The following is a 69,756-nucleotide window of genomic DNA, read 5'->3' on the forward strand; positions in this document are numbered from 1 at the left end:
CTATTCATTTGGCTTGCTTCTTCGCCTGTCTTCGTCACTCCAGGGTCTTTTATAGGAGGGCATCTCAACGAGCGTCGTCTGAAATACCAGTCCTCTCCCTTTCAGTTCAACGATCAATGATCTGCCTATCATGGTGACTTTTATCTCCTCTGCATACGAAGCAACTAACTACTCGGTGTCTATCCTACCGGAACTTTGGTTGACCAGCATGGTTGAGGTATTATTCATCCATACATATTATTTGTCTCCAGTGGACACTACTATTATTGGGATCCCCTGGAGTTGCCTCTGCCTATTGATTTCCAAAAAAGATTCGACTCTTGTTGTCTATTAGTATATTCTATCCATCCAGCGATGGGAGATTGAGATTGGTCTTTGCTTGTTACGTCAGTGGCTGCGGATCAATATTTTTATAATGACAGTTCTATTCATCTTTCCCTTCTGCCTCTATGAAGAAATGAAAAAGAAACAAATTTGTATCGTATCACCAGAGAGCCGAATTATACAGAGGCAATTCCATTTCAAACAGCACCAGTTGTAGTTTCAGTTTCATCCGCCGGGGCCGAGGCCGGGGCCACATCGTCCTTTTCCCAGGGCTTTCGCCGCCGAGGTTTCTCAGTGGCAAGGTCGTGGCCCTCTAAAACAGTATCCGGAATCTCTTCTATTCCCGGAATCGGTTGCCCGGTCGTGATCAATTCCACGATATGCGCGAAAGAAGTCGGATATGCAGGCTCCGAGGAAGCGGGTGCGGTAGTACCTGACTCCAATGACGACTCGGCTGATTCTTGTGATTGTGGCTGTGACAGCGCTGTATTTGAATTCGATTCTGATTCTTGCTCTGTCGCAGTCGGGGAAGCTAACCAAGCTTTATAGGCCGCAAAGCTAATCGGCGGCGAAAGGTTTTCCTTCCTAAGGTGTGACAACAAGTAGATTAGCATTTATCTTTGTCTTTACATAGAGATGAACGAAACGAAGTGTACCGTGAGAAGAAAAAGCATTTTGCCTGCAAGACAAGATCATCTTCCCTATTCATCTCCGCCTCGCTGGCGGGTGTTTCGGGATGACCAAGGATTATGGCGAGGCCGGTTGCGAATTCGGCGTCATCTTGGAAATTATAGGATTGCAATCGCTTGAAGAGTTCTGTTGTCATGGTGTTTGGTTTGAGGTTGTTGGAGTGTGTGGTCTGAGATGCGGAGGTTACGTGGGGCAGGTCGGAGAAGGGTCATGTTAATCGGGGATGGGCGAGACAGTGCCGAGGTTCATGCGATAAGATAAGATGCTCGCATATGCACAACCTTACTTTATGCTACTACATATAAGATAGTCTTGAGACAGCCTAGAATACACATCGTTAGGGGACAGTTCTAGAATATCAAATCTTATGAACAAAGAGGATACCATATTTATACTAGTATGAACAGTCCCCAGGTTCCAAATTCACCAGTGTTGTAAACATTCCTATTCTTCTTCATTGCTTGTTCTTTATGAGCCAGTCACCAGTCGCCCTTCAGATACTTATATACATCATCAATTGCATTGGACTCCTCCAGCTCACTGTATGTGTCCTAATAAGTCTCACTTTTACTCTGCTAATCCTCCTCAATTGCTGAATTTCAACCTCCATTGGACGATGAGTCTGATTTGTGGGAATAGTCCTGCTTAGTTATGTAGACCCATTCAGTCTCATCTCCGTTGATCAAGACCGGCAAAGCATTTCATTCTGTAGCGTCGACATGCCAAACTTCGTCTCCGCCTGACTTTTGAGCCAAAATTTATCGTTGTGCTTTTTGAAAGCAGGAAGTATATCGTCTAATTACACGCCATTTTTGCTCCACAAGACTACCGATTATGGATCTTATAGATATAGCAAGTCTTGAACCATATCAATTCACCGAGATTTGGTAGCCTAAATAGCCTCTTGATGCTGAATATTACAGGGTGTCTTGTTTTAAAGACTTCTGGCACCCCAATGTATGTACAATATTGAACTCCACCCCCAACCCTAACCCATTCCACAAAATCCTTTTAACGACGCCAAAATATGCAACCCTCCGCAAAGCAACTTTCAAGTTGACTATTCACGCCGTCGTGTCCATCCCATCAGACGTGATTGGCACATCGTCGGGAACACGCATGCTTTTACTTTGACACCCAGGACAGTTGTGAACAACTTCATGGGCGAAGAGATCGCAATCAATGCAGAAATGGTTCCGACAAGCGGTGCATTCATACCGACTGCTAGCACTCATCCCCTTGGCGTGATGCTCAGCCGTATGCCACTGTTCTTTTGGCGGTACTGGCGGGAATTGAAGCCCACAAGCAAAGCAAGCCGAGCTTATCGAAGCACGACTCCACGGAACTTCGACCCAATTGATCAAGGGGAAGAGATGATGATAAGAGCGCGCAAGATGGGTAGACAGAATTAAAGTCAGACCGCAAGCTGGACATTCGGCCGGTAGGCTGCAGACCTTGCTGCCGCAGCGAGAGCATAGGTATCCACCCCGAGACGGCTTTGAGTGGCAGGCACAGAGGGAAGGGTGAGCTTCCACAGTACGCGATGGGAACCCCATCATTAGTAAGGAACTGGCGTTTCGTTTTTCGGAATACGTTGCTGGAGGCGTTGTCACTTCCATCATTAATTCCCGGAAGTGCTGTTCGTTCAGAGCGACGCCGTACGCCGTCTCGTCACCTCCATTGGTTCTTGTGCAGAGTTCACGGCAGATGGCAACTTGCGCGGCTAGGCCGACGATTCTTACTCGTACTTTGTCGGTGATCAGGGTGTTGATGGTTTGATGGATATCCCCGGGGTCTGATGAAAGTAGAGAACCGAAGATGACCAATATCTCTCGGGTACCGTGACTAGGTGTGTGGCTATAATTTAAGAGTCAGCTTTTCTGCTCAAGTGGTATGGCTAGGTTTCCCTGCAGGGTAGTGGAGTAAAGTCGGGGAAGGGAAGGAAAGGGAAGGAAGCGTACAAGAGAGCGCCTCGGGCCATCTCGAGGCCATTTTGTAAACTCGGAAGACCCTTGGGATCCTGTGTTCTGAGATTCTGAATAGATGTAATGTGTTCTGTCGGATTTCCACTTATATCACTGACGCGAAAAGCCAAGCCATCCCTCAGGCCCAGAACGCCGAGCTGAGAGATGGGATTCTGTTCAAAGAACTCTCGAACAAATTCCTGCGCATATCGTAGGGACAAGAGGTATCGGGTTGGGCGGAGATCCTTTTCCGACATCGACTGTGAGAGGTCTAGGATCAAGATGAGGTGTCGTATGATGCCGCGTTGCAGAGGAGTCGTATCTTTCAACAGCCTGCGCCAAAGTCAAAGTCATTAGCAATCTGCGGAGAATGGTATAACAAAAACGAAGACCGGGGATCTGAATCTGGCTTACCTTTTCCGCTTGCCTGCCTCCAATAGTCCTTCTACCGTCGAGCTGATGGTGCCATCTGCGCCCTCGACCAAGGTCTCCCAAGTCCTGGAGAGCTCCCACTCCGCCGCACCGCGCTGCTTCCTCTTCCCAGATCGTGTCCGATCATTCCGGGAGACCTGAAGATCATCCTCGTCTTCAGTCACATCTCCCACATATTCCTCGTCGGAGTCGGCCATGGTGGCGGGGGGTTGTGCCGGATCGGAGTTCGGAGTGAAGGGTGGATTGGAAAGCTTGGGGAGATAATCGCTGCTAGTTAACTCTTAGTTTAGCGGCGAGAGGAGGGTCCAAGCTCCCGACGGGACTCCGTTAGACACGAAACACCAGACACCACAACCTCTTCGAATTAAACGCCCCTTGAGAAATTGGTAATTGAGACGGCCACTCAAAGGTATTCCAAGGTCAAAGGGTTGCAATTACCCGGGAAGTAACAGACCGAGGGTAACCGTGTTGCTAACGCCGCGATGTGGGGGAGAAGATCCATTGCGGCGTCGAGACGCGCTGCACTCGAGGTCCGTCACCGAGTCGCTCTCCGCCCCTCCCCCTCCCCCTCTTTCTTTTCTTCTTTGCCGTCAGTTCCTCGACAGCGTACCCGTCCCAGAATTCCATTACCTGCCTCAAGACCTCCTTTCGCAATCACTCCTGTTCGACATTGCTCCGCCGAAGTTCGCATGATGGCGTCCTCCGATCGAGATACCCTCCCCGACGTGTAAGTGATGGTGACATATGGAAATCAACCCCGCACCTTTTTTCTTTCCTTAGAAGCGGTGGAAATACCCAGGAGGCTATACTGGTCATGTCTTTCAGTCGATCCGGTGGAACCATATCCAATATTTTCTGCTTCTGGAGGCTTGCTCTCTTGTCAAGTATGGAGCTTTATCTAGGAAGATCATCTGGCAGTGGACCATCTTCAATGTTATTTGATCCACTTGTGGCATTGCGCCGAATCTTGCATATATCCAGTTCATGGTCACTTTGATCTTGCCTGAGTCCGTACTGATGTGATACTTCTATAGGGCCAAGCCTGTCAACTACCACGTTTCTCTCTTCGACCTGCAACTTGGTGGATCCTGGGAGTACAAGGGCATTATCAAAGTCGATACCAAAATTACTCGGGCCACTAAGGAAATTGTTCTGAACTCGAAGGATATCACCGTGCAAAGTGCGGAAGTTTTCGGTCAAGATGGTATGTGCAAGCGAAGAAGTACCTCGTTTGGTCAACTTGTGCAGATGGCTGATACTTGAGATTCACATCAATTCAGGAGCTCAACTGGCAAAAGCAACCGATATTACATACGACAAGACCTCGGAACGTGTTTCTCTCAAGTTCTCCAAGGATCTTGCGCCATCGGACGTTGTGCTTTCCATCAACTTCACCGGAACCATGAATAACGTTATGGCGGGCTTTTACCGCTCCAAGTACACACCTGTAGGGGAAGCAGGCCCTGGCACTCCCAAGGAGGGAGATTTCTATTACATGCTTAGCACTCAATTTGAGTCCTGCGATGCTCGGAGGGCCTTCCCTTGCTTTGACGAACCGAATCTTAAGGCCACTTTCGATTTCGAGATCGAAATCCCCAAGGGTCAGACTGCACTTAGCAACATGCCTGTCAAATCGGAAAGAGATGGAAGCAATGCCGATTTGAAGTTTGTTACTTTCGAAAAGACCCCGGTGATGAGTACATACGTGAGTACCGAGGTAGAGAACAAGCAAGCCATTGGATATTTCACTAATACATGAACCATATAGCTGCTCGCCTGGGCAGTGGGAGACTTCGAATATGTTGAGGCTATGACCGAGCGCAAGTACAAGGGCAAGAGCATCCCTGTTCGGGTCTACACAACTCGCGGCTTGAAGGACCAGGCTCGCTTTGCTCTGGAATGTGCCCACCGCACAGTTGACTATTTCTCGGAAATTTTTGAGATCGAGTATCCTTTGCCCAAGGCGGATCTTCTGGCTGTGCACGAGTTTGTACGTGGTCTCGATTCGATATTATTCAACGCATCCAAGCTAATCTTGACCAATTTCTAGGCCATGGGCGCCATGGAGAACTGGGGTCTCGTCACATATCGGACAACGGCTGTCCTCTTCGACGAAGGCAAATCCGACAATCGCTACAAGAACCGCATCGCCTACGTGGTTGCACACGGTATGCCCCAGCCGAACTTCCTCTTGAAATGCATTACATTCTTTGTCTAATACATCTGTCATAGAACTGGCCCACCAATGGTTCGGTAACCTTGTCACCATGGATTGGTGGAATGAGCTTTGGCTCAACGAAGGCTTTGCCACCTGGGTTGGCTGGCTGGCCGTTGATCATTTCTATCCGGGTAAGCATCATAATATGAAGCGCAAAACGTCAAAGGTGGTCTCTAACATATATGCATAGAATGGAACGTTTGGTCTCAGTTTGTTGTACGCAATAACCGAGGTATCTCCCGCTTGCCCTAAGATCATTATTGACATTGTACCACAGGCTGAAGGTGTTCAACAAGCATTCCATCTCGACTCGCTGCGAGCATCTCACCCCATCGAGGTGCCCGTTCGAAACGCCCTCGAAGTCGACCAGATTTTCGATCACATCAGCTACCTGAAGGGAAGCTCTGTCATCCGCATGCTGAGTGTTCATCTCGGTCAGGAGAGATTCCTTCGTGGCGTCGCCGATTATCTGAAGTCCCACGCATACGGTATGTGTTTTTATACGACGATTCATATTAGCTTGGCTTTTGACTAACAGTTGATGTCCTCGCCTCAAGGAAATGCTACCACAAATGATCTGTGGTCCGCTCTGAGCAAGGCTTCGGGACAGGATGTTCACGGATTTATGGTAACTTGAGCGACACGCCCCAGCTCAAAGAAGCGTTAAAGCTGACACAATCTAGGACCCCTGGATTCGCAAGATTGGATTCCCTGTCGTCACAGTCGCGGAAGAACCTGGTCAGATTAGCGTCCGCCAGAACCGATTCTTGTCTACTGGCGATGCGAAGCCCGAGGAGGACGAAACCACCTGGTGGATTCCCCTCGGCATTAAGTCTGGCGATAAGCTGGCTAACGTGGACACTCGTGCCCTTACCGCGAAGTCTGAAAACATCGCAGGTGCCGGCAGTGACGGGTTCTACAAGATCAACAAGGATCTGTCTGGATTCTACCGTACAAACTACCCGCCTGCACGCCTTGAGAAGCTGGGCAAGTCTCTTGGTCTTCTGAGCACCGAGGACAAGATTGGATTGCTCGGAGATGCTGCTGCTCTTGCGGTCTCTGGCGAGGGCACCACGCCAGCTCTGCTGGCCCTGCTCGAGGGATTCAAGGACGAATCGAACTACCTGTAAGCGACGCCGAGATAAGATCTACAGGAGATCTTTTGCAATGCGCAGTCACTAACTTTACTTTTCACTCATTAGCGTCTGGTCTCAGGTGTCTTCTTCTTTGGGGAACCTGCGCTCCGTTTTCGCCCAGAACGAGCAGGTCGCTGCTGGTTTGAAGCAGTTCACTCAGAAGCTGGCCACCCCAACTGCTGAGAAAGTCGGTTGGGAATTCAAGCCCAATGAGGACTATCTCGTCATTCAACTTCGCAAGCTCCTGATTTCCATGACCGGCAACAGTGGCAACGCTAGGTAAGTCTTTCTTTGCTTCCATATTACCCTTTCCATAATTGCTGACGAGCTCTTCGTCCCCGCAGCACCGTCGCCGAGGCCAAACGCCGTTTCGACCTCTGGGCCACCGGCCAAGACAAGACCGCCATCCACACCAACCTCCGATCAGCAATTTTCAGCCTCAACGTCTCAGAGGGCGGTCGTAAGGAATACGACGCCGTGAAGGAGGAATATCTCCGAACGGACTCCGTCGATGGTAAGGAGATCTGCCTGTCCGCCATGGGCCGTACAAAGGACGCCGCACTGGTGCAAGATTACCTGAACTTCGTCTTTTCCGACAAGGTGGCGATTCAAGATATCCATAACGGCGCAGTTTCCCTAGCCGCGAATGCCAAGATGCGTCATCTGCTCTGGGAGTACGTCAAGACGAACTGGGACATGGTGGAGACGCGTTTGTCGTCCAACAACGTTGTCTTTGAGCGATTCATTCGCATGGGTCTGTCCAAGTTTGCTGATCACCAGATCGGCGATGACATCGCTGCATTCTTCAAGAATAAGAACACTAGTGCTTATGCTCGGGCCCTTGTTATTGTGTCGGATAATATCCGGACCAACGCTTCCTACAAGGAACGCGATCAAGCTCTGGCTCTGGAATGGCTGCGAGCTCACGGATACGCGTGAACAGGGAGTGGCAAGAGTGTGAGTAATATGGGCTTACGATCACCTGCCACGAGCAAGTGAGGATCCCACGAGGCTGTGGTGCATGGGATCTGAGTACTCCATAGAAGTACCTGGGCCATGTAGTTGGTCTCAAGCCAGCCAAAGACGAAACAGCTTTCGTATAATCAGTTTGACAGTTTTCATATGATCAGCATTCTCATAGCAATTTTCACATAAAATTAAATTAAATTGTATTACTCCTGCTCCGCAGTGTGCAGGGGATCAAAGCACAAGCACAGGCACAAGCACAAGCAAAGGCGGTGGCCGCTGAAACAAAGCTGCGCATCAGGTGCGCCTGGCCTCCTGCACCTCCTATCATTTCAGGCGTTCATCATTCAGTCCCCTCCACCAACCCCCATCTTTCATCTCTCGTCTCTTGGCTATATCCGTCCTGATCTGGTGCTTTGGACTTTCTACTCGATTCCTCAACACACCAAATCATCATGAACCCCGAGTGGTAAGTCCCACTGCTCCGTTTATTTTGAAACCTCCCTCTCCGTGTCCAGACCGGGCTCCGCCACCCAAACTCGTTCTTTGGCATCGCCCGCGCCTGGTTGGGTTTGGGTTTGGGGTTGAGACTATTCTTTGCGGTTGAACCAACTAACGTGTGCTTTACTTTACAGAGTATCTCGATCCTGCTGTCCCACCATCATCGCAACCCCATCCCATCTCGCCGATCAGATCAGCCTTACCTAACCTCACCGAAATAGATACGACTACCTCTTCAAGCTCCTCCTCATCGGAGACTCCGGTGTTGGAAAGTCTTGCTTGCTGCTTCGTTTCGCCGACGATACCTACACTGAGAGCTACATCTCGACTATCGGTGTTGACTTCGTACGTTGAGCTGACTCTTGGTCCCGTCCCCGCGGGGCTATCGGTGAAATAACAATGCAATGCTAACGCACGTCGCAGAAAATCCGCACTATCGAACTCGATGGCAAGACCGTGAAACTTCAGATTGTATGAGAATTTTATCTTCAGATGGGATATGGATATGTGAGCGATCTAGCTAACGCGCGCATTCTAGTGGGACACTGCTGGCCAGGAGCGTTTCCGTACCATCACATCGTCGTACTACCGTGGTGCCCACGGTATCTGTGTCGTGTACGATGTGACCGACATGGACTCTTTCAACAACGTCAAGCAGTGGCTTCAAGAGATTGACCGATACGCCACCGAGGGCGTCAACAAGCTGCTTGTCGGCAACAAGAGCGATATGGAGGACAAGAAGGTCGTGGAGTACACTGTCGCGAAGGTATGCACCTGCACCTGCATCTCTTTCCGTTTTCTTTGTTTCACCCCGCATCGGTTCGGGATAAACCTTCTGGCCAACTTACATTTACTAACTTGTTTTCTTTTCTTTGCCTATAGGAGTTTGCTGACAGCCTGGGAATCCCCTTCCTCGAGACCTCTGCCAAGAACGCTTCCAACGTTGAGCAGGCTTTCTTGACAATGGCCCGACAGATCAAGGAGCGCATGGGAACAGCCACTGTCAACAACAAGCCTACTGTGCAGGTTGGCCAAGGCCAAGGCGTCCAGTCCGGATCCGCTGGCGGCTGCTGCTAGACGATATGACCTGACCTGACCCTGTCCAGTTGCGGTGTTTTCATTTGGCGTAATGTTACATCATGAATGAGGGTTTTTCCAAGCGGGCGTGGTATCTCATCGGCTAGCCAGGCTTCCCCATGTCACACCCTACGACAGTCGGTATTTCCAGTGGGAATACCGAAGACAGGACAGGACAGGACGAGGCGAGGCTTGCCATTCGTTTTGCGCGAGTGCCACCCCCTCCGGGAAGGCTCTTCCTTTCTTCCTCTCTTCCTGTGCTTTAGACGGCCCTGCGTTCTATCGTTCTTCGATTTGCTTCGTGATTACCGCCGGTGTTTTCTCTTCCCTGGCCGCATCTGATCTGTTTTGGCCCTTCATCCCCTGTTCTCCACCCCCTTTATCTCCTTGACCTCCTTTTACTTTTATTCTCTTTTTATTTTCTTTTGTCTTGTAGGTTGGATTCATCTCTTCTGAATGAATTAATGGCGACGACTGTTGTGTTTCTCTCTAGGAATTCTTCTTTTTGCTATATCGTTTCAGTGTATCAGCCGGTTGTAAATCTGTTCCCCGGGACTTGTAGTCAATCGCTGTATTCTAGAGAGGCTCGACCATTTTCCATATGACCATATGACCATATGACAATGTCCCCTGTAAAGCAAGGCCGTGGAGCCAGGAGCGTGCCCCAGGGATCTGATCTGATCTGATCACATGCAAGACTCGGGGCCCCGGGCTTCATAACTCGACAACTCTCCTAGCGTCAAACTGCCAGTTGGATGTTCAGTGGGGACTTGCGCGCCTCAGCTTCACGCTAATTCTCCATGTGGAAGGGGGACATACAATCGAATCGACAAATATACTCGTACACGGACTGTCACGGCCGTTTCGGAATGCACTGTGGAGTTGGCCGGCAGCCGAGGCACAACACTCGGCAAAACGTCATGAACTCCCTCTTTCCCCCCAAGCCGAATCATTATCGCGCCCTTTTCTCCTGAACATAAGACATTAGGGGTTCTTTTGATTTTACCTCCTTAACATACCCATCCGCTCCTTATTGTCTTTCGACCTAATACCTTTCCGTGATCTTTGATCCCTCAAGCCCGCAACACTTCCGCCATCCTCTCGGAAATCCATTCCGGAAGACCATCAAGCCATCATGTCTCAACAGCGTGACCAAAAGCCCGCGCCAGCTCCGGCGCCCTCTACAGCCATCCAGCAGAGCGATAATATCGCACACGCGCTGGCCGGCGCTGGAGGTGGAATTCTCTCAATGGTTTTGACGTACGCTACCACCCCGCATTACTCCATCTCCCTTCCCCATGGGACACACACATACTGAGATCCACTCTTCCCCGGCAGATATCCATTAATCACCCTCTCGACACGAGCCCAAGTCGAGTCCAAGCGAGCACACTCCACAGCCCTGGATGCCGTCCGCCGCATCGTCCAGCGCGAAGGCATCGCTGGCCTCTACTCGGGTCTAGAGTCCGCACTCTTCGGAATAAGCGTCACAAACTTCGTCTACTACTACTGGTACGAATGGACGCGCTCCACCTTCGAAAAAGCAGCTATCACAGCCGGCCGCGCGAAAAAGCTCACAACAATCGAGTCCATGATTGCCGGCGCCATCGCCGGTAGCGCGACGGTCCTAATCACCAACCCTATCTGGGTCATCAATACCCGCATGACGGCGCGCAAGTCGGAGCCTGAGGAACAGGGTCTTCCTGGTGCGCCGAAGAAGGCTAAGGCCTCGACTTTCAATACCTTGATGCAGCTCCTTCGTGAGGAAGGGCCTAAGGCGCTGTTCGCGGGTGTACTGCCTGCCTTGGTCCTTGTCATCAATCCGATTCTTCAGTATACTATTTTCGAACAGTTGAAGAATATGGTTGAGCGGCGACGACGAATGACGCCCAAGGATGCGTTTTATCTGGGTGCGCTGGGTAAGATCCTGGCTACTAGTATCACGTACCCTTACATTACTATTAAGAGTCGTGCGCATGTGGCTAGTAAGGATGGGCCTAAGGAGAGCTTGAATGGCAGTCTGAAGCGGATTATTAATGAGGAGGGGTGGAAAGGTCTTTACAAGGGTGAGTTGTTGAGTTCTTTAAGAGGCCGGAGTGATGTGCTGTGGGAAAAAGCCCTTGCTAATATTATTTTTTTTTTCTACGCAGGAATTGGCCCCAAGGTTACCCAGAGTGCTATTACTGCCGCATTCCTCTTCGCCTTCAAGGATGTTCTCTATGATACAATGATCTCGATGCGCAAGCGTAGGGCTATTGGTAAGTAAGTGGGATGCCAACAGAGAACCTGAAGCCGTGCATGCGCATAAATTTGGCCGTCAAGGATCGCCAAACATAAAACATCACGACATGCTCGTCCGAACACGCTATTCTTGTCCCTCGACTCGACTAGACAACAATCTTAAGGAACTGACTGTCCCTTTTCTTTTCTCCTCTCATTGTGGGAAGCTCAGAACCCAGAAGCTTACGAGCTAGGGCCAGACCGACGATGCCTTTGTTGCCGGATTGTAAATATATTTATTTTTTGATATACCTCTCTATCTTTCTTTTTCTTGTCAATTCGAATTCTATAATGTTTCCAAAATGTGTACTCTTATTACTTACTATTTACGATTAATTATTTACTACTTTATGTACAGGGCAGATGCGATGCGGTTCCTTTCCGCTCTTCCTTCCTCATTCACTTCCCACACTTCACTTTGCTAACAGCACCCGGGAGATCCCAACCTCCTCAACACTCCTACTATGCACCATATCTCATTCTTGGGAACTGGAGCATCACACCTTCGGTTGACCTTTGCGATACTAGTTCCTCCGGTCCGCATGTGCCATACCACAAGCTCGGAGGCTTGAGTCTCATACCTTCGAATTAGCTTTGCGATACTAGGTCCTCCCGGTAAGAGAACACCCATCCTGATATCTCGAGTTATATCCTGGTTGTCTAACTTTTTATAGATCATTATGGCTTCTCAACTTGCAGCGCATGGGGAAACAGCTCTCCGGTCTCTGGAGAGTCTACATATCGACGAGTGTCTCGACAAAGTACTCGAAACTCCAGGCTACTCGCTCACTCCCCGAGTAGGATACGTTCCTCTTCCAAGATACCCTCCAAACTGCCATCATCTATCACATACCCTCGTCTCATAAGCCTGAACTCCCGGGCTCGGAAGCGTGTTCGAAATCTTTTTCAAGAAATCCATGGGAGACTCGATATTCCGGTCTATTCTACAATGACTTCAAAACTCACATCTTGGAGATGGTGGAAAGGCGCCTCGGACGATGTCGTGAGCCTTGCATGGTCAGAAGATGGAACGAAGTTTGCTGCGGGCGCCATCTCACAGGATCAATACAATCGTAAAAACAATCTGGTTCTCGGCGATCTCACCCGCAATTCCTTGACTGAGATCCCTGGTCATTGTATGACACCTTACACAGCCCAGAGCATTCCTCAATTCGATGATGATTACCGATGGACGACAGTGTCTCACTCGGAATGGATTGAGCGCCAGCTGTTTACGGCGAGTTACGACAAAACCGTCAAGATCTGGGATATCGATCAAAGTGCCACCTGTGTCGAAACCCTGAGGCATGATTCCGAGGTTATAGGAATGGCGTACTCAACCCATGCGCCAAAACTTCTGGCAACTGCTTCTAAGTCGTTTGATCTGTGGGATCTTCGAGACAGGACTCGCCGCATCTCGCTCCCTATCCAGAGACCACCTCGTCAAAAGACGAATCTAGCTGCCACGGACATCGCCTGGGGTCAAGAATCTGTCACGGGACGTTTGTTAGTAGGGGGTATGGGTGTGGCAGAAAGACCTGATGAAATTCAAGAGCCTCTTGGAGGTCATCTTCAGGTCTGGGGCATCGAAGAATCGTCTATATCCACTCGGAGAGTAGTACCAAACTCACAGCACATATTTCATATCGCCTGGAGCCCCACTGAGGTGCAATTTGCGACAGCAAGCTCAACCTTAGGATTGCCGCTTCCTCGCGACACTCGCACGGTGGTACAGGTTTATGACCTATCGAGCCACAGCTCCGTAGTCACCAGCAGATTCCCTTGCCCAGCATATGACATCAATCAGGTGACATTTTGCCCGAGGGGCTTCTATATAACTGCCAGTTGTACCGATGGAAGTACATATGTGTGGGATGAGCGAAATCCCGACAAGATGCTCCACAAATTGTCACACGGCCCCTCGGTGCTCCCAGTGAGCCTGGAATACCAGCTTGAAAATGATGATTATGGTGTTGGAGCTGCTTTGTGGGGTACGACTATTGACCAGTTCTATACTGGTAGCTCAGATAGTGTTCTGAAACAGTGGGACATTCGACGCTCCCCGGAGGATGTCTTAGTGGGGAACACTGCAAGTTTCAGCGCCGGGATAACGAGAGGACTCTTCTCGGACGATAAATCTCATCTTCTCATCGGCGAAGCTGGTGGAGGAATTCACGTTCTCTCATCGGGACCCTGCTCAGATCCTGAACCGGCCAAGATGGAATTCTTCCACGCTCCTGCATCTGCGTACTGCGAGCATCGATCATCACCGTTCATTTCCCATGCAAACGAGCTTCTGCAATCTGGTGAACTTTCATTACACCCAGTGTATGGTCCAATTCAGGGACCACAATATTCTGGACCTTATGCTGGCTGGGCTCGAGGCCTTAAGCAAGGACAGAATTCAAGAGATATCCCACTACTCGAGAAGTACCGACTACGTCAATTCGACGGACCACCTGTCAAGGATCGACACAACCTTGACAATGAAGCAAAAGCGAATGTCCAAGGGTTTTTTGATATTGCGAAGGCTCGTTCCCAGCTGGTCAACCACATTCAGCGTGAGCGTGGGAAAGATCGCAATGGAGACGGCATCAACAAAAGTGGCACCTCGAGCTCTGCCTCGAGCTGCCCTTCATTGGCTTCAAAGAGGTCAAAGCCAAAGTCGAAGACAAAAGCAAAAAAACCCCCCAAATCAGGACAGAAGGCAAAACGCGAAAGCAAAAAAAGATTGAACGCTGTCATCACTAGAATCGGCGAAGGAATCATTGATCTGACGATTTCCTCGAATTCCAACGGCACAATTATCGATTTAACAATCGATGCCCCTGTTATTGATTTGACCTCCGAAGCAGAAGGGTCATCCTCGTGTATTGATCCGTGTCTGATTTTATCGGCATGTAAATGCAGCAGCGAAGATATGGAAGAAGATTACTGGTGGCCGGAGAACAAATTCGTTGATGCTAATATTCCTCGACGACTTGAGGTATGGGAATGATCGGGAAATGCGCGTGCGTGAGGCCTGTGTATGGCGAGTGTTTATGTGGGAAGGGACACACTGTGGGTGGAATTGCGGTTTTTTTATTATCTCTTATTTTATGCTCCAGTCATGTAGGTGAACAACTCCTTTGCTAGAACAATGAATGCACCTTTTACCGAGCGATGAGGGAAAGCCTTTCATGAGAGGTGAAAATCGCTTGTCAACTTGAACCCCCGATATCAAGGGCTATATTCGGATAACTACCCTCGTACTCGACAATTTCTTTCGTATGGATGGGCTAAGGCAGTTCTAACATCGCAACTTGACGTTCTAATCCACTGCAATTCCCAATGTATGTAACAAACCAGGGCTGTTACTATTGTTGGTTACCATATGCAGATGGCTTCGATTAAGATATTCCACTGTACTGTCTCTTCTTCTTCTTCTCCTTAAGCTATTACATTCGTCTAATACTTTTGCACCTAAGCATCCTCGAAATGCATGTAGGGTATCCAACGCAGTCTCTTGTCAACCATGGTGGACAGGTTAGCGACCAAGTCCCGAGCATGGCCGCTAGAAACCCATATTTAACATACAACAACTTCACTAGTAGTACTAGTAGCTGAGTCGCCAGATTGACGGTGCTTGCACTCGGGCTGCTATTATACATCCAACGCTAAGTGACAGTAAATCGAACGCCCAAAACGGCTACACTCGACGTCAGTTTAAGGGTTCATTTTACCAAAATCTTAGTTATACTTAACTGCGTATCAATCTATCACTAGATCACAAGACGGTAAATCTACTGAAGCCTACATTTGGTTCTTTGCTGGAACACCGAGTTCCTGGTTTCAAAGGCGGTGTATGGGTGCAGAATAGGGCTTCTCGCGCCCACTCGGAAGGTTGATCGCAGACTGAAAGTTGTTGACAGATCAGTTCTCATGTCAGCAAATTCTTATCAAGTCATTACGTTGAAAAGTCAGTTCGTGTGTATTTAGTGTTTTGAAGTCAGATTCCAGTCGGTCGTATTTCTTGTGATCTACAAATATCAGCTTTGACAATGGTTAAGGCCATTGTTTCTCGCTTTAATTACAGCCATAGTCCTAGATTGGCAAGGTTATCTTTCAGGTCTAGACTCGGCAACTATTCTCCTAGGCGTTCTGCGGAAGATACATGACATCAATCGTTCCTCGACGTGTCGCTTCACCGCGTGACCGAGCGACCAGTAGCCAGGCGCAGAGTTGAATATCCCTGTCGAATCTTGCGGTGAAACATGAGGCCGTGGCAATTATTGGCTGCAGCCGGGTTGAGCCTCGTGCTCAGCCCCGTGGCTGGGCAACTCGAGGGTGCCTAACACGTTGGGACCTTTGTACCTAGAAAATCTCAGTCAAAGACCGATCCGAATCATCTACACTGGGAGCTCTGCTTACAATGGATCAGTTGGTGGGCTACGGCGAGATGTACCTGGCAAAACGAGCATGCGAACAGCTCGATTCTCCATCTACCATTGGAGACATGAATCCCGAACCCAAGCGACGGTGCATAGAGAATCCATGGATGACCCGGGGGTCTCTCCATCAAGTAATCAGATTGGTGATACCTATTGGGACTTACCTCCAGACATTGGTGGAGATATGTCTGAGGACCTCCAGCTGCAGTCCATTGGAGGCGTTGACTCTATGCTTTCTACTGAGTTACTCATGAATGAAATGCAAGCGGAGCCTTCGTTGAACCCCATCGAGGATTCCGCAAGTCTCTGGCCTCTATTGCCAGACATTGGGGGTGTTGATAATGCCTTTCTCACACCTGTTTCGGGGTACAGTGGTTCGTGTCTACAAAATGAGAAGACTCCTACTACAACAGTTTGTTTAGAAGGCGATTTTCAAGATTCTCAGACAATTTCCAACGGTTTCTATGATGTCTGCTTTGGGATGGTAAGTCATATTTCCGGTGCTTTGGGAAAACAGAACTGCCATCAATTCTCACATATTCGTGCAGGTCGTACTCCAAGCATCTTGTCATAATCTACCGATGGGAGCCGAGGATTCTGTCCCTGTTGACGTACACGTGGTGGATAATCTCTTAAAGCTTTCCGCTGGCTCTCCAAAGCACAATGTCGGTATTTTGTATTCGGAAGCCCTGGGCAAGCTTGTTCAGGATTGTAAAGTCACATTATCTGCCAGATGCGAGCGGCCAAAAAAGGAGAAAGCTTCGAGGGTGACACTAGGCCATAAAGATACGAAAGTTGAAATCGTGATTTATGGTTTTTCTAGTGAGGTTGACTTGGTGGATAGCATTCTTTCAGATGGTGATTTGTTTCTTCAACACCCGACACAAGGCGATACCTCTGTCCCGTATCAGAATCCTCAGTTCTTGCTAGGCCCAGGAACAGAGATGCCTCTTATTGAAGAGATAGATGCTGGAAACCTGTTGCAACCAGAAGACATTGATCAACTCTTGGATAATCCACGGGCTCGTGAAGTCTTCCAGGCATTTGACAATGTTGATGGCCCTTCCACGTTCGCGGCCGTTGAGCAAAGCCCGCGCTTGCAGACGAAGCTCAAAGAGTAAGTTTGGTACCATGTATTTGAATTCTGTGCTGATATGTTGCAGACATCAAATCAAAGCACTTTCCATGATGGTCGAGAAGGAGCGCGGTATCGTTGAAGGCGCACATTTCCCTCCTCTCTGGGAGGTCTCGCGAGGTCAGGGCGGTAATGTTGAGTATGATACCTACTGCATGTATATCGACGGATTTGGACAAAATCCCACTCACTGCCTTTCTTCCTCAGATATCGTCACGCCATTACTAGAATGGCATCGGAAGTTCAACCCCCGCCCCTTCTTGGAGGCATATTAGCTGATGTGAGTCTTCTCCAAAGGGGTCTCAGTCTACCGAATATTCTCTTATATGAAATAGGTTATGGGCCTCGGAAAAACACTGAGTATACTCGCCCTCATTGCTTGGTACCTTGATAGCCTAGCTCTGGACGCCATTGCGCCTCGCACAACTCTTGTCGTCGCCACCACATCGAGTGAGTATTTTTTATTGCTCTGTGGATGTACTTAACTAACATGTTACAAGCTATCCCGGGATGGGAACAACAAATCTCGAGGTAAAGAAGCATGGCTTGAACGACTTGTCAACCTAAGACTAAAGCAGACGCTAGGCATTTGCAGCAGGGACAAGTCAAAGTAGCTGTTTTCCATGGACCAAACAGGCATAAACTGGCGCCAAACTTGATGACCAACGACATCGTTTTGACGACCTATGAGACTTTGCGTAGTGAATGGTCGACTGATCTAGCAAACAGTGTTTTATATCAAAATCACGGTGGTTGGGCGCGTATAGTTCTTGACGAAGGTATCTCATCCCTTGATGAGCGAGTAATATTCTGTTCAATTGACTGACTACTGAAAATAGCCCATCATATTCGGAATCGGTCCTCGCAGATCTTTCAAGCGACATGCGACCTCCGGGCTAGATATCGTTGGTGTCTTACCGGAACGCCAATTCACAACACAGTGGACGACTACGCAGCCCTGTTAGCATTCATCAGGGTGTTTCCATTTGCCGGCTCCAGTGGAAAACTCGCGTTTGCTCATTGGATCAATTCCCCGTTGAATTCTCATGATAAACATGAGATCGGAATTCGACGTTTCAGGAACCTTATTGCTGCAACTTGTTTACGACATACGAAGGACCACTTACAAGATCAACTACAGCTACCATCACGCATTGAAAAAGTGCATCAAATTGATCTCTCTGACGAAGAGCGAAAAATCTATGACTTCTTTAAGTCTCGGGCGTCTTCTCTTGTGGGGAGGTCGAGTCAGAAGTCGCAGATGGATAAAACATCCTGGAAATCGATGTTGTCCATAATTGGATTTCTGAGGTCAATTTGCAACCACGGAAGACAACTTCTACCGCCAGCCGCTATAGAAATGTACAACAAGCAGAATATCTCCACTGTCGCCTCACCATTGAAAACTAAAACGCAATCCGATGTATCGACAGCTCCTTCTGGACTATCGATTGATCTCGTACCTGGCTCTCCAGGATCAGCAATGGACCTTGATAAATTGGGGCGGACTGGATACCAGCCTTCATCAAAAATTAACGCATTGATACAAAACGTCCAGAATGAACAACTCGGGAATCTGTCAACTTTTGATAGAATACCTGTAAAGAGGTAACGCCATTGTTGATTAACCATTGGACATTGTCTGACTGATATGTGGATTTCCAGTGTTATATTCAGCGTCTGGACAAAGATGCTTGATCTCATTGAAATTGCTTTGGGAGAAAATGGCATATCCTTTCAAAGGATTGATGGGAAAACATCGGTTGGACATCGATCTCTTGCACTGAAGAGGTTCAAAGAAGACATGGAATGCACAGTCTTACTTGCCAGCATTGGAGCGGTTGCTGAAGGGTGCGTTGTCAATAAACAAATCCGCGTGACGGCAGCCAAAACTAACGGCATTGGTATTTTCAGTGTTGATCTTACCAGCGCAAGCAGTGTACACCTCGTTGAACCCCAATGGAATCCTATGGTCGAAGCCCAGGCTGTCGATCGAGTACATCGCATTGGCCAAAATCGCAGTGTAACAATCAATCGCTATGTCGTGAAAGAGTCTATTGAGAATGTGAGACACCCACTATTTTGCTGATTTCGATTACTCAAATTCTCTGTCTTTTCGTATTGACATTCATATTGTACAGTACGTCCAAGGGATTCAACAAAGCAAACTGAGACTGGCTCAACAATCGTTTGGTGATACCAAAACGGACCAGGAAAAGTTTAGAGAAGCCCGTCTACAAGTGAGTATTCTGACCAGAATGCCCCTGAAGCTCCAGGAAGTAGCAGGACACTAATATATCTCCAGAAATTATCTCTACTGCTAGCATGAATGTATTTGAAGAAAATTTACTATATGAGTGAGCCAGGATCAGAGCGAAACTTCGCTGTGTAAAAACAAGAGTGGTCGCAAGACATTGAGCAATGCAAGGTAGTCTGATCAGCTTCAATCCGATAGATTATCAGTCGACAGGACAGGTGTCCTCGGCTTCTCATTTTTTGATCGCTCTGCTGTTGTCCATTCAACAAGTTCAGTCCAGTCAAATCGTAGCCACTCCGAAATTCTTCTTGCTCCGGTTTGCATACTTACAAACTTAGGCTCACCGCCCTTCTTCGGACAATAGTATGCATTTGGATCTGCACCCGCGAGAAGCAGAAGTTTCATCAGCTCGGCTGCGTCTTTCGAGTTCCTGCCTGCCGCTGCTAACAACGGAGTCCTGATAAGCTCTGTCCCCCTAGTATTCTTGGACCTGAAATCCACAACTGCGCCATGTTTGAGTAACACGCGTGCTATCGAAGGAGCGCAAGACGTTGAGGCTAGCCTTTTCAATCCAGTGTTTATTTGATCCCTCGAGAGATGACCACAAGATGCTCTTTCATCCAATATAGCTGCAAACCGCTCTTGCTTTTCAGGGGTTGTGAGACTTTGGAGCATATTTTCAGAGATCAAAGTGCGAACATTGCATTCACTTGTCTGCTTCTTCCATATTTCGAATATTCGCGGGGACTCTGAATTTGCACCGCTTTTCATGTAATGCGCTAGGGTATCCCATTCGCTAATCGAATTATATTCTTCGATAATTTCGATCATTGGAGCTAGGTATTCTAACACTTCGACATTTTCTCCACTGATTGACTCACTAGCACACTCGCGAACAAAATCTTGTGTTGCTTCGAATCTGGATTTGCGTTGCTCCCATAGATGCTGAAAAATTTCTAGTTTTCCGCAGAATGCGGATTCTCTGACAAGCGCATCCTGCATATATCTGTCAATTAGATTGAATCTTGGCAGTAGTACCTTCAATTCGTCAGTCATTCCCATCGCGATGATATCGGAGATCAGAGGCACAATCTCGTCCTTTTCTGGAGTCTTCATCGTCTGGATAGCTTTCAGAGGCGCATTCACATGACACATGCCCTTATGTTTTTCAAGTTGACTCGCAGATGAGAACCCCATTGTTGAGAAATCACAAGATGGGTGTGGGCACTTGTAAACACGGCCGTGATCTCGACAATGTGCATCGCGATCCGCTCTAGATGCGAACGACGTTTGAAGAGGTTGGCAGATTGCATAATGGCATCTGAAGAGACGTTCACCATACAGCTTCTTCAATCTTGTGCAATCGCAGCTTGCCTTGTGGGGTCCTTTGGGACAGAGGAGGCCCTCGAAACTTTCATGTATGAGCATTGCGACAAAGGATAGGTAGAACGGATCCAAGTTGGTCCATGAGTCATCTTCCAGAGAAAAGGTGGTCAGTAATGTTCCCTTAATTCTATAAATATACACATTAATTGATTTGAGATACCTTCATCGTTATCCTCTAACTTCCAGTCGCCAACATCCATGCGGCGGAAGTAAAGCTCTTGAACGAGAAGCTCATGAAGTGCCGGTTCCTTCTGCTTGAGAGCAGAGAAATTTGGTTGATTTGTCAAGTCCACTGTACCCTCAAAGTTTCCGTTTTCGCATTCGTGAGCAAATTGTTTTAGTGCAAGGACCAGGGACTCTGGGAAGTCGCAACTACCCAGAAGTCTGTCGCACTCTTGAAGCAATACAATCCATTGAGTTGTCGCGAACCAATGTAATCGATATAGGCCCCTTAAGATGTTTCTGTCAATAATTTCAGGCTCATTTCCAATGTCGAAGACGTTAGATGATAAGTAGTGAAGACAGGTTTTAGTCATCTCGATGGTCGGTTCCAACGCGTTCAGGAATGCATCCTTCTTCTTTTCAAAGAGGTACCTGAATTACTCCGAGTTCAGTAATGGTTACAACGTGATAACAACGAACGAGCTTACTCCTTGACTGTGAAGTGAACAAAGTTGACATAACCGTTGGTTATTTCAACGATAGGCCCACAGAGCCTGACAACGTTCAGAACAGCCTCCGATCGGGGCAAATCTCTCTTCCCATCTGGATCGATACTAAGAGCAAAACTTAGCTCTTCCACGGTAATTGAGACTGGCGTGCATCCTATCCATCCCAAAGCACGTCGACAAATTGTATCCAATGATGGTTTCAAACTGTTCAGGCGGTTGAGAACTCTAGAATATCTTTGACGAAGACTATGATTAGGGCTCAGTATGTTTGTTCAGAAAATTAGGACCTACGCTTCATCTAGATCTTCGGGGAGAACTCTGAGCTCATTTTTGACCATGTCGAAAGTGTACATATCAACGACATTAGCCATGACGACTCTCGCATAAAGAAACATGCCTAAAAGCGTTAGCCGGCAATCGCAGACATGGATATTTCTGATGATCAGGAATACCTCTTGCCTTGGTTGAAAGTGGTTTCAGTAAAGCCCTGATCTCGTCACAATCCTTTTGATCGAATCCTGCCTTGTTGAGCCACTCATCGGTTGTGACCATAACGTATGCGTGGATGCATCCGCTGTTTTTCTCGTCGACGCGGATCTCTTTGGCAGACGCTTTATTCAGCGTGCTACCAATTTCATCTTGTGCTCTGCTGCTTATGAAGAGCTTCACTTCAGTGCAGTCGTTTAGTACCTTCAGAAGCTCATTTAGAATGTCCACCATGTGTTCATTTTTTTCATTTTTGGAGACCTCATCGAGACCATCGAGAATAATGTAAACTGGACCGACGCATTTGAGTAACTCTGTTAACGTTTCGCGAGCAAATCGAGTATTGCTCTTCAAATTTCGCTGGCTCGAGCGAAATGTATTGGAAATCTTGGCACGTAGATCTCGCTTGAGTAGGTCATCAAAATGGTCGTCCCCAATGGCTAGTTGGAAAATGAGAGAATGTATGATCGAGACTGGTGTCACATCGCTTTTTGTGTAACTCAAGAATGCAAAAAGTACGGTCTTCGAGGATTGCCTTAGCTTTTCCACCATCATAGAGGCGATGTAGGTTTTTCCCGCTCCAGGGATACCTTGCATCCAGAGAATTTTCGTGGAGGTATTACTCGCATCCATCCAGTCTTTCGAGGCCTGTTCTCGTTGAAGCCATCTACCGGTCCTCTCGCATGTTCTTCTTTGAAACTTGTCAAGCTCATCATCGTACAAATTCGGTGAGATGTAGGAATACACGCTGTCAAAATCTCGCGTTTCCTGAAAGTTGAAAGTCCGTTGCCAGTTATTCATATCGGTAACTCGAGCCGCATGCGCTTCGGTGATGTTCGCCAAAGTGACCTCCTCTGTCATCAATACCGAATGTCTTTCGATACTGCTGGCGACAAGGTTGATCTTTGCTTTGTATCGTGGCCACACTGAATCGAAAACAATGACCCAACCTAGAGAAAACTTAGTAACATGAAGCAATCAGGGGGGCATGAATTCCAGACGTTTTGCTGAAAAGAAATTCAACACGATCTCGTAAAAGTCCAAGATGTCCTTGTAAAACAGTACAAGTACATCAAGAACTCGAACGCTAGTCTCAAAAATATTGGTATAAGCTTGAAAAAGAGGCAGCTTGTTACCAATTCCAGTCATCGCTTCCACGATAGCATCGAAGGACTGCGTCGAATTATCCGACATTTGCAGAAGGAACTTGATGGGCCCCCATATGAGCGCCAGAATATCGGGCTTAACTTGAACGAAAACTTCGATGACGCCAGCAAATTCCTTTAATCGATCTAAGTATGGCTTGATCTTGGAAAGATTCCGCATACCTTGGCGTTTATTCTGGTCATTCTGAAACTGATAAGTGAAAGTGTAAACTTCATCGATTGATTTGATGTTGGATACACTGTTGAACAGATCTGGGTCTTTGAGTGAAGCCAAAAAGTCTTGTTTGGCGTTCTGGAATGCGCCAGCCAGACGGGGTGCGACTTGAGAAGCCATGGACATTCTCCTATGAGGATGAGATGATCAGCTTTGTTCTGGTCTGAAAGATACTTGGGGCGTCCGTTCATCTTTAAGCCCCCTGAGCGCTTGAAAACTAGGCATCATTGCATATACCCCTCTATATGATTGGTTCGGCCAGTGAGTGATTGTTTCGCGAGAATCAGCCTCGGGCAGGTAGAAATCCCACGAGGCAAGGGATGATAACGAAATCAATCTAGTATAAAACATAAAAGTATCCAGAACAAGATCAAATAGTCTAAGTAGTTTATGTATCAGGGTAAACGATCAGCTTGTTGAGGGCGCCATGTATGTATAGACTGTACCATCTTTCTTTTGCCGGGTGGGGCTTTTTTATCTTAGTTGCCGCCGCTTTTATGAGGGCGCTCAGAGTCCTAAAACATATCCAACCCCATCATAGAAAGCGGCAAAGAACGGCAAAGAAACGACTTGAAAGCCACAATTAGAACCCTGGAACTAATCCTCCGTAGGCAGGTGTTTTAGTTCAAGGGTACTGCGTAGAACATTCCAAATCCACCAAGAATGACGTCGCACTGCCACAATGGCGACGGGGGCACAGCCACCAATTGCGTTGCCTGCGGGAATGTGCCCGTTTACTCCGTACTGATTACTCCATATAGCCAAGGGCCAAGAACCAACTAGTCCCCGGTCGTTTATAGTCCCGTTCCATTCCACCTCTCTCTCCTCCCACCTTTTCAATCCCTCCTTGCTTTTCTCTCTCTTCTCTACAGAGAACCCTTTCTTTATATCATTCCATCCATCGTCAGTGACACTTTATGTCGTCCTTTGCCCCGCCCCCCGGGCCTCCCCCCACCCTCCGTCCCGGACGGTTGGAAAGCACAATACGACGATCGCTACAAGGCCTGGTACGTCCAACTTCTCCCTCCCCCCTGCAAGGAAAATCCGAAATAACAAACCCCCCAGGTTCTTCGTGGACCTCGCAACCGGAAAATCCCAATGGGATAACCCACAATCAGCCTCCGCCCCTCCAGGCCCTCCCCCGCCCGCCTCCTCAGAGCTCCCACCATACGAACACAGCGGTCCCGGCGACCCATCCGCCCTAGCAAGCGCCAGCGCAGGAGAAAAGAAAAGCGCCATGTCCTCAAATAACCCCTACAACCCCGCAAACGGGCCCTCGGGACCCCACGGCAGTTCCAACATGGATGAAGACGCTAGACTAGCTGCCAAGCTCCAAGCCGAGGAAGATGCCCGCGCGGGGACCCGAGACGTCGGAGGGCCCGGTTCTTCGTCGGACTATTACAATAACAACAATGCCCAGCCGCAGTCAAACACTCCCCCCCTACGCTGGCGGATCGCAAAGTCAAAGTCCGATGCCGGAGCAGAAGCGCAGCAAGGGTGGGTTTTTGAGTAAATTGATGGGCAAGGCTTCTGGTAGCTCGGGCTCAAGTTCATCACGACCATACCAGCAACAGCAGCAATATTATCCGCAGCAGCAGGGTGGATATGGCGGTGGCGGTGGCGGTGGTTATGGTGGTGGTTATCCCCAGCAAGGCCCGCCTATGGGATACGGCGGATACCCCCAGCAGGGAGGATATGGGGGATACCCGCAGCAGGGATATGGTGGTGGATATCCCCCGCAGCAGGGCTACTATCAGCAGCAGCCACAGCGGAGAACGGGTGGTGGTGGAATGGGGACGGCTGGTGCGGCGGCCCTTGGTGTTGGTGGTGGGTTGTTGGGTGGAATGTTGATTGCGGATGCAATTGATGATCATGAGGATCATGACAATTATGATAATGGTGGTGGTGGTGGCTACGATGATGGCGGTGGTGGTGATTTCGATGGTGGTGGTGATTTCTAGACGATTCGCTCCATACCGCATTTCGTCGCATGGCTTTGCTTTTGGATTGCTATTGCTCCAGTTGAGTTAAAGTTGAGTCGAGTTCTTATGGGTTCGGCGTACATATGGTATATGGTACCGGGTATCAGCTCGGGTGGAGGTTAACTGTGGAATTTCCTGCGTTTTATTTTTGTCCTGCTATTTTGCTCTTTTTCGTTGTTTCAAGCCGCGCATCGACGTATCATGATTTATGTTTATGGGATATGAGGCAAAATTTTCCAATCGAGTCACTCTGGACCTTATTGTATACCGAGTAACTTAACTGTACATTATCAAGCAGTAGTTTCGAATTTGATAGGCTTTGAACCCCCAAATCAAACCAAACCAGTACAGTGTCTGGTCAATATCTACGACCCCTCTAAGCACGTCGCCGCGCAGAACCGCCAGATTCCCGACCCGTAGCACCAGCACCAGCACCAGCACCGCTACCCTCCGCATTGGCAGCGGGACTGGGCTTGGACGTGGTACCAGCCATCCAACCGGCCAGATCAAAGCCGCCGCCGGCCATGGCGCTACTGGCGCCGGAGATGGGCGAAGAGCGTTGCTGCTCTTCGAATTCGGCGCGCATTTCGGGGTCCACTGATGATATGTTAGAAGGAGGTTCTGAATAGATCTAATTATAGAGATATAGAAGAACGATGGCACATACTGTTCTCCATGAGCTTCGGCATGCCGAGGGTGAAAACGAGGGCGACGATGGCGAGGAGGATCATTGGGTTCTTGACGAGGCTGAGGGGTGAGACTAGATGATTTATATGTCAGTATACAGTACAGTACAGTACTTGGTACCCTCACGGCCGGGCGGGGGGGGAAAGGAACTGTATTCTGTTTTCCAGTCACGCATAAACTCACATTTAGCACGCTCCTCATAGAAACCCTTCCGACCCAGAACCTTCGCCTCAACGACCACATTGGTGGTTCTCTTATTGGCAACGTCGACGACATATTTCTCCGCACCACGATTATCCCAGGGGTTACCGCGGAAAGTCTCCCAGATACCCAAGATAGACCCGTCGGCCGCGACATCGACGCGGTAGGGGGCGAAGACGAATCCGGCGGAGCGAATATCCAAGATATAAGACTCGGGTTTGCCGGAGGGAATGTTTCGGAAGACCAGGGTTGAAGAGCGGGTGAGAGATGTTGTTAGGATATGGTCATGTCGGTCCTCTTGGGGGAGGGTGGTGAGGGTGGCATGAGTAGTTGCGGGGAGGACATGAGGGTTTGGGAGGTTTGTTGAGGGGGGGAATGCTGATTGTGAGGGATGCAGCTGCGAGCTGGAAGAGCAGTGCGAAGATGAGGACCAGCATTGTGATGGTGGTGGGGAGTGTACAACAACGGTGGTGGGGGGTGTTAACTGGGAAGTGAAGCCGATGCTGGCAATATAGCAAGGCCAAGGCCAATGGTAAATGGCAGCTGAGGTCAAAGGGTGCAGTATAGTGGGGTTCAGGTCGATGGGTGTGGTTTAGATGGGACACCTGACCTGCACCTGACTGGCACGTGACTTGCATCTGACGATGCCAAGACCAGACCCACCCAGATTTGTTCGGGAAAAAGCATTTCACTCTCCACTGTGGGAAAAAGAGTGGGTGGAGGACAAGTGGACTGTGTGGGTTTATGTTGAGATCTTGGGGATTAACAATGGGGGGGTACCCGGTACTTGGTACTTTTTACAGGGTCAATGATACTATCATAATAGATTAATCAATATAAAGTTGCCTAGAGATCGTAAAATGACTGGGCGATCTCATGATGCACTCCCAGTCTTCCTCGCATACGCGCCTCTAGCGCGTTAAGGACCCAAAAAGCCAAAGGCCGGTAACTTCAACCGTCTCCGCCCGAGCGAGCACCTCTCCACCTTCTCTCTAGTCTTCTCTAGCCCAGAGTTCTCGGTTCCTCTGGTTCACTCCCTGGTTCACTCCTCTCCCTCTCCCCTTGTCTCCCCTGACATCGCTGTGACTCTCTCTTTTCTTTTTTCTGCCTGGTATTGGGGACTCTCAATCTCACCTGCTTATCTCTTCATCTTGAAGTGATACCCCCGCCCGCCCCTCTCCGATTGGCCTCGATAAATAAAAAGTGTGCAAGAGACCATTCTGGGGCCAGAAAAAGACACACAAGAGACGCCATTATGGAGCAGCAACCCGCCATGTCTTGGCCTGAACAGTTGCAGGAAAATCCCCTCATTGCCCCGCCAGGAGACGATGAGTTCTCCAATTTCCTGGAGTTCAATATGCACTTCCCCGATCTTGAGGGGCACGGGCCAGGACCAGGACCAGCACAGGAACACTCACATTCTCAGTTGCAGCAGCAACATGTCCTTGTCCCTCCCACCACCACCGCTCCCGAGATGACCTCCGACCCACGATCGCATCCATTTACAACAATGGAAGGACTGGCTATGGATTTCACCGGCCATCCCGCCATGTCGCAGCCGCAGCAGTCACAGTCGCACGCACACCCCGGCCCGATTCCTTACTCGACCCCCAGCATGACCCCGGGATTCTGTGCCCAGGATGCCTCACACTCTTCGGCAAATCACTCCTATATGCAGGGACAACAAGGCATCCCTCCGACCCCCAACAGCATGGAGTTACACGGCAATGCCGCCCGGTACTCCCATCAGGACGACCATTCGGATATGTACGATCGTTACTCGCGTATCAATGAGGAACAGGTATGTGTTAAACCCCTGAACAATTGACCCTTCTTTTCGCCTCCGATCTCATCCTAACCTTTCAACAGGCACTTTACACCCCGCTAGTATCTCCCGCGATGACTCCGCTGGAGAACCAATTCCGCCTGCCCGAATATACGATACCCGGAGAATACTTCACTCCCCTCACCTCACCTGCTCTCGAGGCACAAAATTCCAGCAGTTCTAATAATGCCTACGCATACCATGCTCGCCAGGTATCAGACGTGGGATTTGTCCCGTCAAGCGCCGAAGTCAACTTCCTCCCGGGAACCTCTATGCCACCATCCCCTAGTATCATCCGCAAGACCAACCGCCGGCGGGGGTCGACAGCTGCTTCCTCGCGGATTCCTGGTGGTAGGAGTAAGGTCAAACAATCGCCTTCACTCCGTGCACAGAATCAGCGCACCAAGGGGAAGTCGACACCAACCTCGGAGGAGTTCTACAACAGCCTGACACATGAATTGGCCAAGCCGCAAAATCACGATGTGCGCTCTCTACAAGTAAGCAGCACTGAAGGTTCGGGTCAGGATTCCGTTTCGCCAGAGCCCTTGTCCGAACCTCTGATGCCCCCACCAGCTCTGCCAGCGCCTCGAATATCCCCTGTTATCACAGCGGAACCACCCCAGTCTCCCGGAACCGCTGCCACTCCAGCAACCTTGATGCGCATTCAACGCTCGCAGCATGCTCTAGAATCCTCGGGACAGTTCGGCGGAGCGCAATTGGAAAGCCATGACGAACTCATGGAGGATATTTCTCTTCCGGAGGCTGCCGCGCCGGCCTTGCAGCCACGCCCTCAGGTCAACCGCATCGACACGAGTATCCGCACGAATGCACCCAGCCCGGCAATCTCTGCCAATTTGACCCCTTCCTTGGATCCCCGGTCTGCCGCAACAGACCGAACGGGATCTATTACTCTGAGTCCACGTACCATGGCCATGCCATCCCCCAGTGGTCCAGTACCGAAACGCTCAGACCCATCCCGATCGTCGATCTCCAGTCGGAAACGCCCCAGCGTGAGCTCCACACAGGCAAGCCCTCAATTGCGGCCGAAGATTAGTCCCAGCATCCAGCCGATGATGCGTGGTAGCGAGAGTAAGTGAAACCAGTCCAGTCACGCCTTTAAATCTTGACACTAACAGTTCTCTCTCCCCGGTTACAGGTCTGACACAAGACGCAATTTACCTGGCTTCCAAGTCAAATTACCAGCACATTTTAGACGGAACATTGCCATCTGGCGTCTCATACCCAGAAACACTCGCAGAGAACTTGAGCTCCAAGCGCACGAACCACAAACTAGCAGAACAGGGGCGTCGAAACCGAATCAACAATGCTTTAAAGGAAATCGAGGCATTAATTCCACCCGAATTCGTCCAAGCCAAACAGGCCAAAGAGGCTGATTTAACTGGCATCAAGCCTAGTGACAAGGAGAAGGAAAAGCCTGCCAATCAAGCCATCAGCAAAGCCAGCGCCGTGGAAATGGCCATTGATTATATCAAGGCTTTGAAACTTACCCTTGAGCAAACCACCACGAAGCTGGTTGCGGCCGAAGCAAGGTTGGCTAGCAGTGCTTCTCCCGTCAATGGTAATTGCAATGCCAATGAGATCTCTTCGGATGGTACTACCACCCCGGTAGGCAAGTCAACGAATGTTGCTGGTTCAGTCTCGGAAACGAATGGTTCTTTGTCAACCTGAATGGGAATGTGAATGTACGCTAAAATGGGATGGGGAATTCGGTTCAGCTTATGGCTTAGTCTTTACCTTTTCCCTACTCTCACTCTTCCTTTCTTTTCCCTTTTGAATGTTTGTTTCTATATTTTACGGACGGGGTTTAAGGTTCAAGCTCAAGATTCAAGCGGCAACTGGATTCTTTTTAAGTCGGATTTCTAAACGACTATATCTCGTGCTTTTCCGCAAACGCGTGATGAATTTTTTCTTCGGTTCGGGGTTTGGTTTGGTTTGGTTTGGGTGGCCTGGTAGCGTTGGTGTTGCGTCTTTTCCCCTTTTTCGGGTGGTGGTTTTTTTTTTTTGCCCTTGCTATTGATTGATGTCTGCTATTGATGTCGCCGATTTATGCCTCATTTTCACCACATGCTTACTGCAAAGGCAAATTTTAACTCTATACATAGATCTTCTTTCGAGTACATATTTTCAGAATTGATGATTCTTTTTGATTTTCTCTACCTATTGTAGTATCATCCATGACGGATGCAGTCCAGGGATGTTTAGTATGAAGTATAAAACAGTGGTTGGCAAATACATAAGCCCACTCCACAATGTGGGAATATGAGAATATGTATATGGTCATGATTACTATCAATTGAATTGAAAGGCGTAAGAGTAAGAGTGTGAGGGATCATAACTAATAGTACAGTTGCGCCAAAATGCTTCCAGTATTTGGCCCTGCTCTTCCGAGAACTCCTTACCACGCAAAGGTGATAACAAAGGTTACTAAATAACCATAGGAAGGATATGTAAAACAAAGAACCACAACGCCATCCAAAACCACCCCAAGCCAAGCCAGCTCAGATCAGGTCAGATCAGATCAGTACAAGACTCCCCCGCCAATACTTTCATCCGCCATGCGTTGGAGATGGCCCTCAGCCAACTCACTCTTCAACGCACATATTGAACTTTCACGATCCAATCGGTCCCAATCACGAAGACCCGCTCTCCTAGGCTTCTGCGTCGCCGCCATCTGCTCAAGTAACTTTTCCTTATCCGCATCAAGTTGAGCAAGCCGTCTCTCAGTCGTAACATCCAGCGCTGAGGGTAGAGCCCTGCCCCCTGGGACAATCGAGCCCAAGCCCGCGAGATAATTGGGAGGTTTGGGCGTCAAAGGAGAAACGGCCCCTACCGAACTACCCTGGCGAGAAGAACCTGGGTGGCCCCGGTATCCTGGGCCACTGGGGACTGGGGATGAGAAGGATGCTCGAGGACCGGATGGAGCACCGTGCGAGGGCATTATGGATGATGGGCGACGCGGGCCCATTGAGGGCGATCCCATCCATGGTCCGTCTCGTGGACCGGATGCGTGACGGGGCCGGGTTGGTGCTGCTAAAGCGGGAGCGTTGTGAGGGCCGCGATTGTGGGGTGGTGGACCCCTTGATGGTCCGAGTGGTGGGGTTTGGCTCAGAGCGAGGTTTCGAGGTTGGGTTGGGATGTTTCTGTTTAAGCGGGGCGCTCCTGGGGGTCCTTGCTCGGAAAAGTCTTTTCTAGGTAAACGTTCCGCGTTGTCTGGTCCTTTCGTATGGTTCGCGGCCGTTTCTTGGGGTTGATCCCGACGAGGGGATCGTCCTGGTGGACCTGCACCCGCCCCAGAAGACCGGTAAAGAGGAGAATGGCGTGCAGGTGAGCGGCTGCGGCTTTGGAGAAGGGGTAGACCACTACGTTCGGCGTGGTTGAAGGGAGATGATCGTCTTGATGTAGTATTCGATTCACTTGCCAGGGCGTGTGTAGGCGATGCTTGTCTGGATCGTGATGAAGGGCGATCTCTGTTCATATCGGCATGCTGTTCGCGGCGGTAAGGCTGAGAGGGACTTTGCGAGCGAATTGTAGGCGGCCGAGGGGCCGGGGCCGGGGCCGGGACCGGAGCTCTTGGAGACAGCACACGACTGTTCCTGTCGTTATTGGGAACGGTGGGAGTACTTCGCCTAGCTGGCCGGACTTCTTGATTTCCTGGAGATACGTCGCGGGCACGGCGCGGGCTGCTCCGACCCCGTGAAGCATCGCGCGGTTTTCCATCATTGTACGGAGACCGGGGTCTCCACGACGGAGGAGGCGGCGATCTAGTCCTTTCGTCTCTTCTGGGAGAGAATCTTCGAGGAGGTGGCGTTCGACGGCGACCGTATGGGGCTTGACCATAGGCTCGTGGTTGGAAGGGGGGTGTTCGTGAGCGCCGGCGGTAGTCAGGAGGCGAACGACTTCGGGGTCGTGCAAATCCTCGATTTGACGGCACCCAGGTGTCAGCGCGAGGGCGAGAGCGATTTCGTGGGGGAGAACGTCGTCGGCCCTCGTAGCCTCGAGATGGTGATCTAGCGGACCGGTCTGAGGGTCGGTAGCTTTCCCCTCCTCGCCGGTCGTCAAATCTGCTGAGAATTGTTAGTTATATGGCTTGCATAGAATTGGGCGCGACAAACCTTCTGCGATCACGATCCATCCCCAAGAATTATGCGAATTCGATATCGCAAGAACTCAGTCGCGCAAATGCGGATGAAAGGGAAAGATTGGGCGGTCTATAGAGGCAGAAATATATGGATGACAAAGCGCTTTTCAAGGCGGTAGCCAATCAGATACTTAGGAAGTATAAATTACACATTGGCAGGCACGACAGCCCTACTTTCCATATTTCCATATTTCCATTCACTACATTCATCTACTACGGCAGGCACGACGGTACCTACTTAGGCAGGTGCTACCTTGTATCTGTCCTTCTTCTTAAATAGCCAGGCATTGCCGTGAATAAACATAACAATAGCAAACCCCTCCATTTCATTGCGTCTCTCCTAGTCAGAGTGCATCACACCAAAACAAATGCCATGTCTTCAAAACTCATCAGCCGGCCGTATATTTGCTGACTTGGCAAGCCTGGAAAGCTCTTATTCCGGAGCACTACGACAAAGAAACGAAGCTTCGAATATTACTCGAACAGACTATCAACTACATGAGAGACCTAGAGTGCAAGTGTGGATTTAAACAAACAAGCATGACTTTATTTCTTACAGCACTTAAATATTCTACAGAATCAGTACTTCTGGCATAACCATTGTCATTTTGACAATCTGAGTTCTCGTTCGAGCACACAGAGAAACCGCATGTAAATACTACTACCATCACTTTCATGATTGGAAGTGGCTAGTTTTCGCCCTGCATCTGTCCCAAAGGCCGCAGACCCACTTAGATCGTTGACAATTTGTGCTAGAGGCAAGAACCCTCGCCTACCCTCGCCTAGCTGAAAAGAAAACTGTCTCGGCGGGTGCGGACTGGTCAAATCTAGATTTCGAATGCCGAGAGGCAGCAATTTTGTGTAGCTAGTCTCTGACTAGTGGCGAAGCCACGTGGGAATTGACAAGTGATCTTTTTATCCAGAAATTGCATAAAACGACACTCCACACTCGTACGAGCATGGTTCTGCTTCGTGTCCAGTATTTACAAATCAAGAGAGATTATGTGGTGAGATGGGGAATACTTAGCCTTGATTGATTTCATTTATTACCTAGTAATGCCTTTTTCTTTAAATTAATTTCTGTAACCAGAGGGTTTGCAAGAGCATTCCTGGCAGCCTCATCACCAGCCGCATTCTTCTTTAGACCCTGACCAGAGCCAAGGTGCTGATTTTCCCACCCCCAGCCAGTAAAATACACCCCAATGAAGTATGTTTGACTGCCGGTGCCCTTTGGGTGTACCGAAGGTTTTTCTTCAATGTACTTGAGCTTGGTGCCATGGCCCATGACTTTTGTAGATAGTTCATCCTTTGAGTTCAACTTTGAGTTTTGTGGCCCCAAATTGACGAGCTTTGGTAACCATAAGCTCGTCAACCATTGATCTGCAATCTCATACCCGCCGACAGGATCAGAAAGTATGATTGCAGCCACATAAGCCTCGAAAATATCACCCCTTATCTTGACCCATCGTTTTAACTGGGTGTCGTAATCCTGTGGCACAATAGCCCTACGAGAGAAGCCATATGAATCAGCGAAAGCCGAGAGGGTTTCGTTTTTGACCAGCAATTCTCGAATTTGGGATATTCTGCCGGACGCAAGATCTGGAAATGTTTTCCAGATCAGCTTAGTCGCAATCAACTCGATGTAAGCATCGCCCAGTAGCTCCAGGCGGTCGTAATTTGCATTGGAATCGTTGGCGCAAGCGGGGTGGGTGAAGACGGCCTTTTCCAGGCGATCATCTAGAATGGGCGGCAAATCGGGATGCCATGAGCCGTTTTCATTTCCCCTCGAATCAGAGGTAGACTGGCTGGCATTTTGCCCCTTGTTGACTTGCAAGTTTTCCTCCTTTGCGTCCCTTTGGTACAATAAAGTGTCAAGTGTGGAAATTGTGGTTGCGATGTTGGGTTCGGCTCTAAGCAAATCGGTATCCTTCTTGACCTCCCGAATGAGTTGTTTTAGGGTTGAGAGATGGGATATTGATTGAGATTGCTGGGCGGAGTCATATTTGCTTGTACTTGAATCGACTGGCAAATTTGCAGTCGAATGGATTGTCTTCAAAGTCTTGTCAGTTCAACTCAATGGACTATGTAGACAGATTCGTGAGGGAGATGCCTGATTATGGACGCACGAGCCGACGGGAAGAAAAATTAGACTCTTACCTTGATGCGCTTGTCAGACTCACTGTTATGCCTGCCACCGGAGGCATCGCGCAACCTTTTGGAGCTCATTTTGATGCGGGTTGAGCGGAGGAAGAGCATCGCGGCGGGCCCACCTCCAAAAAAATACAATCACGTGACTCTATCGGAGGCGCGCCCCAAGGCCGACCTAGGCCGATTGGATCCATTCCACCCTCATCTTCACTTCGACGGTCAACACCACCCTCGAAGCCGTGCGAAGATGTCACAACCTCGGATCCTCGAGTTGGTGAAGGTATATTCCCATTGCACTACCCAGCAAAGATAGCCGTTCCGCTGACCGTTCCGCTCTCTCTAGACTCAATGTCGCATCTTCTCCCTCAATTTCAACCCTGAACGACTCCGGCTCGGAAACAAGGTCCTCAGACAACGGCTGCGTGGTCCAGCACTCGCGGCATGGTATCCCAAGAAGGACGTCTCATTCAGGGACCTACAGAACACATACAAGCCACTCGGCTTGACGACTTTTGACGAGGCTGAGGACGATCGAGAGGAAGCCATTCAAATGTATGTGTGCCATATTCCTTTGTCGAAAGGTTCGCCCGTTGACTTTATTCTACAGTGCCAAATTGAGAGGTAAAGGACGACCTAAGAAGAAGAGGACCGCAGCCGGTAAGTTTGCCCTCCCATCTCAAAACCCAGCTGAGTGGCTCACTAACAATCCACCAGAATCGAAATCCGCGAAGAAGAAGAAATAGACCCGCTTCCCCACGGCAAATACTCCTACATTTTACAAGAACTTCGATTGCCCATCTGGCCCTCGTGCATCTAGCTTGCTGTCTCTGGATCTCTTAACAGGACTTTGCCATGGTTTAGATCTGAGGCTGTTGTGATTTTGGTTCTTTTCACTTCACATGCTCACAAGCATGCTTTTCTTTATTAGCATATCCCCTAAATCACATGTACACTAGACCAGAATTGAATTGAAGGGCCCTACGGCCCTGCCAAAACCTTCAACACTCAATAAACGATCCATTGAATAGATCCATCAGCCATGTCGTCGCGGGTTATCGTAGTTTGCGAAAATGTAGCGGGCGGTGAACCCGATAGCCAATGATATTGTTGGACCGGAGGGTAGCTTGGCATTCGCGGAAACTGCTTCACGGCGCGACTCCATTTGACTTTATCAACCTCCTACAGCTCTCTTCCACAGCCGAACCACCCCACAGGCTATTGTGGGTTGACAAGTCAGCGGCCATGGCGGGAAACAAGAACCAGCTTCGAAGAGCTCGGAAAAAGGCCCAGAAGGCCGAGGTGAGTTCTGTCCTCGTCCCCGGCGCATGATTCGTCACTAACCTTTCATTTTCCTTCAGGCTGTCAACGCGCCGGTCGAGAAGTCCCAGGAACCAGATTCATCATCATCATTACCACCCAGCGCCCCGATTACAGAAGATGTATCGTCTGTCGCACCGGTTGCAGCCGCCCCAGCGGACGATGACCCACTATGGGAGATGTACAAGGGTCTCATCACTAAATTCGACGAGACGGGAGACAATGCCCCTACAAAGGAGAGCGAAAAGCCGGAGGTCTTTTTCGACGATGAGGACGAAATCCCTGACGAGGAGGAAACCGACGAGCCCAAGATCTCCAAGAAGAAGCGAAAGGAGTTAAACAAACTATCCGTCGCCGAATTGAAGGCCATGGTACACAAGCCGGAAATTGTAGAATGGACAGATACTTCCGCCTCAGACCCTCGACTCTTAATTCATCTCAAGGCGCATCGAAACGTGGTCCCGGTCCCCTCCCACTGGTCCCTCAAGCGCGAGTACCTTTCGTCCAAGCGCGGTGTTGAAAAGGCACCCTTCGCGCTTCCGAAATTCATTCAAGAAACGGGAATATCCGAAATGCGCGACGCCGCATTAGACAAGCAAGATGCGTCTTCTCTCAAACAAAAACAACGCGAGAGGGTGGCGCCGAAAATGGGAAAATTGGATATCGATTATCAAAAGCTCTACGAGGCGTTTTTTCGCTTCCAGACCAAGCCAGAATTGACACGTTACGGTGAAATCTATTACGAAGGCAAGGAGTATGAAACCAACCTCAAACATCTTCATCCCGGCGATTTGAGTGATGAGTTGAAGGAGGCCCTCAACATGCCCCCCGGCGCTCCCCCGCCGTGGCTCATCAACCAACAACGATATGGACCTCCGCCTTCTTACCCTTCCTTGAAGATTCCAGGTCTCAATGCACCACCTCCACCGGGTGCAATGTGGGGCTACCATCCGGGAGGATATGGAAAACCTCCCGTGGACGAACATAACAGGCCGCTGTATGGCGGTGATATCTTCGGTGTTCTACAGCCTCAACAAAATGTCCAGCAAGGAGAGCCAGTCGAGAAAGATCTCTGGGGAGAATTGCAAGAGTCGGAAGAATCCGAAGAAGAAAGTGACGAGGAGGGAGACGAGGACGAGGATGAGGAAGATGAAGATGAGGCACAGGAGAATGGAACACATTCTCCGAGTGGCCTGGAAACCCCTGGTGGCATGGCCTCCGCTGTTCCATCGGAGATTGGAACAACCGAGAATATCTCAGGAGAATTCGATGTCCGCAAACACCACCGTGGAACGGAGACCGAGGAGTCCGTCCACCCGCGGAGTGCTTACCAAGTCATTCCTGAAAGACAAGCCAATGTCCAAGGTTTCTTCGGCGGTGACAGAACATACGATCTCAGCCAACCGTCCGGCAACCCACCTTTACTCGGCGCGGACGATCAAAATCGCAAGCGCAAGAAGCCCGGCGATGTTGAGGTATCTGTTGATTTGGATGCACTTCAATCCGGGGACGGTCTGAACAAGGATAATCTTCAAAATCTCTACGAGTCGGAGAGGCAACAACAGAATCAACCCCAATGGGGGTTCCAAGAGGATCTCAGCGACATGATTGCACAAGAGAGCCGCAAGCGATTACGGAAGGACGAAGAACGAAAGGGCAAGCGGTGATAAATGGATTGATGGATTTGTTTGTTCTGTTTCTTTGGACCATCACAGGCGCTAACTATTTCCTCTTGTATTTTTATTACAATGACCCAATTTCGAAATCTTTCTTGGACGAGATGATCTTTCCAACTAGCTCATCGATGTAGCGCTGTTTTGATATACAAATCTCTATATGGTGGACGCGGCGGAAGTACCCCCAGCCGAGGGTTTCGATAGTAGAGAGGCATTACCTTCAACGGTATGTACTGTAGTAGGTACTAGAATGTAAAACGTACTATGGACATATTGGTAGTTCCTCTGCTTGATTTCTCGCCAGATTTGAGGCGCGCTGACTAGGGCTAGCTGGGTGCCTGGTTCTGCAGGCATAGAATGTCTATGTGCAAAGCATCAAGAGGTCGTCACAATCTCGTCAACTTCTGGAACGACTTACTTCCTTATTTGTCTCTCCTATCTCACATGTCCCCACAGCTACACTTAACGGCAATATCATCGGTCAAGTTCCCCTGCTTCGAGATGTCCATCCCCAGAACTCCCTTCTTTCTTGGCCTCGCCGGCACTGAAATCACAACTGAGGCGAAACCAGACCTCCAGCTGTCAACATGAACATGGATCATAGCAGAGGGACTGGAGGAAGTAACCAGCCCATCATATTACATGAAAATCGATGGACTTGGGCCCGGGTGGGCCACTGGGAAATTCCTATGTCACGAAAAAGGTGATCCTAAGAAAGTACCTGCATTCATGAGAATTTACAAGCGGATCCCTACTATGGGCACCGAATACTCATCCACCGAAGTGAGAGCCGCTCAAGCTGTCTCATCGGCTGCATTGAGGGAATTGGACGCGGCAAAAACTCTTCTGAAGCATGAATGTGACGCCGTGCCCCGGTACCTGAGATACTAAGAGGGACAACAGGCTAGCAATGGCATCTTCCCTTGGGGGTTTATGACAACGATCATCTGCAGGTATTCCACTTTCAATAAAATTCTTTTGGGATCTGGATAAATTCCGGCGAGATCATGTCCGTCAAGAATTTCGTCGCGTTTTCGGGTAAGTATGTACCCTCTTAACCACTAATCTCAAAGGCTAACTGGTCGATAATGAAGCTTGTCAAGTGCAAAATTCAGCCGTCCCCGGGCATGTCAAAGTTGGTCTATGATAAATCTACTGGGAAGATGTATGTGGGCTTCTTGAATCATGCTGCAGGCCCCGGGCCCCGGAGATCCCACACTAAACTCCAACTCTTATTTTTTAGGCACATTGCCGGTTTCCGAGCCGCCCTCCCCGCGGATGGACAAAGCAAATGGAGTAATTCCATCTTTATGTTGTACGGTCTGGCTAAAAGGCCCGGAGGATCTGATCGGACTGAATTTGAGCAGGGATTGGAGTTCTGAACCGGGCCATTCAATGAATGGCAGATAAATTATCTTGCTCCATATTCAATGATATTCCCTATTTTGTCTGGGAAATCTGGGGACTTCCCCTTGGCTTAAGTGCTTACGGCGCTCCATAAGCGCAGGGTGATCAGTAGTTGTATATTAGTATAGTGGTATTTTACAGTGGCAGCGCAAAAGTTCCCAAGCTCTTGTTGACCGGCCTGGTCTCCGCCTACTAAGGTGGACTAGTAGCAATATATTCCCTCTCAGGTAGCTACTTGTTTGCCATTAGAAGGCAGTCATCAATAGTGGGCAACAAGAGATTTCAAACTTTTGCAACGCCACTGTAAAATACCCCTATATACAACTACTGACCACCCTGCGCTTATGGAGCGCCGTAAGTGCTCACCATATTACCACTTTTCACTACAGGTCATGAAATATGATGTACTAGCCCGACCCCTGTGCAACTTTCTTCTCTCAGTTAACACCTCCTATCCCATCAACAAAGATTAGATGTTGTAAAATTCGCCGCTGGGTTGGCGATAATTCTTTTTGTAAGCAGGATGTATTTAATGAAGATAGATATTAGATAATTACACTCCTAGAAGCATTCTCAAGCTAGTATAATTATTATTTAAGAGCCCTAGTAGAATAAACAGAGTAATACTACCTATAAACTTATTACTATGATCTATTAACTATTATTCCCTAAAGGCCTTAGCTAAAAGTATATACCTATATATCTATCTTTATATCTTAAAGTAAATTAATCCTATAATATAGTCCTATAGTATAATCAATAAGAATTATTAGTTATTAAAGCTATACTATAACTACTCTAGGGGTAATTAGACTAACCTTTTTCTCTATAATATATATTATTATTTGTTAGATACTATAATACTAAGTATACTCTACTTTAAAATTAAGAAATGACCTAATACTAAATATATTATAGTCAGTAATTTTAACCTCTATTACTAGGTCTAGGGCATTATATAAGCTAGTAATAACTTCTAATTAGAGTAGCTTCTAACTATCCTTAGGGATTATACTATAGAGATACTTAATAAAAAGGATATAATTATCTAGGACTACTTTAAGAGAAGAGAGAATATAGAGAATTTAAAGTACTTAGAGCTAGAGGAATCTCTATTATAGGGCTATACTGCCTAATAATTAGCTATCAATTAATTAATATCTTAGACAGAACTATCTGATTAGATAAACTTATCTTTTACTAAAGAATATTAAGAAATAGTTTAAAAGTATTACTAGCTTTATAAAAAGTAGTAATATTTATATAACACTATTAATTAGATACTCTATAAAACTATATATAATTTTAAAACCTATTATAAGATGGGAATGCTCGCTGGCAGTCTGTCAAGCAGACAGGTTGATTATAAGAGAACAAAACCACTATACTCACAGAGTGCAGGAGAGAGTAGCAGTAGACAAAGTATAACACTATCAAGATACAATTAATAAGACATTTAAGTCTTTATAAACATACGATATACCAATACCACAACTTTAACCTTAGTAAAACCTAAAGAATAATTTATAAGGGAGAACATACCTATTATTATTAATACTATAGAACAAACGCTACTTATTCTTATAAAACTAAATAGCGACCTTGTTACTAAAGCCCTAATTACCTAACTATAGAATACTAGTATTAAGAGCAGAATCCCCTATTATATACTACCCTTCCTAAAAAATTAACTGTTCCTAAGTTAATTTAAAATAAAAGAAATAAAAGAAATAAAAGAAATAAAAGAAACAATATCTATATTATTTTAGATAGTACCTCTGATAGTTACTCTATACTTTATCTATTAATCAGTACCTAGCTACTATAAGAAAGGCTAATCTCTGCCTTATAAGTAGGTTGCTATATATTAAACAGTAATTAAAATTTAGCAGAAGTATAAATAGGCTTATTAGGTAACAGATCTAGTTCTTAGTTATTAATAAGTATACCCTTCTTAATATAGTAGAAAAATAAGTTTTTACTGTATCCTTTTTTCTCTAAATACTTAGTTAGTTTAAAGCAGTATAGGTACTTATACTAAGCTTTCTCTTACCAGTTATAAACTATTACTCTTATAACCTTAGGGTCTTTTCTAAAAAAAATTATCTAATTCTATATATATAGAGACTATGCTATCTCTGTTAGCCTACTAAATAATTTAGAATCCTATATTAGGCTATCTAGAAATATACTCTAGTAGTAAAGAAAAATAGGATTATACTATACTAAGAAGAAGAATAACTAAAGAGTATTTTAGATATAGATATTAGTATATAATAAGTATCTGCTAGTTCTTCCTAGATATTTAATTCTATATAGTCTAAAGTTTTATAGTTATCCTAGATAGCTATATACTATAGAAGTCTAGTTTAGTATATCTATATAGTAGGGCCTATTAATCTATAAGATAGTATAGGAAGAGATAGTTATATATTACTAATACTATAAATCTCTATTATCTATTAGATACTATATATTTTTTTATCCTCCTTCCTCTATATAAAAGGTTTAATATCTAAGATAAAGCTATCTCTAATAAATCTATAAGACTAGATATCTTTCTACTATTTTACTAGATACTCTGTCTTATATATATCTTTTAGTACTAGTAAGGTATATATAATGGTTACTAAGTTATCAGACTAGAGACCTATAACTAGGCAAGGATATCAGACAGTAGAGATCAGATTAGGCAGTCAATACAGAGACTGATTCTTAAGAAGATTAAGAATCCAGAATATTTATAGGATCTTAAATATATTAGGGTTTAGGTAGATATTAATATATAGGTAACTTAAAGAGGATTTGTCTATAAATCAGCCTTAAGAGTTGTGAAGGGCTGTAGCGACAACTGTTCAATTAGGGCTAGGCCTGTATGCTGTTTACAATAATCTTGAAGAAGAGTTATCTATATGGCTTCCACCTTGTTTTCCTGCAGGGAAAAGGTTATGTGACGCTACATGATATATCCCCGGGCCTGGGCCCGTTATAAGAGTCTGGGGTATTGTATACTTTAAATCCTATAATAATTTATCCTTTTCTCTTAGAGATAGTTAACTTAACTATTAATAAAGATTAGAGTTAGGTTAGGTGATCTGAGCTAAATAATATTATCTTATATAAAGGCCTAGGGTAGGTACTACTTTAGGTATATTTATATATAGATATAAATAAAGCAATATAATCTCTTTAATATCTTTAAGATAAAAGCTTCTATCTTTTTGTTCTTAACTTTTACTTTTCTCTTATCTTTACCTTACCTTATTCTTTTCTTTTATCGTTAAATTATAATCCTTTACTATATCTGCTACTGTTAGTCCTACTACTGCTAAATTTAGTAGTTCTCCTTCTATAGGTATTATTTATCCTTCTAGTAGTTATTAGGGTAGTTATTATATTGCTAAAGATAAAGATTATACTAGAGCTATAAATAGAGATAATAATAATAATAGCCTTAGAAGTATAGCTAATACTATCTTTAGTCTTTTTCTCTCTATAATTAAATTATCTATTCTTTATTTATTTTCTATATTAAGTATATAGCTAAAGTAGCCCTTTATTCTCTAGCTAGTACTATTTCTATAATCTAATATAACTAGGATTATTCTAACTTAATTACTTATACTCTATATAAGAAAGATAGGAAGACTTACTTTTAGATATAAGATTCTTCTAATTTATATTTAATTTAATACTAATTTATCTTAGATATTCTATAGGATCTATAGTAATTTATACTAGCTCTAGTTAATCTTTAACTAAGTATATAAAGTTTAGGATAGTAGTACTACTATTATTATTACTAATAATACTATATTTATCTAGAATATAGAAAGTAAGACTATAGCTATTAAAGAATCTATTTATCTTTTAGTATTATTTTAGAAGATAATCTCTATCTATTTCTTTTAGTATAAGCTCTATTTTAATATATAGAATATAGATTAAGCTATAGAGAGATATACTATATTTATTATTAAATAATAAAAAAAGTTAAATACTAAGGCTAGCTTATCTTCTGCTTAGCCTCCTAATTATTCTAATAATCTTCTATAGCTATAAATTAGTAATACTAATTTTAATCTTTAGTAGAGTATTATTTAATTCTTTTTTTTAGAGATTATAGTAGGGTTTAAGTATAATATAACTCTAAATAGTATTATTTTAACTCTAGCTATAGTATAGATTATTAATTAGATTAAGGTACTTTTAGATTTATATAAGCTTCTATAGTAGTCTTTATTCTTTATTTTACTTATTCTTTCCTTTTTATAGTTAAACAGCCTTATTTAGTAGAAGTCTAATAGTTTTTCTTTTTAGTATTAATTTAGATATAGTTTAAAGAAATTTTAGTAATACTTTATTATTATTAGAATATAGTTTTTTAAGTTTATTTCTTTCTAAATAAAAATTTTATATTTTTTATATTTTCTAAATATTCTATAGGTTCCTATTAGTTATATTCTAAGGACTATCTAGTTTATTTTATATAGTAGTATAGTACTTTATTAAAGATTCTTTTACCTTAAATCTTCTTAACTTTCTATTTCTCTTTATCTTTAAGTTTTAGTATTAGTATTATTAAATTATCTTTATTTTAGCTATTCTATAGCTTAAGAAGAAAAATAGAGAAAATATTATATAGTCTTAAATATTTTTCTAATAATATAATATAGTATACCTAAGTACTAATCTTTATAAGGATATAGAAGGATCTAATTTATTAGGGAGATAATTTCTTTTCTTTAGCTTTAAAGTAGAGATTTTTTATTAAAAAAAATATAAGGTTTCTAACTTTAAAGTTCTTTAGCTTATAGATCTTATTATATAACTTCTACTATACTTTCTGTATAATTTAAAGCTTTCTTATAGTCTTTTTATAAATATTTTAAAGATAAATTATCTACTCTTTAGTATTTAGGGCTTCTTTCTTAAATACTTTATCTAAGGCTTAGACTTAGAAGTTAGGATTATATTCTAGCAGTATATAAAAAAGAGTTTTATTAGTAGATATATTAATAGTATTATTATATATAAATTATACTATCTTAAAGAGTTAAGCCTAATTTAATTATTCTCTATTAATAAAATATCTAAGATAATCTTCTAAGACTTAGTTAAGTCTTTCTGTCTGTCTGTTAATTTAGGGATAAAATATAGTAGAAAATTATAGCTTAATCTTAGAATAGTAATAAAGTTATAACTAAAACCTACTTATAAAGATAGGTCTTTAATCAGATATAATTTTTTCTAGATTTCTATATTTAAGTTTAATTTAATTAAAGAAAAACTTAGTAAGGTTTTCTGCTAATATTATTATTAATATAGAAAGAAATTAGAAAAATTTTATAAGTTAATAGATAATTATTAGAATTATATTATATTTTTTATCTTTAAAGATTATAATAAAGAGTTCTATAATAAAGTCTATACTTAGCTCTATAAATAGTTAATAGAGAATTAGAAAAGATTAGAGTTTTCTATAAGATTAATACCTTAGTACTTTAACTCTTTAATATATTAGGTATATTATAATATATTCTTATATATTCTTTAGTAGTTTTTTCTAATAGAATTTTTTTTTTAGAAGCTCTTCTATATATATTCTTCTAAAATATTCTATAAGTTATTTATTATAATAAAGCTTAATTAGTTTTTATCTTAGATTCTCTATAATAGAGATATAGAGATATTCTTTATAATATAAAAGTTTCTTAGAGTTAATACTCTAATATTTTCCCTATAGAATATCTTCTAGGGTTATATTAATTTTCTTTTAGACTATCTTATCTTTATCTTAGAGTTCTTTAATAAATAGTTTTAGTTTTCTTAGAGATTTATCTATAAGTAGATCTTTATTTATAGTTATAGTAAATACTATTTAAAGAAGTATAAATTAAGAATAATTTAAAACCTTATAATATATTATATTATAGCCCTAACTTAGGAAAAACTTAGTTGTATTATAGCTCTAATTTAGAAAATCTTCTTTATTAACCTTTAGATCTAAATAATTAGCTTTACTAAACTTATCTATAGCTTTCTCTAGATTTTTCTAATCTATAGGGATAATATTATTATTTTAAACCTAGTTTAGCTCTAACTCTAAATTACTAGCTAAGCTATTTATAGTTAGAGAGAAAGATAGTAATAGACTTCTATAGACTAATATAGTTATAATTATTAATCTCTATTTTTCTTTATTTTTCTTTTTAGATAGTTTTATATCTATAGAAAACTACTATACTTTTATAAATAATATAGCTATAATTTACTTATAAATTAGGCCTAAAATCTCCTTAGTTAGTAGAGACTTTTCTTTACTAAAAGTTTAGGATAATCTATCTACTAAATTTATCTTATCTAAATAGTAATAGATTATAAAATTAAAAAGTATTAAGGATAGATATTATTAAGCTTATCTTTTATTAATCTTTAGTTAGTCTATAAATAACTTTAAATTATAATAGTTAGTTAAGACTTTAACTTAATACTAGCTTTCCTTAAGATATTAATACTAATACTTAAATAAATATATAATTATAAATAGCTCTTAATCTAGTATTATATAGTTCTATTCTATAGATAAGAATTTCTTTAACTAAAAAATAATAGGATACTATATTCTTTAATTATCTAGTTATAAAAGAATTCTAGCTATTCTAAAACCTAAGATATTAGTCTTAAGTTAGATAGGTCTCTAGATTAAAGTATTATAAGAGAGATATAGTTAAAAAGATATTAATAAAATCTTAAAATATCTTTAATTTATAGTTATTTAGCTTAATATTCCTTAGTTTTTTTTTTATCCTTATTTTCTTTAAGGAGTTCTATAAACAGTAATATAATTAAAGAGTATTTTTTAATAAATCTTTAATAGAAGTTATAGAATTCTAGAAAGACTTAGATATCTCTATAGAATATAGACTATTCCTATTCTTAAATAATTTAAATCTATTCTAGGTCTATAGAGATACTATTTTAACTAATAATAAAGCTAAAGAATTTAATTTTTTTTTTTATAGAATTAATATTTAGAGACTTTAATAAATAGCTAGGCTTTTTTTAGCCTTTTAAGTATAAGACTAAAGTATTCTATATACTTTTTATAGGTCTTAGAGAAGATAAAAATATTATCTAGATATATAATATAAATAATATTAAAGAGACTATAAAGTATAGTATAAATATAGCTTTAGAATATTATTAGTATATTAGTAAGACTAAATAGTATAACTATATATTTAAAATAGCTATATCTTATATAGAAAGCTATTTTCTATTTTTCTTTTTTTTTAAATATAGATCTAATAGTATATATCTTATATATTAATTTTACTAAGATACCTAACCCTAGAAAGATAGTTAAGAATCTCTAATATAAGGAATAGAGAGTATTAGTTTTTAATAGAAACTTTATTTAATCCTTAATAATTAATATAGAGATATAGTCTTCTATCTTTTTTAAATATAAATAGAATAGATATATTAGCTAGGCTCTTTAATAGTCTAATTTAACTATTTACTAAGTTTTTATTAAGATATTTCTATAATTCTATAAGTTCTACTTATAAGAAAAGATAAATTAGGCTATATAGAGATAATATATCTTCTTTAAGCTTAATTAAGTAGTTAGTCTTCTTTTATAGTAGTATAATCTTAGAGTTCTATATCTTAAATATATCCTAAAATACTAGTAATTTAGGGAGAATCTAGTCTTAATTTACTATTAATTTTTTTTTTTTTTCTAAAGAAAGCCAGACTTCTTTAGGTATTTTAATAACTATAAAGATATAAGCTTAGTTTCTATATACTTTTATAAACTAATAAGGCTTTAATTATTCTATTATCTTCTTTTTATATTTAAACTACTATTATTTCTGCTATAGAGCTAATATAATTTATATTTCTTAAATAATTATATTTAATAATAGTACTAAGAATCCTAATAGATAGAGATCTTTATTAATAATAATATAGGGGTATAAAAACCTTTATTTAGTTCCTTAAGAATTATATATAGTAATTAGAATAGTCTATATACTATAGATAGGGATACTTTATTAGCCTACTACTTCTAAAAGAAGAGTATTATATTTAGCTTAATTAAAGTAATATTTCTAAATAAATTTATAACTAATAAGGTCTATCTCTATATAGATATTAATATCTATATATATTTTAATATTATTTTAGATATAAATCAGAATATAGAGATAGATAACTATTCCTACTTAAGGCTAAGAGTTAGAACTTATAGAGGCTAGTTTAACTCTAGTATTTTTTCTAAGTCTTTTAATTAAGTATTATTATAGTATGTAAGACTGTACGTCTTACTAGGCTCAGGGAAGTAGAAGGTAGATCAGATGATCCAATAAGAGGCTGTTGGTTGTTAATAGATAGGATGATTGATGTATTGCATGGATGTGTATGATATTAGGATTGCAGGAGATTGAGATGCTATTTATCCCTGAGGTTTAGCAGGCCTCAGGCCACCATTATTAGTAATTATAATGGTCACACGACAATAAGTCGTCGTAATGTATTAATCATGATTGGCATTGAATGGTAATTGATTATATAGGTTGCCATAGTTAGCACCATAGTCAATTATGTAGGTGGCAGAGTCAATTATGTAGGTGGCAGATGGCCAGAGTTGTCACAGCATCCAGATAGTTTGCCACTATCGATCAGGTTCCATGAGGTTCCATTAGGCTCGATAGGCTATTGCTATATATTCAGATTTAATAAGACAGGCTTTATAATAGGCCTTATATCCTTACAGAAGGTAGTAACTTAAGCAGAATACTACGGTCAGAGATGTCTTCTACAGCCAGGAAATTATAAATAGGTTATTATTATTAAAGTAATCTATGCTGATAGTTATTTACTACTGCTGTATAAAATTTTTAAGGATAAAGTAGCTATAGCAGATTAGTTTAAAAACCTACTACAAAACTGGTGATTTAAGGTCTCTAATAACGGCTGGACTACTGACATAATTAGCCTATATTAGCTACAAAAGCTTTTTATCCTATTAACGAATTTGTATATATACGGCTGATTTCACCTACTGATTCTTAACGGCTATAGTAGCCATCTTTTGCCCTAATTTAACTAGGATTTTGATAGACATACCCCCCCCTTATTATAACGTAATTCCCGCCCGACCGGGTCACCCTCCCGACCGGGTCAACCCATCTAAAATCACGTCTTCCTACCAATCTACCTAATTTAACCACCTACCATGCCACCAAAACGCACTGAATCCTCGCAGAAGTCAGCTCATCAAGAGGGCAAGATCTTATTAGCCCTTGACGATATTCAAAATAGCCGTATCAAATCTCTACGCACGGCAGCCAAGCTATACAAAATACCCTTCTCTACACTGTAAGTGCATGCTGATGGTCAAACCTCATACGTTGATAAACGCCCAACTGGTCATAAACTGACCCAATTAGAAGAGGATTCACTTACTGAATAGATACTCTCTATAGATATACATAGAGCAGCGCCTAGGCCTGCTACTATAAGAGAGATAGCTAATACCCTACTGGCTACACATAGTAACCAACCTCCGCCTACTGTTAGCAAGAATTAGCCATCAAAATTCATTCAACGTCACAATAAGCTTTATACATACTACTCAGTACGATACAATTACCAACATACATTAAACAAAGACCCAAAAGCTCTATAAGCCTGGTTTACAACTATACAAAGTATAATTAACAAAAACAGAATACAAGCAGAGGATATCTATAACTTTAATAAGATAGGCTTTATAATAGGCCTTATATCCTTACAGAAGATAGTAACTCAAGCAGAATACTACAGTCAGAGACATCTTCTATAGCCAGGAAATCATAAATAGGTTACTGCTATCAAAGCAATCTGTACCGATAGTTATTCGCTAACGCCGTATATAATTTTTAAGGGTAAAGTAGCTATAGCAGATTAGTTTAAAAACCTACCATAAAACTAGCGATTTAAGGTCTCTAATAATAGCTGGACTACCGACGCAATTAGCCTATATTGGCTACAAAAGCTTTTTATCCTATCAATAAATTTGTATATATACAGCCAATTTCGCCTACTGATTCTTAACGGCTATAGTAGCCATCTTTTGCCCTAATTCAACTAAGTTTGTGCAGCAAACAATATTATACCTCTTTGTATACCTTTGTATACATTATATCTACTATAACCACTAGATATTAGCTGCTTTATAGTTATTAAGAGAGCATATAGCTATTTTGTTAGCGATCTTGCATATAGGGGATACAACCATATCAACAGTATGATTTTTTAGAGAACTATCAATACATACGGCTAGAGGCTTTCTAAAAGCCAGCTATTATTCAGAATAGCTTCGTAGCTAGTGGCCTAGTACCAGTCAATACAGAAAGAGTACTTTCAAAGCTCAATATCTCTCTATAAACTCTGTTACCACTAAACAGCCAGCCAAGCAGCAGATCAAGCTAATCTACGCCAAAAACACCTAGAACTGTCGTTCAGCTACAAAAGCAAGTTTCAATACTTAAGGATCTATTACACCGGCGGTCAAATAGCCCTCCGAGCCCATCAAAAACTATATTTAATCGGATTATCAAGGGCCACTGTAAAGCGCTATACAATACTGCATTACTTACACAGGAGAACGCAAATCTACATATAACGAACGAGAAGATAGTTAAGAAACGTAATCAGTCAACTAGGCAGATACCCTGCGAAGAGGGATTAACTGTTAAAGAGGGCCTACAGCTACTTACACAGCTAGATTTGCTAGCAGAAGAAGCTGTAGTAGATTCGCATACACAGGGCGAACTGCCTAGTCATACAGATAGGCAGGCAACTAGGGCTCCGCCTAGGTATAGTGGGTATAGGGAGATTGGCCATAAGATTAATAAATGTAAAAATCGCTATATCTAGTTGAATTAATAGGTGTTGGCTGCGATAATCGATTTTAAACTTCTATAATGGGGTTAGGTGACCCGGTCGGGGAGGTGACCCGGTCGGGCGGGAATTACGTTACTTATACCCCCCTGATTAGTCATACCCGCTTGGGCCCAGATTTCAAGGCAGACATTCCCCTTTAGGCTTAGCCTACCCTCCCGGAGCGTCTTAGTCATCGCCGCCCCTCGTGACTCTCCTGTATACTGTATACTGTATAAAGGATATAGTATATACTATATAGTATAAAGCATACTGAAAAGTGTCTTAATACGTTTGTATTAGGAAACTGAGTAACTAGTACTAGCCTCTATACTCTGAATCATCTGAACCGACAATAGCGCCTGCGTCAAGACTACTCTCGCTATCCTCACTAGTCTCCGCCACGATCTCTATCTCCATCTCGCTCCGGGCCTGACTACGCGTTTGTATACCTTCCGATCGAGTATCTCCTTGCTTAATTAGGAGGGTTTGACTGTATTAGGCCTAAGATAAGGTTGTACGAGCTCTGCGGCTACGGCCACGGCTATGACCGCTTCCACGACCACGACCACGACTACGACCACGACTACGACTGCGGCCGCGGCTGTAAACAACATCTGACATATGCTCAGATACAGATATCTTACGCTGAGTTAAACGCTCGAAGGGGGTTAGTTGTGGCTCGGTAGGAGTTTGCTGAGTTGCCGGGACCTGAATTAAATAAGTTACAGCAGTCGAAGCCGCTGAAGGTTGTGTCGGCTGGGATTGGAGGTTATTCTGACGGCCAGCTGGTCTGCTACAATGGTGAACTTTGTGAGGATCCTGCACTAGAAGAATCGGATTAATTGGCGGGGCAGTCCTATGACTGTAAAGATACTACTGCGGATAGAAGTTATCCAATGAGAGAGGCTCTTTGGTCTCCATATGTTGAACAATGATATAGATATAAGGATATCCTAATGTATTCTGTAAATTACAGTAGTAATTAGGCAGAATTAGAGGCTTATCTTTACCCGGGGAAAGTAAGTCATATATTGCTTTAATATATCCGATAACCTTTAAGGAAACGTATTTGATAATTAGCTGATAGATCAGGTAGAGTATACGACAGGGCCGTTTATCACGCTTATCTGTAATCTCTTTTTGAATTCTTTTATATTGGTGATCGACAACTTGCTTAAAAGTACAGAGAACTGAGAGTATATCTATGGTTGATAAGTAAAGATCTTGCTTTAAGAGCCAATAAGAAGACTCAGTACGCAATGTTGAAGCTTCTCTAAGATGTAGATACTGATTAGTGTGTAACTTAAGGAAGCTCTCCGGATAATTATTAATCTATTCCTTCGTGATGTATGTTAATAAGCTTTTGAAGATTAGTAAGCTATATTTCTCCTGGAACCGTACCTATACGGTATCGAATTCAGCTGAGGAGGATGTATAAATAAGGCGATTCTATCGCTTTATTATCTTATTCTAACCCTTATCAAGAACCTTGGCCAGAGCCTTATTAAGTTTCTGTTTGGTTAACCGATTAGTAGCTATAGGAAGCCTGAGGCTATCCTATTCTAGAAGACTAGTCTTATACGCTTCGGTAATAGCTTTGCAGATAAGCGGAAGTGTATGCTTCATTAAGTTTATATTGATATGCCATATGCAGACAATAGTATTAGTGCCTAGAAATACAGCATAAACTGTATTAATCAGGCCTGATTCTTTGTCAGTAAGAACAGTATACGGTACTGATAGAAAGGATGCCTTAGTTTGCTGGATATAGGTATATATCTCAGCAAGATAGTCTATAATAAGGGTATAGGTTTCTTTCTTTTTATTGGTCATAAATACCCAGCCGAGATAGATCAATGTACCAGTGTATATAAAGCCGATAATATCTAGTAAAGGCATATTGAACCGATTCGTTTTGTACGTACAATCCATAGAAATGACCCAGGGATAACGCTTCAACATTATAAGGCTATTCTGATATATGGCGAATAGAACAGTGATATAATTATCCAGATTAAGCTTATATCGGAATATCTATTTACCGTCTGTTAGAAGCTCTATAAGAAGTGCTTGGATCGGAGTACGGCCCTTAAGGAAGTCCTGATTAACCTTTGCGCGAAGGTTGTAGATATCGCGCTCGGTGACGTATGTATCAGGCTGCTGTAGCTGGGTTGCGGTCATAATCTGGCGGGTTGTCATGGGAAGCTGAAGCTGTAACTTAAGGGTCTCTTTATATTGCTGTATCTTACGTTTACGGTGGATGTGATGGGCAGATAGGTCCGACGGTTTGTGATTGTTGTGCTCTGGATTCTCAATGGTAAGTATCTATGGCAGATCCGGCGAGATAATTGGCTAGAAACGAAGTGTAACTTAGAACCTACAGCCATAGGTATGTATATTGGTTTTGCGCTTGTGTGATGTCTCCGAAATAGTAGACGCATACTCTCCACTGCGATTATATCTAGGCATCGCCAGAACCCACTATAACCCGGACCCAACCTAACCTAACCCAACCTAAAATGGGTTTTGGGTCGAATACTATAACCCATTGATAGGTTTTGGGTTATTACCTATAACCTAAAACCTATTTGGAAACCCAGTGGGTTCCTATTTTAGTATAAACAAGGTAAACAGGCCACTAAGGCTACTACTTATATAACTGTATAATTCTGTATTTCTGTGGCTATAATATTAGGTATTTGATTTCTAGTAATATAGCTCTTGATACTAGATATTTATTATATTTGTGAATTTATTAATTAAATTATATAGGTATAGGAGACAGTGATTAATAACTAGCAAGTAAATAAATTTAAAATCTAATAAATCTCAAAAATATCGTCAGTCCTAGCTTTACGCTTTCGTCCTGATATATAAATCTAGGATGGCTAAGATAGTAATAGAGGCTATAATAGCTGTAGCTTATTAAGATTATGACTACTTAATCTAGCTATCTTCTCTATCTCCTTAGTTATAGCTGGCTCTTCTTCCTTAGCTATAGCTGGCTCTTTCTCCTTATTATTACTAATATTATTAATCTTAACCTCCTCTGTATACTCTGTATCCTGTTCTCTAGCTGCCTTAATCTTATATTCTGAATATATAGCAATAGCCTATTGAGCCTAATGGAACCTCATGGAACCTGATCGATAGTGGCAAACTATCTGGATGCTGTGGCAACTCTGGCCATCTGCCACCTACATAATTGACTCTGCCACCTACATAATTGACTATGGTGCTAACTATGGCAACCTATATAATCAATTACCATTCGATGCTAATCATGATTAATACATTACGACGACTTATTGTCGTGTGACCATTATAATTACTAATAATGGTGGCCTGAGGCCTGCTAAACCTCAGGGATAAATAGCATCTCAATCTCCTGCAATCCTAATATTATATACATCCATGCAATACATCAATCATCCTATCTATTACCAACCAACAGCTTCTTATTGGATCATCCGATCTACCATTACTTCCCTGAGCCTAGTAAGACGTATAGTCTTATATATATAGAGTAAAATACTACTCTAGCTTCTTTATTTCTGCCTTCTAAAGGTTAAATTATATTAAATAAAGAAATAATATATACTCCTTGATAGTATCAGAATTTATATAACTATATTAATAGTAATATATATTATATACAGTATTAAAAAGCTGTTTAACACTAATACTAGTAGTAAAAATAGATAAAATATCTTAGATAAGCTAGATAATACTAAGGAAGTAGGTCTAATTCTCTTATCAGTACTATAGTAGCTCTATTTTAATTAGGTCTGATAAATATTAGAATATAATATAATAAAAGAGGATTAAAAAGTTAGAATATACTACTATCTAGATACTGACTGATTTTATCCCTAATTAGCTTTATAGTTTACTTTATCCTACTTAGTATCTTGTTAAGTCTAGAAGTAGACTTAGCCTAGGCTTAAGGATCTAGGGTAGACTGATTATTTAAGAAACAGCACTAATATAGAATTAATACTGATTAAAATAACCTCTGATACTCCTTATACTAATTAGTATCCTAGTTATCTAAGAGAAAGAACTAAAATCAGCTATTAGGAGCTAGTATTATACTGACAGTAAAGGTATATCTTTATATATAATCTATTTATAAATAGTAGATACTTAGTTTTTTATAATCAGTATCTAAGGCTATTAATATCTGCTGTTTCTATAGAATATACTTATATTTTAGCTATTCTTTTGTCTGTTTAAGATAACTAAAAAGTATATTATAAAGCTTAAAGATTAGATAGGTAGTTATATCCTTAGTTTTAGATAGCTCTGTTGTATAAAGAATAGCTAAGTAATATAAAGCAGATAGTTAATCTATTACTATTCCTTATTAGTTAAAAGTATCTTGTTATAGTTATATTCCTTATAGAATAGCTTAAAGAGAGAGTAAATTCTTTTAGTATAATAGAGCATTAAGAATATAGAGTTCTATCTAGTCTTTATATCTTAAACTAGCATAAGCTTAGGCTCTTTAGATTAGAATTATAGAAAGGTCTCTTAGTATTAAGGACTAGTATTGATATATATTGCCAGAAAACGTATTTTATTTAGTATTAATAAAATCTTATATTTCTAGGTATTCTGTTTTACTATAGTAGACTGCTGCTTAGTCTATTATATATTAGTATCCTTATTTTAAAGATTAGCTTTTAGCTTTCTCAGAAGATTATTTAAACTAAGCTATATTATATATATAAGACAGAAAATCTAGATAATAGTTATATTACTTAGTAGATTTTTCTAGATAGCTTCTATTATTATTCTGTTATTTATAGTATTATTAGTAGTAATACTATAGATCTAATCTTAGATCTAATATTTCTTTAGGATCTTAAGAAGTATATTACTTAGATTTAAACTACTATATATACTATATACTGGCTTAAATCTAAGTAGTATCTCTTAGTATATCTAATTTATATCTATAAAATAAACAGTTACTACTATAAATAACTAATTATAAGGTAATATCCAGTAATTAAGTATAAGTAAAAGCTTTGTATCTAAAGGAAGATTTTAGAGGATAGAATTCTGATATATTTAGATAATTAAGTATAGACAGTAATATATTGTTTTAACAGAGAATATAAAGAAGTCTAATAGTACAGAGTAGCTAATATAGATAATCTTATAAAATATAGGATTTTTAAATAGTTATAGAGATAGTTAATTAAGAGTAATAAACTAAAGTAACTTCTCTTCCTAGTATAATTATATAAAGAAGGTTTCTTTTATAATTTTATTCTAGAATATAAGATATATTAGTATTTAGTATATATATAAGATTCAGGACTATACTCTTACTTTTAGAAATTAGGTAATCTCCCCTTTTTTCTTCTGACCTATACTGATATAGATTATAGTTTTTAAATACTTAATTATTATTAAGGTTCTATAGTAGCCCTTTTGCTTTTAAAGAGGATTATATAGGTATTCTAGAATTTTAGTATATTATTTATATATAACCTTTAGTATACTGTTCTTAGCTAATATAACCTAATAGTAATCTTTCTAGATATCCCTATTATAGTTTAAATCCTATACTACTTTACTCTTTTACCTATAATCAGTCTTAATCTACTATTAAACCTAATCCTTATATATTATACTATTATATAGTAGATAATTCTTTCTATAGTCAGGGCTAACTTATTTAAAGGATAAAGGAATCAAAAAAGGATTAGTTTAGTAAAGAAAGTCAGGCTTACTATAAGGCTTAAGAGGCTTAAGAGTATTAATAAGGTATTAATTCTAACTATTAGCTAGTATAGTAATATTCTATAAAGGGGTTAGGTAACTAAAAGTCTCTATATTCTTATTATATAGTAATAGGAGAAAATCTAAAAATTAGCTTTAACTCTATAATATAGTTATTATTATAGATTTATAAAATTATAGTATAGTAAGGGATAGAGAATATAGAAAGAATAAATATCTATACTAAAAAAAGAGAGAAAAATATTTAGCTTAATAGATAGTAATTAATTATAAAAGAAGATAGATCAGAAGAAATATATAGCTATTCCTACTACTATAGCTAATTAGTTACTAATATAGATAAGATATAGTTAAATCTAGAAAACCTATCCAGACTAACCTATAATCTATTAATAACCTATTTATAATCTATTAACCTATCTATAACCTACTTATAATCTATTAACCTATTAACCTATCAATAACCTACTTATAACCTATTAACCTATCAATAACCTATCTATAACCTATCTATAACCTATTAATCTATCAATAACCTATTTATAACCTATTCTGTTCTCTAATATACCTAAGATACCTAAAAACCATTTAGGTCTAAGCTATTCTTTTAGCAGAATAATCTTAATAGCTTATCTTTCAGTAAAAATAACAGAAGCTTATCTTTAGCTAAAAGAAAAGGATAGTAATAATTAGCAGCTAGGGTAAGCTAAGACTTTAATAAAGTTAGCAGAGGTTTTAGAGTCTTGGTGCTTTTAGAGAAGTAGGGAAGTAGATATATTATATATAGGGTATTATATATCCTGATTAGTATAAAGGATAGGCTTAGGCGTTACTAGTACCAAAGTTAATATATAGCTAGTAGTAAAATAAGTCAAAGCACTATAGACAGCAAGAATTACTAAGGTCTTGGTTAAGACTGTTAAACAAAGAGAATCAAAATTAGAGAGTACTCAGATCTTAGAGGAAAGGTACAGAAAAGATTTAGGCAGCCAGACAGATATAGGTAGTTAGATAGGTACGATACTAATTGGTTATCTTCTGATAAAAAAGTAGGGTACCTATAGGCAGACCATAGAACCTTTGGCTAATATCTAACCTATACTTAATCTAAGACAGAAACTAAGCTAGAGCTTCTATTAAGTATAACTCTATAGAGATTAAATATATTAGTTAAATAAACTATAGAGTTAGATTTCTGAGAGATTTCTTAATTTTATAGTATTTTTAATTCTATCTAGTAACTATATTAAGAATATTAAGTCTTACGGCCTTTGCCTGCTTAGGTCTTACTAGAAAGTAGACTAGGTTATATCTGTAAAAGATATATATCTTTACTTACAGAGGAAAAATACAAACTTAGCCTAAGGCAACACTGATAAAGGGTTATTATATAGCCAGATTAGTCTATAGCCAGGCTAAGCCTACTGTAACCTATATATCCTTTTCTAAATAATATACTTTTTTTTTTACTAAAGATATCCCTACGGCTTACTTTTCAATAGATATCTACTAAACAATATATACAGTAAATCCTAAATCCTTTATATCCTTATTTTAAGTTATCTATAATATACTAATTAAAGGGGGATAAGGAATATAGTAGCCTATATATATACTGGGCTAGATATATTCTGACTTCTAAGCTTTCTAAAGCTTTATCTCTTAGTATACTAGTAGAAATACTCTTAGGTAGAATAAGCAAGGTCTCTATTATACTTTAGATAAAATAATAGTATATAATTAGCCTATATTTACTCTCTCTACTCTAACTATTTTCTAATAAGTATCAGTATTATAAGTATAGCTACCCTAGTTAGTAAGACTATCTTTTAGCAGAAAGATTAGATCCTGCTATACCCTAGCTAGTGTGAAGGGCTATAGCGACAACTGTTCAATTAGGGCTAGGCCTGTATGCTGTTTATAATAATCTTAAAGAAGAGTTATCTATGTAAGCTTCCACCTTGTTTTCCTGCAGGAAAAGGTCACATAACACCACGTAATATATCCTCGGGCCTAGGCCCGTTACAGTATCCCTCTCCTTACCTTATCTTTTGGCTAAAAGCTATAGCACCAGTATCGCTATATTCTTTTTAGTAGTAACTTATGGTCAGGACGCCCTTATAACACAGCCAAATTACCTCTTGTATATATCTATTACTAAATAATCCTTTATCTTGTCTGCTGGCTCCTATATAGTCTCTGTATACCCAGTCTATTTTACCAATACCTCAGTTTGTTTTCCTCTGCCAATATACCTTTCTCTATAGTTAAGTATTCCTTTAACTTTATACTCTGCCTTATTATTAATTTCTATAGGAGACGGCTATATATTATTAACAAATTAAAAGAGAAATAGGTCTGTAGCCACTAGTCTCACTAATTTAATATTAAACACTAGGTATATGCCTGTTAGTATATCTAACTATACTATATATAGTATTAGTACCTTAACTACTCTATACTGTATATATACCTAATCAAACTTCTTAGATAATCACTAAGATCAGATATTATATAGGTTTAGCCAAACCTTATTACTAATATAGTAAGTCAGGGCAGTATATCAGGATTGGTTTGCTTACTCTTATTATATCTCCTGGATAACTATAATTATAGATTATACCTAATCAGTAGCTTCTTATAGTTGTTTTATAAATAGTTTACCTATAGCAGTAGGCAGAGTTACTTTATCTGTTTATATTATATTATTATTATCTATACTAAGGGGATTAATATAATATCTATAAGTAAAGAAAAAGAGAGATAGTCCTGTTAATAAGGTATTCTAGTTATTAATAGCTACTATAATTATTAGTAATAGTTTCTTCTAGTTATCCTATATATAGATAGTAAAGATTCTTATAATCCTTTTTATCTCTTAGTTTACTTATTCTGTTGTTCTATCAGATTATAGGTAGAAGACAGTAGATAACTAGTGCTAAATTACTAGCTTATTATATACTATCTGTCAGAATCTACTTATAAACTATAGCCCTTAGTTACTAATAATTATTCTTAGTAAGCTATAATATATATAGAAGTACGTCAGGAATATATCTGCTATATTTTATAATATAATCCTCTTTATACTAATTAATATTATACCTTTTATAAGTTAATTAGTAATAACTAGTAGGTTTATAGAGCTATCCTCCCTTACTAGGGGTAGCTCTATAATAAAATCTATAGATAATTTAGCCTAGATTCGTTATAGAATCAGGAGTAGTTTTAGTAACCTATACTTTATATCCTACTAGACTATAGTCCTTCTATAAATAGTATAGTTTTATAGGAATTAGCGTATATTCTTTACTACTCTAGGCTAGAAGAATCTCTAAGATAGTATTATATATATAGTATCTTATCCTAGGTAATTAGTAATATAGGAATTATATACTTTTTAAATAATACTAGTCTATAACTATTTACTCTCTAGGATCTATATTTATTATTAGAAGTATAATAGCCCTTATTTATCTAGATAGTACTTAGAGAGACTAATCTTTATACTTATTTTAATTTTAATACTATATTTACTATTCTTTACTGCTATTAAATAGGCTCAGTAAATACTATTAGCTAGCCTTACTTTTTCCTACTTATTCTATAGCTCTTATTTATTAAAAAGTAGTACTGAAGCAGTAAGGTTAGGGTCAGTCTTATTAACCTTATATATACAGTTAGATTAAACTAATATCTTTTTAAATAAGGTATAAAATTAATTCAATAGTCTTTTGTCTATAATATTCTAGGGAAAATCCTATCCTCTTCTAGATAATATATCTAGCAGTACTGTAAGCTTATCTAGCCAGTAGTAGAGGGTAAAATTAAATTCTGTTATTAGTCCTGTCTACTGTATCTATTATTTACTAAGGTACTATACTTTATTAAAGTATTATAGGTTTTTATAGTCTATTATAATAGTAAATTAAAGGACTATCTTTAGTTCTGGCCTCTACTTATATAGTACTTAGATAATAATAAGTAACTCTTTATTATATATCTTATAGTTTACTTCAGCTAATAATAACTTTTATAATATATAGGTATAGGGAGCTAATCTTCTATCTTATTAATATTATAAGAGTACTATATCTATAGCCTATCTAGATATATCTGTTTTAATAATAGTCTTCTTTTCTTCCTTAAAGTATACTAGTATTAGAGTATTAATAAATAGATCCTTTAGTTTATTAAATATATCCTAATAGTCTTAATCCTATTAAAATAGTATATTCTTCTTTATTAACCTTATTAACAGTAATAATAGGGCAGTGAATTAGGGTATAAATAAACAATAGAAATTAGCGAATCCTAAGAAACTACAGATATTATAGACTGTTCTTAGTGCTTTCTATATATATATTACTTCTATCTTCTTAGGGTTAACGTATACTCCTTTACTAGTATATATAATAAAGCTAAGATATTTAACTAAATCTTACTTAAATTCTGACTTACTAATATTATATTATAGCCCTATATCCTTAAGCTTCTAGAGTACCTTATAGACCTTTTATTAATAATCCTTAACTAAGTTATCTAAGTAGATAATAATATTATTAATATAAGCAGATACAAAGTTATCTAGATACTCCTATAATATCTGGTTAATAAACCTTTAGAAAGTAGTAGGTATACTAGTAAGGCTAAACAGTATTATATTCTATTTAAAGAGACTATATCTTATACAGAAGGCTATTTTCTATTCTTTACCTAATACTACTTATACCTTATAAAATACTATAATAATATTAAGCTTTATAAACTATCTTACTTTTAATATATTCTATAGTATCTTCTGAATTAATAGTAGTAGGTACTGGTCCTTAATACTTAGTTTATTTAATCTATAGTAGTTAATATAAAACTATAATTCTCTGTCTAGCTTTTATACTAATAGGACTAGTACTATAGCAGATAACTTACTTACTTAGATAAAGTTTTTATTTAGTAGTTTAGTTAGTATCTTTTATAGATAGAGTAGCTTCTCTTTATTTATACTATAGAGGGGTCTATATAGGGATAATTCCTTAATACTATTTTAATCTTATTTTAACAGTATTTTATAGTTGATTTCTGATCAATAAGGTAGCAGTATACTTACTAATTACTGCCTAAAAATATTAAGCTACTTCTAATACTAATAGGGAAGTTTCTCTTTAATAAGAATCTTATCTTTTAGCTAAAAGATAGCCTTTTTAATATTATCTAATATAATCTTTCTGATTTATAGTCTGTCTGGTATTGTTATCCTATTAAATAGATATTAAATACCTTTTGCTAATAGTTGTTTTACTTCTAATATCTTTTTACCTATAGGGCTAATTAAATAATCTCTTTAATTCTAATATTATATTTTCCTATAAGACTTTATATAGATATCTATATACTCTTTCCTAGGTAAATATATTCTATCTATATCCTTAATCTAGGGTAGGCCTAGGATAATATTATCTATCTAGTCTTTAATAATATATATAAATATAGTATTCTACCGATATCTATAGATATCTATATTAAAGTAGATAATATAGGTAATTTATCCTTAATTTATTATAATACTATCTAGCTATTATATATATATCTTAATATACAGGAGATTAAAAGACTTAATAAGTATACTGCTGATTATTATATAGCTAAGATAGCTATAGTTAACTAGTACCTCTATAAACTAAGTTCTATTAACTATAATATTAACTATAAACAGTAGTTCTTTACTTTTATCTAATTTCTTAATTTCCTTCTGCTTCTGCTTATAGCTAAGGACAGAAGCTATTCTTTTCCTGACTTACTATTACCAACAGATATATATTCGTTACTATTAGTATTACTTTTAATAACTAGCTTTACTTTCTTTATATAGATATTTTACTCTAGCTTTCTCTCTGATCTAGTAGTAGAACAACCGCCTTTCTTTGTTAATCCTGTAGTATTAAGATAGTTTTCTGGCCAGAAAGTAGGGAGATAGGGATATTTAGTAATACAGTAACTAGCTCTTCTGTATCAGTAGTATCTTCTGTTTTAGTAATAATCCTAAATTTTACCCTTACTAACCTATCAGGCTCTTTTTAGTTACTTCTTAGTATTATTCTGTTAGTAGTTTATATATACCTTAGTTTAGTTAATAGAGATTATTAGGGTCTAGTCTATCTTATCAGTATTATTTACTCTAGTAGTTTAATAAGACTATAGCTTACTTATATTTAGGGTATCTATATCAGTACTAATTTTATACAGACGGCTGATTAGGGCTATAAAGGTAGTAGGAATACTATAATTTATCAGCGAATTATTTATATTCTTATTTAATACTTCTAATAAGATCTATCGCTTAGCTTTGTCCGGCTATTATAGGGTACCTATATTAGCAAACTCCTTCTCTAATTATAGTAGGAACTATAAGAATAAGGTCTCCTCTGGTTATCTTAGCTAATATAGACGATAAGTAGCTCTTACTTTAGTATTTAGATTACTATAGATACCTTTTAGATACTCTAATAGGTCTTCTAGGGTTCTAGTATCTCAGTAGTATTTTATATATATACTAGTATTCTTCTATATAAGTTTCTCTAGTTATAAGAATATATAGATAAACTGGTCAGTCTTAGAGCTAATAGTATTACTATCAACTACTAGCTTATTCTCTATTATAATTTACTATATTAACCAGTTGTTTATACTTCCTACAAATAATAGTAGGTCTAGAAGTCTTGTTCGGGGTCGTTAAGGAGGCTCAGCCTAAACCAATAGTACAGAGGGGGGGTAATCTTTCGGCCAAAAGATCAGGTTTCTTCTCTAGATCTTTAGGCTCTTTTTATATATTCTCCTTTATAGCCTTTACTAATACTATCTCTAGCCGTTCTATACGCTTTTCTTACTGTATAATTACTTAGTAGTATAAGGTTTATATATACATCAGCTACTATATAATTATATCTAACAGGGTTTACTGTTATAGTTCCTCCTAGAGAAGATCTATATCTATCCTAGTATTTATTATTAAATTAATAATAAACCGTACGGATAATTCTTTTGTTTATTGTGCCTAGGAATATTCTCTTCTAGGACTTTTGCTTTATTATCAAATCGGTATTGAATAGATAGTAATTTAAAGGTATATTCTTCATATGCCTAAGACTTTTTTTAGGACTTTCTTCGTATACCTAGGACTTCTAGGGCTTTTTGCTTTATAATTAAATCGGTATTAAATATATAGCGATTCAGGGGTATATTCTTCATATGCCTAGGACCTCTAGGGCTTTATAGGTAGTTTTACGATTACTGATTGAATCAGAAGATTATTATATATAAAGGGCTGTAGCGACAACTGTTTAATTAGGGCTAGGCCTGTATACTGTTTACAATAATCTTAAAGAAGAGTTATCTATATAAGCTTCTACCTTATTTTCCTGCAGGAAAAGGTCACGTAACACCACATGATATGTCCTCGGGCCTGGGCCCGCTACAGCTAGTAAGACTATCTTTTAGCAGAAAGATTAGGTCCTGCTATACCCTAGCTAGCAAGACTACCTTTTAGCGGAAAGATAAGGTATAGCCTGGTTTATAAGGCTATCTCTTCTAGGCAGATTATAACCTATTTAGATTTATAAGTAATATTAAACTACCCTAGCTAATAAGATAACCCCTACTATACTGACTAAGATAGCTACTATCTAAATAGTAAATTAGTAAGCCTAAGTAGTAAATATATTACCTTTTAGATAAATATATCTCTGGTTAGTATACTTCCTATATATAAGACTTTCTTTTTAGTCTCTGTCTAATAACTATTAGGATTACCAGCATCGCTATTACTATATAGATATCTCTTATTACTGCTACTATCTAGAAGATTATCTTTTAGCAGAAAGATATAGCCTAGCCTGGTTTATAAGGTATCTTTCCTCCTATCCTAGGTTAATTTTTCCTTCTCTATAAGACTTCTACTTTAGGCGTACCTTCCTTATTTACTAACTTTCTCTTTTAGCCGTTAAAAGCTAGCTAATTAAAAGCCTACATAAAATATAAGATCTTCTTTTACTATTATTTTAAACTTAACTTCTTTAAACTTCTTTCTTTTATTCTGATTTCTTTTATCTCTTTCCGGCGAGATATATTCTTCTTTAATAATTTTAATCCTTTTAAAGACCTTTAAAGCTATCCCTTAATATTCTTTATTTAAAAAGGATACTTTAATATAGCTAAAGATACTATAGAGATAGATCCTCTAGAATACAGCAGTAACAGTTCTCTTAGTAGCACTAATAGCCAGATTAGCGAAACCACTACTAGCCATAAAACCACCAGCTGCAAAACCACTAGCTATAAAGCCGCTAATACCTACTGTATTATACCCTAGAAGAAAATACCTTTTATACTTTGTCCTTCTGCTTCTATATCTGCTTCTAAAGCTCTAGCAGTATTAATAAATCCTCTGGTTTCTAATCCTTCTAAAACCCTAGGTATTCTTATCGTTGGTAATAAACGTTTTCGAAATACTTAGGAGCTATTTAATTGGCTTAAGTAATTACTAAAGACTAATATATATAAAATCGTTAATAACGCCTATAATATTGTTTTTAAATATACTAGCAGTATTGAGTAAGCTCTTACTGAGCTTTATAAATAGGCCCGGTAGTACTAAGTCTATAAGGGTATATATAATGCTTAAGAGTTTAAGAAAAAGTAGGCTAAGGTCTATAAGATAGCCTAGTATTATACTGGCCAGCAGAAGTTTATACAGAATACTTACGCCAGGGTAATTAAGAGATAGAGCAGGCCTAAGACAGAGGCTTTCTTTATTTATCTAAAATAAAAGGTAATATATAATTAGCTTAGTAAAATACTTACTGCCGGCCTTACTTTTAAGGATATATATAATATAGTTAATAATACTATAGTTAAACGTATTGGTAATAAACAATATAGAAGCTATAGCTATAAACAGATTATACAGGATAATCTTAAGAAGATTACTGTTCTGAAGAACTTTAAAAAGCTAAAGGTATATAGGATCTGATAGTACAGACTATAGCTTAGTTAAGATAGCTTTTATTGTAAAAAAGATAAAGGCGTTAAGCCAAAGGACAAAGATAACAACCTAGCCTAAGTAAGCGATAATAACAGTAATACTACCAAGACCTCTATCTCTTATATTATAATTATTTCCCCTAGCCTATCTCCTAATCCTAATATTAATATAGGAAATACTGCTAATACTGCTAATACTGCTAATACTGCTAATACTAAAGTTATTAATAAGCCTAAGAATACTAAAATAAATAATATCCCCCTACTTTTATTAACTCCTATAGTATATAGTATACAGTCTACTCCTTCTGCCCTAGTCCTATTATATAAGCTACCTACTTAGTATATATATATTATTATCTATAGAAGTATAAACTATATAATACTAGCCGCTGCTAAGGCAGGAGATCTATATATATAAGACTTATTATACTGCAGAAGATTAGTAAAATAATCTACCTGGAAGATTAAATTAATGATTAAAGCCTTTATAAGGATTATACTCTTAAGCTTTTTAAGCTATTAAGATAAACGCTATAAGCAAGAGCTACTGACAGCTTACTAAGAGAATTAATTATCTGTATCATTATATAGATAAACTTGATAATCTTCTTAAGGATAAGTCTTCCTGGTTTTCTCTAAAAGTTAAGCTTATAAACAACGACTAATATAGCTTCTATTATTAGGCATATATTATATCTCCTCCCCTAATTACTAACTTTGCCAAATATAACTGGCTTATATCGCTAGAGCTACTATATCGTATACTACTATATAAATCCCCTTAGCGCTAATCTTCTCTATCTACTAAGCTTTTACGTCTTATATAGCAGAATAGCTCTATTATTATCCCTGGCCTATTTACTTATCTTACTGATAACTAGAACAGAGAGTATCTAGAAGATCTTCTTCCTCTGATCCAGGAGGAAATTAATATATATAACTACTACTTCTATATATAGCTATACTATCTATATCTTGGCTAGAACAGGAGGATTATATAGTATTTACTAGAATAGCAGCTAATATAGTAGGATCTAGCCTATTATCTATACTATCTCTACTTCTATCCTGACTATACCTATTATCTTATTTTCTTTCCTTACTATAATAAGAGTATATAGGTTAGAGAAAAGACCTTCTTTTAGTTTATAGATATTAATATTAATAACTATATCCAAACCGGCAGAGATAGCAGTATTCTCTAAGGGTTGTTATTACTGACTGATAAAGATAAAAAGAACTATACTAAGATTCTGCCTAGTATATATTATTATATTATATAGTGGTAGAACTCTGTTAAGGAACATTATCTAGCCTAAGAAAAGAAGCTAAAGAATAGCCTAGTATAGGGTATTGATAATACTATATAGAATCCAGCTAATACAGTAAATTATCAGACTAACTAGACTAAGCAGGTATATAAGATTAGTAATGTTTATCTCAGCCTACCGATAATTCCCTATAGCTTAACTAGCCCTATAACTCTTCTTTATCAAACTAAGCTTCTCTGGTATATTTAAGTATAGGATAATAGGGTTATACTTAATACCCCAGAATCTAGTACTTAGGAGGAACTATCTATAGCTTATTAAGATCTTTTACCAGTATGTAAGACCCTATTAGGGTATACCTCTGCTAAGTATAGAAAGATACTATACCTATTCCTAGCTTCTACCTATCTAAAGACTATATTAGAGATTTTATCTTGTCTTATTAGCTGACAGAGATAGTTAAGCCCTATAGTTATTAAGGAATTAGATATCCTCTTTAGCATAAACTTACAGGCTGCCTAGAAAATAATCAGTTTATACTATAAGGATAGCTGTCGGTAATTTATACTAATATATAAATCTATTAAGCAAATAGAGAAGGCACTATTCAGTAATAATTCCTTCTTTTACTAGAAGGAGGCTAGTCTGCCTATAGACCTAGTCCTAACTACAGAGACTATAGAGGTAGAGAAGGTTAATTCAGAGGATAATAGCTCAATAATCAGAGATAAGAATATTTTAGAGTTACAGGCCTAGGAGATATTATAGTATCAACTGAATAGTTTACAGTAACAGAATAACTTATAATATTACTCTGTTAAGTTAGAATTCTTCAAAATTATATAGCATATAGAATATAGGACTTACCTTAGAATAAAATACTTATAATAGAAAACTATCTGGTAACTCTGTAAATAACATAATTCCCTATTGCTTAGTAATCTGATTTATAAACGCCAAGACCTACAGCTTATACCAAAATAGGTTGAAATGGGAACCTACTGGGTTATTGGGTTTAACCCATTGGGTCGGCATCTCCAACCCAAAATGGGTTATGGCGATGCCTAATTATATTGTAGAACGACCTTTTTTACTTGTCTACGTTTGTTTTTCTTAGACCGGAGCTTGTTTACTGTATATCCGGCAGGCTGTGTAAGCTTGTTGATGTGCTCGATTGCCGATTCGGGGTCTAAAAAGCGCGAATGGCGAGGGGGGAGAGGCATAGGGGGTGGCTTCTATGTTGACTCGGTGGCCGTCGTAGGCTATTCATCGGAAGGTTCGTCGGGTAGCACGCTGGGTGGCGCGTCGGCTGGTTCGTCCGCTGACGAATCAGACGCATAGGACGTAAGCCCTGGAAGCATATTGAGGATTGACCAATCGCAGAGGCTTTTGGTGATCGGGGGGGTGTAGGCGATCGTGGCGGTGTTGGTGTAGTAGTTTCTAGCAAAGATATATACAGTATACAGCGGAGTCGCAGGGGCGGCGATGGGCGGGTAGGCTAAGCCTAAAGGGGAATGTCTGCCTTGAAATCTGGGCCCAAGCGGGTATGACTAATCAGGGGGGGGTATGAGTATAATGAGGGGGGGGGTATGTCTATCAAAATCCTTTAACTAAATTTATACAGCAAACAATATTATACCTCTTTATATACCTTTATATACATTATATCTACTATAACTACTAGATATTGGCTGCTTTATAGTTATTAAGAGAGCATATAGCCATTTTGTCAGCGATCTTGTACGTAGGGAATATAACTATATTAATAAGTATGATTTTTTAGAGAACTATTAATATATACGGCTAGAGGCTTTCCAAAAGCTAGCTATTATTCAGAATAGCTTTACAGCTAGTGGCCTAGTACCAGTCAATACAGAAAGAGTACTTTCAAAGCTTAATATCTCTCTACAAACTCCGTCACCACTAAACAGCCGGCTAAGCAGCAGATCAAGCTAATCTACACCAAAAACACCTAAAACTATCGTTCAGCTATAAAAGCAAGTTTCAATACTTAAGGATCTATTACACCGGCGGTCAAATAGCCCTCTGAGCCTATCAAAAGCTATATTTAATCAGATTATTAAAGGCCACTGTAAAGCGCTATATAATACTACATTACTTATACAGAAGAACATAAATCTATATATAACGAACGAGAAGATAGTTAAGAAACATAATCGGTCAACTAGGCAGATACCCTACGAAGAGGGATTAATTATTGAAGAGGGCCTACAGCTACTTACACAGCTAGATTTACTAGCAGAAGAAGCTATAGTAGATTTACATACGTAGGGCGAACTGCCTAGTTATACAGATAGGCAGGCAACTAGGGCTCTGCCTAGGTGTAGTGGGTGTAGGGAGATTGGCCACAAGATTAATAAATGTAAAAATCGCTATATCTAGTTGAATTAATAGGTGTTGGCTGCGATAATCGATTTTGAACTTCTATAATAGGGTTAGGTGACCCGGTCGGGAGGGTGACCCGGTCGGGAGGGTGACCCGGTCGGGCGGGAATTACGTTAGCTCTAAAGCCTTATTAATAGTATTTAGTTTCTACTAAAGCTTTATTAATTACTTTCTTAAGTTAGTAATAAAGGCTTAGCTTTTTTAGAATAAAAGCTCTTAGAATTAGAAGTATATATAGATGTCTTAGGTTTATTAGAGTTATTTTTTATCCTTTATTATTTACTATAATATCTATATCCCTAATTATAGTATTATTACTACTTATTATAATTAATATAGACTAATTCTTTATCCCTTATTAATATTAATATTAATAAGATATTAAAATATAGGTTTAGAGATATTCTTTTACTAAAGACTTTATTTATACTCTATTTAATAATTATGTATTAATATAAGCTAGTCTTCTTTAATGTTAAACTAATTTATATAAAGTAATAGTATTAGATCCTAAATTATAGAGTTACTAATAAACCTATGCAAACCTATGAGCATACCCATTGGCAAACCTGCCTATTTATAGGCATACCTAAACCGCCTATAACCTGCCTATAAGTAGGGCAAAAAATTATATTATATAACTTATATAAAATATAAAGATTTAGGCTATATTCAACTATATTATAGCTGTATTGACCCTATAGAAATTTTACACTAAATCTTTAGGTATATTAATAACTAGGTTTACTAGGATAGATAGAATTAAATATAGTTAAATTATAAAAGCGATAGAGACTGTAGATAATTTAGAGTACCTATAACCTACTATTACTAAGAATAAAAAAACTAATACTAGCTACTAATACTAATATCTATATAATACTATTACTAATATAGAGTAGATAAACTATAAGAGAATCCTACTAAGAACAGAGATTATACTCTACCTAGACCTTGCCAAAGCCCGTGGGCTTTTGGGCCTGGGCCTATCCGGGCCGCGGGCCTAAAAGTAGGCCTATGGGCCGCTAGTCACGGGCTACAGGCCGCTAAGAAAGCCCGGCCTACGGGCCTTCAAACAAGACAAACACAAGAATACATAAAATATATTGTATTTTTAGTAATTTTGAGTGTATAGCTACGTATAATACTAAGCTTATAATCCCTATGGCCAATTTGTTGCAATCCCCATCGCTAATTTGTTACGATCGCCATGGCTAATTCGTTGCAATCCCTATGGCTAGTTTGTTACGATCGCCAGGGTAATTTGTTGCAATCGCCATCGCCAATTTGTTACGATCGCCATGGTAATTTGTTGTAATCGCCATGGCTAATTCGTTGTAATCCCTATGGCCAAATTGGTGCAATCCCCATCGCCAATTTGTTATGATCGCCATGGCTAATTTGTTGCAATCCCTATGGCCAATTTGTTACGATCGCCATGGCCAATTCGTTGCAATCCCTATGGCCAAATTGGTGAAATCCCCATCGCTAATTTGTTACGATCCCCATGGCCAATTTGTTGTAATCCCTATGGCCAATTTGTTACGATCGCCAGGGTAATTTGTTGCAATCGCCATCGCCAATTTGTTACGATCGCCATGGTAATTTGTTGT

At 40.6% G+C, this 69,756-nt stretch overlaps 18 protein-coding genes across 18 annotated transcripts; 10 read left to right on the plus strand and 8 right to left on the minus strand.

The window, feature by feature from the left end:
* Positions 1-521: 521 nt before the first annotated feature.
* On the minus strand, positions 522-1,150 carry N7481_000512 (DUF5572 domain-containing protein; the record flags this gene model as incomplete). Its single annotated transcript, XM_057259731.1, has 2 exons — positions 522-909; positions 981-1,150. 2 exons carry the CDS (start codon positions 1,148-1,150, stop codon positions 522-524), a joined length of 558 nt encoding a protein of 185 aa, XP_057127563.1.
* Positions 1,151-2,078: 928 nt separating this feature from the next.
* On the minus strand, positions 2,079-3,607 carry N7481_000513 (TFIIH/NER complex subunit SSL1; the record flags this gene model as incomplete). Its single annotated transcript, XM_057259732.1, has 3 exons — positions 2,079-2,871; positions 2,976-3,311; positions 3,393-3,607. 3 exons carry the CDS (start codon positions 3,605-3,607, stop codon positions 2,079-2,081), a joined length of 1,344 nt encoding a protein of 447 aa, XP_057127564.1.
* A 285-nt stretch (positions 3,608-3,892) lies between these two features.
* On the plus strand, positions 3,893-7,703 carry N7481_000514 (M1 family metallopeptidase; the record flags this gene model as incomplete). Its single annotated transcript, XM_057259733.1, has 11 exons — positions 3,893-4,137; positions 4,445-4,614; positions 4,691-5,115; positions 5,179-5,400; positions 5,461-5,578; positions 5,643-5,740; positions 5,819-6,116; positions 6,186-6,256; positions 6,312-6,754; positions 6,831-7,043; positions 7,109-7,703. The coding sequence occupies 11 exons, from the start codon at positions 3,893-3,895 to the stop codon at positions 7,701-7,703; spliced, it is 2,898 nt and encodes a 965-aa protein (XP_057127565.1).
* Positions 7,704-8,176: 473 nt separating this feature from the next.
* Positions 8,177-9,308, plus strand: N7481_000515 (Rab family GTPase YPT1; the record flags this gene model as incomplete). The annotated part of the gene is made up of 5 exons (XM_057259734.1): positions 8,177-8,196; positions 8,453-8,576; positions 8,655-8,702; positions 8,770-8,997; positions 9,114-9,308. The coding sequence occupies exons 1-5, from the start codon at positions 8,186-8,188 to the stop codon at positions 9,306-9,308; spliced, it is 606 nt and encodes a 201-aa protein (XP_057127566.1). The 5' UTR covers positions 8,177-8,185.
* A 1,135-nt stretch (positions 9,309-10,443) lies between these two features.
* On the plus strand, positions 10,444-11,574 carry pmp47 (putative peroxisomal membrane protein Pmp47; the record flags this gene model as incomplete). Its single annotated transcript, XM_057259735.1, has 3 exons — positions 10,444-10,568; positions 10,647-11,374; positions 11,459-11,574. 3 exons carry the CDS (start codon positions 10,444-10,446, stop codon positions 11,572-11,574), a joined length of 969 nt encoding a protein of 322 aa, XP_057127567.1.
* A 963-nt stretch (positions 11,575-12,537) lies between these two features.
* N7481_000517 (WD repeat protein) lies at positions 12,538-14,586 on the plus strand (the record flags this gene model as incomplete). The annotated part of the gene is made up of 1 exon (XM_057259736.1): positions 12,538-14,586. The coding sequence occupies one exon, from the start codon at positions 12,538-12,540 to the stop codon at positions 14,584-14,586; it is 2,049 nt and encodes a 682-aa protein (XP_057127568.1).
* A 1,535-nt stretch (positions 14,587-16,121) lies between these two features.
* On the plus strand, positions 16,122-19,447 carry N7481_000518 (DEAD/DEAH box helicase; the record flags this gene model as incomplete). Its single annotated transcript, XM_057259737.1, has 11 exons — positions 16,122-16,392; positions 16,441-16,502; positions 16,567-17,135; positions 17,182-17,292; positions 17,382-17,433; positions 17,489-17,603; positions 17,654-17,684; positions 17,739-17,932; positions 17,993-18,761; positions 18,819-19,218; positions 19,295-19,447. The coding sequence occupies 11 exons, from the start codon at positions 16,122-16,124 to the stop codon at positions 19,445-19,447; spliced, it is 2,727 nt and encodes a 908-aa protein (XP_057127569.1).
* A 149-nt stretch (positions 19,448-19,596) lies between these two features.
* Positions 19,597-23,459, minus strand: N7481_000519 (uncharacterized protein; the record flags this gene model as incomplete). Its single annotated transcript, XM_057259738.1, has 8 exons — positions 19,597-20,406; positions 20,449-20,568; positions 20,622-20,731; positions 20,957-21,390; positions 21,447-21,572; positions 21,759-21,864; positions 21,920-22,903; positions 22,955-23,459. The coding sequence occupies 8 exons, from the start codon at positions 23,457-23,459 to the stop codon at positions 19,597-19,599; spliced, it is 3,195 nt and encodes a 1,064-aa protein (XP_057127570.1).
* A 556-nt stretch (positions 23,460-24,015) lies between these two features.
* On the plus strand, positions 24,016-25,294 carry N7481_000520 (WW domain-containing protein; the record flags this gene model as incomplete). Its single annotated transcript, XM_057259739.1, has 4 exons — positions 24,016-24,059; positions 24,206-24,340; positions 24,399-24,722; positions 24,760-25,294. The coding sequence occupies 4 exons, from the start codon at positions 24,016-24,018 to the stop codon at positions 25,292-25,294; spliced, it is 1,038 nt and encodes a 345-aa protein (XP_057127571.1).
* A 397-nt stretch (positions 25,295-25,691) lies between these two features.
* Positions 25,692-26,890, minus strand: N7481_000521 (uncharacterized protein; the record flags this gene model as incomplete). Its single annotated transcript, XM_057259740.1, has 4 exons — positions 25,692-25,912; positions 25,983-26,075; positions 26,123-26,687; positions 26,867-26,890. 4 exons carry the CDS (start codon positions 26,888-26,890, stop codon positions 25,692-25,694), a joined length of 903 nt encoding a protein of 300 aa, XP_057127572.1.
* A 568-nt stretch (positions 26,891-27,458) lies between these two features.
* Positions 27,459-29,717, plus strand: N7481_000522 (phosphate-sensing transcription factor PHO4; the record flags this gene model as incomplete). The annotated part of the gene is made up of 3 exons (XM_057259741.1): positions 27,459-28,004; positions 28,073-29,117; positions 29,185-29,717. 3 exons carry the CDS (start codon positions 27,459-27,461, stop codon positions 29,715-29,717), a joined length of 2,124 nt encoding a protein of 707 aa, XP_057127573.1.
* An 850-nt stretch (positions 29,718-30,567) lies between these two features.
* N7481_000523 (uncharacterized protein) lies at positions 30,568-30,987 on the minus strand (the record flags this gene model as incomplete). Its single annotated transcript, XM_057259742.1, has 1 exon — positions 30,568-30,987. The coding sequence occupies one exon, from the start codon at positions 30,985-30,987 to the stop codon at positions 30,568-30,570; it is 420 nt and encodes a 139-aa protein (XP_057127574.1).
* Positions 30,988-31,520: 533 nt separating this feature from the next.
* On the minus strand, positions 31,521-33,119 carry N7481_000524 (uncharacterized protein; the record flags this gene model as incomplete). The annotated part of the gene is made up of 2 exons (XM_057259743.1): positions 31,521-32,110; positions 33,065-33,119. 2 exons carry the CDS (start codon positions 33,117-33,119, stop codon positions 31,521-31,523), a joined length of 645 nt encoding a protein of 214 aa, XP_057127575.1.
* Positions 33,120-33,226: 107 nt separating this feature from the next.
* Positions 33,227-34,413, minus strand: N7481_000525 (ribonuclease III; the record flags this gene model as incomplete). The annotated part of the gene is made up of 2 exons (XM_057259744.1): positions 33,227-34,237; positions 34,345-34,413. 2 exons carry the CDS (start codon positions 34,411-34,413, stop codon positions 33,227-33,229), a joined length of 1,080 nt encoding a protein of 359 aa, XP_057127576.1.
* A 169-nt stretch (positions 34,414-34,582) lies between these two features.
* N7481_000526 (mitochondrial 37S ribosomal protein mS33) lies at positions 34,583-35,078 on the plus strand (the record flags this gene model as incomplete). Its single annotated transcript, XM_057259745.1, has 4 exons — positions 34,583-34,615; positions 34,679-34,887; positions 34,943-34,992; positions 35,050-35,078. 4 exons carry the CDS (start codon positions 34,583-34,585, stop codon positions 35,076-35,078), a joined length of 321 nt encoding a protein of 106 aa, XP_057127577.1.
* A 499-nt stretch (positions 35,079-35,577) lies between these two features.
* Positions 35,578-37,319, plus strand: N7481_000527 (U2 snRNP complex subunit CUS1; the record flags this gene model as incomplete). Its single annotated transcript, XM_057259746.1, has 2 exons — positions 35,578-35,634; positions 35,694-37,319. The coding sequence occupies 2 exons, from the start codon at positions 35,578-35,580 to the stop codon at positions 37,317-37,319; spliced, it is 1,683 nt and encodes a 560-aa protein (XP_057127578.1).
* Positions 37,320-38,335: 1,016 nt separating this feature from the next.
* Positions 38,336-38,710, plus strand: N7481_000528 (uncharacterized protein; the record flags this gene model as incomplete). Its single annotated transcript, XM_057259747.1, has 2 exons — positions 38,336-38,374; positions 38,402-38,710. 2 exons carry the CDS (start codon positions 38,336-38,338, stop codon positions 38,708-38,710), a joined length of 348 nt encoding a protein of 115 aa, XP_057127579.1.
* Positions 38,711-51,707: 12,997 nt separating this feature from the next.
* N7481_000529 (uncharacterized protein) lies at positions 51,708-52,060 on the minus strand (the record flags this gene model as incomplete). The annotated part of the gene is made up of 3 exons (XM_057259748.1): positions 51,708-51,884; positions 51,923-51,976; positions 52,055-52,060. 3 exons carry the CDS (start codon positions 52,058-52,060, stop codon positions 51,708-51,710), a joined length of 237 nt encoding a protein of 78 aa, XP_057127580.1.
* Between the last annotated feature and the right edge of the window lie 17,696 nt (positions 52,061-69,756).

This window comes from Penicillium waksmanii (assembly GCF_028829765.1).
Source record: "Penicillium waksmanii strain IBT 27052 chromosome Unknown utg000001l:1.0-4852451.0:1.0-4856178.0, whole genome shotgun sequence".
NCBI classification, from domain to species: Eukaryota; Fungi; Ascomycota; class Eurotiomycetes; order Eurotiales; family Aspergillaceae; genus Penicillium; species Penicillium waksmanii.